Source organism: Pagrus major, chromosome 13, assembly GCF_040436345.1.
Source record: "Pagrus major chromosome 13, Pma_NU_1.0".
Classification (NCBI taxonomy): Eukaryota; Metazoa; Chordata; class Actinopteri; order Spariformes; family Sparidae; genus Pagrus; species Pagrus major.
The window spans coordinates 22457365-22507947 of record NC_133227.1 but is presented as its reverse complement, the minus strand read 5'-3'; the positions used below and the strand labels follow the sequence as shown (position 1 = coordinate 22507947).

At 39.0% G+C, this 50583-nt stretch overlaps 4 protein-coding genes across 4 annotated transcripts; 1 reads left to right on the top strand and 3 right to left on the bottom strand.

Moving 5' to 3' along the window:
- Window positions 1-1810: 1810 nt before the first annotated feature.
- On the top strand, window positions 1811-15882 carry pou2f3 (POU class 2 homeobox 3). The gene is made up of 12 exons (XM_073479979.1): window positions 1811-1859; window positions 7238-7266; window positions 9522-9623; window positions 10580-10685; window positions 11416-11504; window positions 12326-12502; window positions 12689-12830; window positions 13546-13679; window positions 13868-14032; window positions 14954-14996; window positions 15187-15301; window positions 15817-15882. Exons 1-12 carry the CDS (start codon window positions 1811-1813, stop codon window positions 15857-15859), a joined length of 1194 nt encoding a protein of 397 aa, XP_073336080.1. The 3' UTR covers window positions 15860-15882.
- Window positions 15883-16953: 1071 nt separating this feature from the next.
- slc37a2 (solute carrier family 37 member 2) lies at window positions 16954-28775 on the bottom strand. The gene is made up of 18 exons (XM_073479192.1): window positions 28179-28775; window positions 26207-26288; window positions 25610-25700; window positions 24799-24877; window positions 24568-24703; window positions 22339-22415; window positions 20497-20663; window positions 20359-20396; window positions 20132-20281; window positions 19590-19680; window positions 19420-19482; window positions 19213-19298; window positions 18785-18833; window positions 18576-18649; window positions 18373-18451; window positions 18113-18210; window positions 17879-17943; window positions 16954-17243 (listed from the first exon to the last, which is right to left on the bottom strand). Exons 1-18 carry the CDS (start codon window positions 28235-28237, stop codon window positions 17228-17230), a joined length of 1500 nt encoding a protein of 499 aa, XP_073335293.1. The 5' UTR covers window positions 28238-28775; the 3' UTR covers window positions 16954-17227.
- Window positions 28776-29600: 825 nt separating this feature from the next.
- On the bottom strand, window positions 29601-36572 carry ccdc15 (coiled-coil domain containing 15). The gene is made up of 10 exons (XM_073479191.1): window positions 36176-36572; window positions 35129-35266; window positions 34597-34728; window positions 34282-34398; window positions 34049-34174; window positions 32408-32527; window positions 32229-32332; window positions 31730-31924; window positions 31030-31178; window positions 29601-30915 (listed from the first exon to the last, which is right to left on the bottom strand). The coding sequence occupies exons 1-10, from the start codon at window positions 36350-36352 to the stop codon at window positions 30866-30868; spliced, it is 1308 nt and encodes a 435-aa protein (XP_073335292.1). The 5' UTR covers window positions 36353-36572; the 3' UTR covers window positions 29601-30865.
- Window positions 36573-37643: 1071 nt separating this feature from the next.
- On the bottom strand, window positions 37644-45184 carry psmg1 (proteasome (prosome, macropain) assembly chaperone 1). Its single transcript, XM_073479402.1, has 7 exons — window positions 44988-45184; window positions 43128-43231; window positions 41970-42115; window positions 40596-40658; window positions 39222-39420; window positions 38161-38291; window positions 37644-37816 (listed from the first exon to the last, which is right to left on the bottom strand). The coding sequence occupies exons 1-7, from the start codon at window positions 45104-45106 to the stop codon at window positions 37739-37741; spliced, it is 840 nt and encodes a 279-aa protein (XP_073335503.1). The 5' UTR covers window positions 45107-45184; the 3' UTR covers window positions 37644-37738.
- Window positions 45185-50583: the final 5399 nt, after the last annotated feature.

Genomic DNA, 50583 nt, shown 5'->3' with positions numbered 1-50583 from the left:
GAATAGTACATAGAATTTGATAGTTTGCTTTAAACTACTTTAAAAACAGGCTCAATGCTCAATGTGAATGATAAAATGAGCAGAAGATCCTGATTTTCTCAGATTTTCTTAAGCTGCCCTACAGCGGGATCATTCTGCATAACGAGTGCTATTATCTTTTATACTTTATGTAAAGTTAGCTGATAATACTTCTGCGCTTTTATTTAATTTCTGAATGCAAGACTTCTTGTAACAGGGTATTCTACATTGCAGTATTTCAACTTTTGTGTCTGTGTACCAAACATCTGACCCAGTGAGGGCTGCTGTATAATAGGTAGCAAGTAACTACAACTGTTAAATAAATGTAGTAGAGTAAAAAGTAAGATATATGTTATAATAAGAAGTAAAATGTCTCATAACAATCTTCAACATTTAGGACATACAGTATGTTTGTCTATTGCTTTAAGTGAGGAAATGCATAAAGCTGACAAATTATTGGAGACTTTTGAGGTGCTGTAAACAGTCACTGCTTTATGGAAGCTCATTCAGGCCAAGAAAAGAAAATAACAGATGAAACCGGCTGATAGCCAACTGGCTACCTGCCCTCACGGGCGAGCTCACAGGTCATCAGACAAGGAACTCAAACAAACTGACCATCCAAAGAAGTCTAACTGAGACATACCAGAGGATCACCAACCCCTATATATGCAGACTCTTAAATGATATCAGATTTCAGATTGTGATTTGAGATATTATTATTGATTTTAAAATTTTATTGTGTTTGCTGTGGTCAATTTGTCAACGTGTTTAAGCCTGACAGCAAAATAATTCAGTATTTTTACGGACAATCGTCTTTATGAACCTATAATAATGCTGTATGGTCAATAAACAAATGGCAAAAATAAGAAATGCCCAAGTCTGAATTATGAGATTGTAGTTCAAAGAATTCAAGCTAGAAAGTCAAAATGTAGATTTATGAGAGAGATTTAGGCTTATTTACTCAGAAAGTATGAAATAGTACAAACCTTTCTTGACTTCTACTTTGACTACATTTGAATGATTCTGACTTAAAATCAGACGAGATGCTGTTGCTCCCATCAGTCACACACGCTGAGTTATCTCAGGTGGCAAGAACAAAAACATCATCTTGTTATCCAAAGCAATCTGAGGATGTCTCCTTTCAGTCTCTCTGTATGGATACACACACACACACACACACACACACACGCACGCACTCACACACACACACACACACGCACGCACTCACACGCATGCAGTAATTTGCAGTAACCCCATTGTTGTTTTATGCAAACAGTCTGAAGCTGGATAGGACACACTGAGGCATATGCAAATTAGCCCATAAGGCAGCGCAGGGTGTACTGCAGAGGTGAACGTTTCTCCACTTAGGAAAATGCTGATGAGCTGCCGTGGATTTCCAAAACTTTTTATCCCAATACTTGTAGCTTCATTTTGAATAGCACGGACGGCAGCTGGAGCAACACAACCTGTAAGTCTGTCTGAGGTGAGTCACTCCTCCTTTACTGGATAATCAATGAGTTTTTAACATCTTCACTATTTAATAAGAGTTCATATGAGGTGTGGTGACTTCACATGGAGATGACTGCGATAAGGCTTTATGTCTGTCGTCCCTATGAATATTACAACTAGTTCTCACACAGGTGAGTGTACAGTTTGTGCGGTGCTGTGGAGGGGAGGGCGCATTAGAATAAACTCAAGATCATTTTCCTGGGTGGCCTGAGTGCTTCATTGTCCTGGTTAAAGTTACAATCCTGTAGGAAAATCAGCTATATTTATCATTACAGATATTAAGATGAGCGCAGACACGGTGGAGCAGTCGGAGGCTCAGGCTGACCAGGCAGGTAAGGATATTTTCACGCTGCTCATGGTGTACATAAACACAGGTGAATCATGTCAACATACTGACGTGACTAGGGAAAGTGTGCTCTGTTTATTCTGTCACTGTTGGACTTCCATGGAAAGTTTGTTTATTGTCTGTACACCTGAAGATTGTCAATAAGTTCGTTCGTTGTTTTTCTTCTTTTATTGAGTATATCACAGGAAGTTTGCTTGTGTTTTAATGTGTAAATCATCTCAGGAAAAAACCTGACAATTATATACTATTGTCTGTATTATCTTAACAGGATATTGAATTTAAGGAGGCAAAAATATCTTCAAAACACTTTCGATGTCTAATTTTACTGATACTTTGGTTACTGCTCAGTGAACTTTGCTGAAGTTATTTACATCAGATTTTAGGAAAAACATTTTTTTACTGTATTTAAGTAAAAAAGCTTTATCAAACTTCAACATACAGAAGAGATTAAGCGACAAATTGTTCCCCACATGATGCCTGACAGTGGTAAAAATAAAAGTGAAACAAGCAGCATTTTCATCTGCTCCTGTTTCATATAGGGAGCCATGTGTGTGTGTGTGTGTGTGTGTGTGTATGTGTGTGTGTAGTGGCAGTTGGTTGCTATACCAGGATGCACCTGAGGCTGTTTGCAGAGAAAAGCTGGCTGCTGCCCGGGGCTGGAGACGACAACCAGCCACAACACAAAAACCAGGAACCAGCAACAGAAAAAGTGGAACTTTTTGTAGACAATGGTTTTGTGAGGGAAGTGAACGGCTGTTTCATGGAAGTGCTAAATTAAACTTTCTGTCAGAGTATCAGTGTAGTGACAGGTGCCACAGATGCATCTTTTAGGAAGATAGACTTTAATTTCATATTAATCGTCGTTCAACCATGCTTCATCACATCTGGTTTTGTTTTCTCACTGATGTCTCAGCATTTCTACATGAGGATACTTTTGGTTTTGTTAGTCCAGGATTTGAGATTTCTGTCTCTGACATTTCTGCCTCCCCTCTGATACAATGGAGTTGAATGCAATACTGTCTGTGTTGCTCTCAGCATTGAAAAATTACATTAAAATAATCAACAGCAATGTGTCTTTTCCATAAAATGTCCAAGTGACTCTGTACAGCAGTGTATTGCTGCCATGCCGGAAAAAGAAAAACAGATTAGTATCATGTCATAACGTGCAAAGTTTATTGCTATAACAGGATATTGTCACGTTGCATTATACACACTTATCACATTTTCACAAGAAACTTTTCTTGTTACAACAATGTACTATTTATGTTGTTATAATGTGAAACTGATGAAAAAAATGTTTTGTTATAATATAAAATGCTACATAATAGGTGAAAATATCTTGTTATGATGAGAGACGTTTTATGTTATAACAATAAATAATCAAGTTATAATGTGAAACTTTTCACTTAATAACAAGATAAATAGAAAAAGTTGTAAAAAGAAAAGTTCCTTGTACAAAGCAATATAAGTTATTATGTTATAACATGTTGCTAATATGTAAAAATATATTGTTTCATATACATTTTTTCCTTTTCTGGTGTGGCAGTGATAAGTTTGTGTAACTTCACAGGTTTTTATTGGAACCTTTTAAAGAAACTGTTGAAAAATTGGTGACACATTTGATCATTGACGCTAACAGAGACATTTTCGCTGAAGAAAACAATTGACTGTTGAATCTTTTATATGTCATATGACATTTGTGAAGCCAGAAATCTCAGAGACAAACTTAAACAAATAAACTCAAACAATCTGCATAGAGAGATATTATCAGAGACAGGCGAGAGAAAATATTTTCTTTGTAATTTGGATGGACTAATTAGCCCTTTAACTCTTCAACCATTGAAGTGTCTTGAAATCGTGTTGAAGACAGCAGAGGAGAGGAGTGACGTTTTGAACCTGCAGTGTTCATGTTCACAGCTGTGCTTCAGGTGGATCTGTACCAACACCTTGTTGAGCGGCTTTACCACCAGAGTAAAAGGAAAGCACTTTATTCAGGGAAAATCATGAATAATGTTAATAATAATAGCACATCCGGTCTCATGCTTTAGGTCAGTTTGGACTTTTTCATTTCTTTCACTGACTTAACAAAGCACTGTGAACATAACTATGAAAAATGGACCATGCTTTAGATGCTATGAGCAAATACTGTAGAGGAAACAAACTTCTGTTTTGTTTTTTGCCACCTTGCAGATAAGTGTAAAACATTTAGATTCAGTTTCAATGTTATTTTTGTTGTCAAGTCTTACACGACAGCAGGCGGCTAACTTGAACACCCACATATTATAGCGCAAAGCAGCCACAGCTACAGTCAACAATAGCAAGGAGAGGAAGAGGGAGAGAAATTCCCCAGACTCCCTTACAGAATCACTTAATTTTGTGAGTTGTTGAGTTAGGAGAAACTTTACAAACTTCGTTAAGTGCTGTTTCTGACAAACTCTTAATCATGTGGGCCTTCTTGTAAATTCAGCATACGTTATAACCTTGTTTAATGTGGTGCTGCCGCCCACTCAGCACCCCTAGTTCCTGCATCCATGATAGCAGCCCATAGTTTAATCACTATGTTGATATAAAAAACATTCAGACGGCAATACGTATTCACTGTTGCAAATTCTTGGTATTTAAACCTTATTTGTAGGAGGCAGGATCACTTCGTGGGATTTCGAAAATAAAATTAGCATTCATGTGTTGCTCCACTTCTCTGTAAAAACCTTTTTTGTAGCTTTTCTGCACATTTTGGCAATTTTTTTTCTTGAGTGAGGATCAAAACATGAGCACCTGTTTAAAACAGTTTCAACAAAAAAAGACCATTAAAACCTTCATTAACGGGTGATTGAGTACAGGACTGTTGTATTAGTTTTAGTGAGAGGTATCTAATAAATTAGCACTTGAATGCATTTTCTCAGACGGTTTGGTGCCATGATTATTTGTTAATGACTTCAGCTCTTTTTCTGTTAAAGGGGCACTATGTAGTTTTTAAACTACTAAACCTAAAGGTAGAATCAGTAGGATTTGTCCAAGCTGTTCGCGAACGCACCAGAAAGATAGATGATTGTCGAGTCCCATTCCCCAGAACGTCAAATACTGACATTTTGGGTTGGTAAAGCGCCCCGAGCGCAGCAACAACCTGAGATAATAAGAAAATCCAGGCAGAGGGCTGCAGGGTCTCTGCAGATACGAGACACTAACACGCCTTTTCTCCCCCATTCTCTGTCTGTTGCTGTATTGTTATGTCTTTTGCGTGATTTCGTCTCGCTACGTCTGCCCTGCATGATGCAGCGGGTGAGGGAGCAATGCATTCAAACTAAAGTAACAAGCCTGTTTTGAAAAATGTATAGAGTAGAAGGTACAAATGTTCAAATGTTACAATGTCATAATATTAGTATTAGGGTGTAGTATTGTTGACTGAGTTTATACTGCAGAAATATGATACTCAGCCCTGAAGACAAACTGAAGTCAAACAGATCATTGTACCAAAGGGTTGATATCACTCCGCTCAACCGTGGAGATTAAAGTTTTTGACTTCTTCGTACTAATTGCAAACACAGATTGCCTTATTTGAATAATTCGCTGGAACCAATCTTGTTTGTTTGTCTTGTTTTCTCTTTTATTTTTATTTTAAACATGTTCTACATAAAGAAAAACTTGTTCCCGGTGCAGATTATAATAATTCAAGAGCAGTCTATCAATTTTTAGGACTAACAGATGGAGCAGAAAAAAAAAACAGCCGGTTAAAGTGGAAAAATTTTGACTGACTTTTTGTGCAACCATCTTTTCCAGCGTGTGTGCGTGTGCGTGTGTGTATGTGTGTGCGTGCGTGAGTGTGTGTGCAGACGCAGTTTTAGCAGGCTTCCTGCGCTCTGAGCTGATTTGCATGTCTTGGTCATTTCCATACTGGAAGTTTGGCCGTGAAGCTGGGGGGCAGTGACATAGTTAGGTGGTTGGGGCGGGGGAGTGTGTGTGTGTGTGTGTGTGTGTGGAGGGGGTTTATAGGTATATTTGCATTGAGTGTCTCCAGCAGCTCACTGCCTCTCTCTCTCTCTCTTTCTTCTCTCTCTCTCTCTCTCTCTCTCTCTCTCTCTCTCTCTCTCTCACACACACACACACACTCCCAAAGGCCCAATTTGACATTCAAATGATGGGAGCTTATCCAGCACACCTTTGAACTCAGCTGCTCTATCAGCCCGTCCTCTCCACATACAACAACACTACATGATGAAAACTTCAGGAGGAAAACTCACTTCTTGAAAAGACTTTTACATAGATTCCTATTTCTTTTTTTTCTAAACCTGTACATAACTGTGGGCACCTTTTCATATTGATACCAGACAGTATACAGTATAACCAAGGGTGGAAGTAACTAATTACATATACTCAAATTACTGGAATTAAGTCATTTTTTGGGGCTACTTGTACTTTCAGGACTATTTTTTCAAGTGTGTAATTTTACTCGTACTTAAGTATGCATTACACCATGTAAACTACTTAGTTACTTTTTTAAATGGTAATTGAGCACTGAGTACATTTTGAATGAATATTTAAACCTTTCTTCTTCATCACCTCAGCATCTTAGAAGAATACTTTTTACTTTTACTTAAGTATTATTTTAGAACAAGTAGTTTTACTTGAAATTCAGTAATATTTCAGTAACTCTACTCCTACTTGAGTATTACCAGTTAGGCTCTATTGTTGAATATATTTTTCATATTACGGTCCTAGTTTGTATTAATAATATTCATCTTTTTGTGTTTCTTCATGTCTAACGATATGAATTTGACAAAATATGACAATATTTATGTTACTAAATGGTAAATTTATGGTTAATTAAACGTAATCAATGTTTATTTGACTGTGCACAAACAATAAAATGCTTTATAATCCATTTATAATGTGTTTGTATAGGTTTATAAACATCAGTTGCAACTTTACAATAAAAAATTACATGATAAATGGTTTATAAAGGATTTTACTTGTTAAATAACAACCAACTAAAGTTTAACTACCTAAACGTTTTGCATTTGTTATATTTAAATGTAATGATATGGCCACTTAAGCTTTTTTTTTTTAGTGTGCAGTCATTTTATTCTGATGTTACATGTTTCATATCCATCTTTAACCATTTAGCTCAGCAAACTGCTAAAAAGGTCTATTTTGTTTTTCTGCAATATTTTTTCTCTGTTTGATTTGATTTGATTGGACTCACATCTGTGGGTCCAATTTGGAAATGATGTGATTGCAGCTGTAAAACAAGTATGATTACGTGGTAAAATAATAGTTTAGGTCATTGAAAGCTAATGGACTTAATATAATCTGTAGATGTTTTGTCATTTTAAATATCTGAATCTCTTTCTCTCGTCTGACATCCAGAGCAAAATGGGATCGACTTCAACAGACAAGTGAGTAACAGAGTTTTTAATAACTTTACTGAACTTCAGGTGCTACCAGTGTGGATTTCATGAATGAGGTCTCTGTCATCAGGAAGATCTGGATTGTTTTGTTTAACGTGTAGTAACGAGTATCCGTTTCCTGTTTGTCTGTTTCCTGCATGTTCAGACACAGTCTGTTTGTATGCTGCAGAGTCTGTGAATCTGGTGTCATGCAACATTTTCATAACGTCTTTTCAGGGCAAACGTGCATCATGACCTATGTATGGTCTTTATTTAAACATTTTTCCCTTTTAAAGTGACTGGAACTGCCAGTAACTGTTTACCAAACCACCAGGATCATGTTACCGGAACCGAAGTCTCATTGATTTGATATTTAAATGATAAATCTGGTGCTCTATGTTGTAATTATTGCCAACATTTTTTTAGTCTAGGCTTATTCATCTACTGTTTTAGAAGGGCTAGATTTGATTTTCTTCCCCTATGTCTGACCCCCTGTTTGTTCATTAGCTTTCACAACTGAAAAAGAAACGAAAAGTAGAGGGAAAAAACAATGCACCTTTTGTATTAGACTCTCCTGAAGTCTTTCTGCTCTAACAGCCTAAAAATGTTTTAATGAAATGAGAGTATTTCATTGCTTGGCAACAGACAGAACTAATGAACGGACCAATTAAAGTGCCACATTCGGCCCACACACCAGCAGTTGAATAGGTCTGTTTTAGATCACTGATTCTGACTGAAGGCAAATCTTTAGAAGCAGCTCACAAATATATAATTTATTTTCTAAAAATCAACAGAAAACAGATGACATGTAGAGCATTTGTCAAAGACTATTTCCTGCAGTGGATTGATAACATTGGGGCCCTTCAAGGCAAAGCAGTATGCACTCAGTCCCTGCTCCAGTTACAAGCAGTTTAACCAAAGAGTGATGTTCGTTTCTCAGATTTATTCACTTGAACAAAAATAAAGATATCATGTTAAAATATTACTTTGGTAAAAGTGAAAGGTACAGTACTTGAGGAAAAAGTCATCTGATTTTAAATATACTTCAGTATCAAAAGTAATTTTCCAGCAATAAATGTACTTAAAGCAACATTATGTAACTTTTTTTTAACCTTAAAGTAACAGCTTCAAAATGTACTGAAGGTATTTGAAGGGTGATCAAAGGGTAAATGGTGTGTCTGATTAAAATTGAATTGCAGATCGGATTAATTAATTTAAAAATGCATTACTTTGCTCTGAAGCAGCGTGCCATGTGCAAGGTAACTTGTAACCCGAGTTCTCAAAAAATGTTGGGTAAAAAGTACAATGTTTGCCTCCAAAATGTAGTGAAGTGGAAGTATAAGATATATACTGTATATAGCAGAAAAATGGAAACACTCAACTAAAGTACAATTGCTGCGAAAATAGTACAAATAAGTGCAAGTACAGTGCTTAAGTAATAAAAAGTACTTATTCCATCACTGTAAAAACAGTTCAGCAGAGATGCAGGTTAATTTTTTTTAAATTGTTTTTTTTTAAAAGGCTCAGAAATTTCCCAAAACAGCTGTGTGTTGGGGACTATTTTCAGCTGTGGATCAACACACATTTGGTGCTCTAGTGAGTATTTATAACAGTAGGCTGGTGAATGTGGGGTGGAAAATAATGGAGGAACAGACTTAAACAAAATTCAGTTGGAACATTCATTTCCTGAAGCCTCCTGAAGGCAGTGATACTGAATCTTTTCCCAGGATCCAAGTTTCAACTGACTTTTCGACGGCCAACATCCTCAGGATAAACTACCCGCTCTCCCACAGTTGTCAACAAAGACTGCCATCTCTTTAGGAACAATGCAAATAGATTGCAGCTATTTGAATTACCTCTCCAAACACTCTTTTTGGGATTAGAGGCATTACTTTAAGTGTTTTCAGGAAGTGACATGGCTTTCAGGGGTTAGGGGGTTGGTGTGTGAGGTGAGGGGAGAATATTTGAATACTGGCTCGCACAAGGGGAGGGAGACAGTCTATCACTCTTTGTATCATGTTTAGTCACCAAACTGGTCCTGGAGTGAGTCAGTCTGTGTGTGTGCATGTGTGTGTGTGTGTGTGTGTGTGTGTGTGTGTGCAGTGTCTCTCCACAGCACACACTCACACACATGTAAGCATCAACTCATTTGCCCCTGAGATTATGCACAAATAATGTTTTCCTGTCCTTTTTCAGCTCTACAAAACGCTTTTAATCGATTCATATTAAAGCTGAGTTAACACAGTCATGTTGTGCTTTCTTAGATAAAGACAGAGGATCTCCACGACTCGTCTCATTCAGGCTCCTCACTGAAGACATGTCACCTGACGCAGAGCTCTCCGATGTCTGGAGGTCAGCTGACAGGGGTAAGACGGGGTCAATAACTACATCTGAGCTTGTCTTCAAACAGTGTGTGAGCCTTTCATCAGAGACGATGTGTCACAGAAGACGTTTTCTGATTTACTGAAGTCAAAGTAGAAATAATGTAGAAGAACTCTGCTACAAGTGACAAGTTGAAGTGAGTTGAGTTACAAGAAAACAGGTGTATAATGTCCGGGGTCTGAGGAAATGACCCTGATGATGTCACAGATGACGTCATCAGGGTTATCTCAGTTTGGGCTTGGAGACAGCACATTTTTAAACAGAAAAGCTGAGTTAGAAACTAGAGGTGTGGACACTGAAAGACAATAATGTTTAACAGGCTGGGAGGGTCTACTGACATTGCATTGTGGGAAATGGAGTTTTACCCAAGCCCCCAGGATGAGCACCAGGCTTTGAAGCCGTTGTAATCCAACAAAAACATTGTGTAATTACATTGTCACGTGATTGCACTGCAGCCCAAAAAGACTTTTCCCCCGAAGCTAACATTGTGAAAGATGTGTTTTTTGAGCATCACAACACCGGTGAAAGTATTAATAGTAGATTCTGAATTGTCAGAATCTAAGCAATTCGGTCCAATAAAATCGGGAAAATTTAGAGGAGCCACACGATTAAATTGTTTTATTCCCATCCAAGTTAGCTAGGTGCTAAGTTGAGCTTTTCTTTGGCTTCAAAATACCTCTGAGCAGCTTTCATAGGAATAAATGGGGCTCCACCTCCAACACTGTGTCCAGATTTAATATAGTGTCCTCGGTTTGACCCCTTTTAGGGATTTTAAATATTTTTCTTGCAATGACCCGAACTTAACAGATAGCTGCCATGACATCACTGATGACACATGTACACTGAACCAAAGACTCCTGCACATTGTTGGTGATTTCATCTACTATACAACAGTTACTTAAAGGCTAATTTTGTTGTTTATATTGTGTTTGTGCTCCAGGAGCTCACCTCTCTCCACACCATGCAGCAGCTGGTTCTGATGCCACCATCTCACCTGTCATCTCCCTCCTCCTTCCTGCTCTCCCAGAGCCCCAGCAGCCACCAAGGTCTTAAAAAACTTCCACTTTGATGACACAGTATAGCAACACAGCTGGGACAAGGCCTGTCTGAATTAGATAGGGAGCAAGGAATTACTTCTTATTTTCTGATTTAAGGCTCAAATCATGATTTCAACAAAACGTTTCTGCTTTCTTTCAAGGAAGTCTGACATTTTAGGTTTTTGCTTCATCAGATTTTGCTGAGAGTTGAAGGAGAAGATCCACTCTTATGTCTGTGCAGTTGAGCAGCCAGTTAGCTTAGCATAAAGACTGTAAACAAGGGGGAATTGCTAGCCTGCCTCTTTCCAAAACACATCTAAATCTCACAAATTAACATATTATAACTTGTTTGAATAATCTGTACATAAGACAACAGCAACAGGAGCTGTGTGCAGGACTATTTCTTGTACAGGCGCGCTAACAAAGCAGAAATGTATTTATTAGCGTTGACGTGTTGTCTTTAGGAAATAGTCCAACATCTTGAAAAGCAAGTACCTATTTTCTTTCTTTCCAAGAGTTAGATGAGAAAATTCACATCACATGTCTGTGTCTTAAATACAGAGCTGAAGTCAGGACTTGGTTAGCCTAGCTTAGCATCAGGACTGATATTAGAGGGAAACAGCTAGTCCACTGGAGGGTGGAAACAAGAATTTGTAATTTTAGGAGGAGTAACTTGCTGGAACTATTTCTTGACAAGCAGCAGAAGTAATCGATCAGGACCTTGTGTTTTCCTCTGCAGCCCTTCTGCAGCAGAACCTGCTGTCCCTTCCCAGCCAGAGTCAGGCTAATCTCCTTCAGCACCAACCTGGACTGGCTCTGACTCCACAGGTAAAACCACAACACCACAAAGTGCAGTGTACCAAGAATCAAAGTAGCTTTACAAATTTAACCCATTGTTTTAGTTTTATACTGATCAGCTGTGCTAGCACAAAAGGCAGACAGACAAAGCAGCGGTTATGCTAGCAGCTAACGAGCCAGATATTTTTGTAAGGAGTTGGTGGAGACCAAAAACAGAGCTAAAAGCAGAGCTGCTATTGGACATACACTCACCACATGAACAATAATGTTGCTCCACAAATAACTGTTTGCTAACACGTGGCAGTGTTGTATTTACAGCTTGTTTCACCGAAAAACCTTTTAATTCAGGTTCAAAGGCACAAGTATGGCTAACTGTTAAAAAGTACAAGTACATAGAAGAACACCAAAGAAGTACTAGTACTAGAAAAGGTAGCTATACATGAAATGGTGCTAACTTACCATACCAAGCTTTCATACCACAGTACAAAGGTACAATTCTGCTTTTTTGTGCACATGCAGCGAGCTTACTGAAGGCTAAGTAGTGAGAATGCATCACTACTAGCCAGCAGCACAGGCTGTGATGATAAAGACTGAGCTGTAGCACAACATTCACACTAACAGGACAAATAAACACTGAGCCAACAAGCCAAATACCAGATCTGACTTTGTGAACTCATGCTAAAGTGGCTAACAATGTCAGTAAAGCCCAAAAAGCTCTGGATAGCAGCAGAAAGCCAAAATCGGACCAACGACAGCCAAGTAAATGTTTAGTCTTGTAGAAAGTATATTAGAGATACTGTTACTGTACTGGAAAGCAAAGATTTTGTGTCTGTGACGTTTCCCTAATTCAGGGAATGAGTCGCTCTGGTCTGGCAGCATCGTCAGTAGAGAACCACATGGACATGTCCCACCTGCAGATGCCTAAGCACATGTCGGTACCACCACAAGAAGAACCCAGTGATCTGGAGGAACTGGAGCAGTTCGCCAAAGCATTCAAACAAAGACGCATCAAACTGGGCTTCACCCAGGTAAATAAGAGATACAACCCTCTATGTCTTCCTTTAAAGAGTTCTTGGTTTGTTATTTTGTAAGACTACAAGCATGACTGTTCATTTCTTGTTCTTGGAAACAGAAGTTTATACGGTCCAGCTCAGAAAACCTTCATCTACACTTTGAGGGTTATATTGTTAATTTGTTTTTGTGCTCTATCACAGGGAGACGTGGGCCTCGCGATGGGAAAACTCTACGGGAATGATTTCAGCCAGACCACGATCTCTCGCTTCGAGGCTCTCAACCTCAGCTTCAAAAACATGTGCAAGCTCAAACCTCTGCTGGAGAAATGGCTGAGTGACGCAGGTACAACACAGTCACCGCCATTTTAATTAATTTTTTTAATTAATTTTTTTTTATCATAGCACCAATAATTATTCTGGCTTGATGTGAAAAAGCAGCTAGAAAACATGCAAACAAACAAAACACTGACCCTAAAATTTTGTTGGTTGCAATCTGCAACTATACAGCTAGATGCCACTAAATTCTACATACCAGACCTTTAGTTATAGCAATAATCATAATAAAAAGATGGAAGAAACATCAGGAAGAGCCACAGGGGAGGGAGTCCTCTCCCAGGACGGACAGACATGCAGTAGATGTTGCATTTACAACACAGAACAACAAATTCACAGTTTACAAATTTCATTGATAAAATGTCTGATACAAGAAAATTACATAAAATATATGCGAAGAATGTGGATCCAGGAGGACGTCTGAGCAGGTCGAGGCATCATCAAGTAGTGCCCGAGCGACACGGCCTCCACTCCACCGTGGGGACCTGGAAGAGGACAGGCCACATAATTAGAATATAAAAAGATAAAAATTTTACAGAAGGACAGATATAATGAGAGTAAAACAGAAGAGGGCAATGATCCCATGGGAGTGGAAAAACACCTTTGCATAGATTTCTGTGTAAAGACCACAAAAATGTGCTGAGTACTAATTCTGCTACAACTTCGATTTTATTGCTGTTCAGAAGTGATGACGAATGTCCATGTTGTATTTGTTTTCACATTAGAGAACTCTCCTCCTGACTCAATATCCAACCCGACCTCTCTGCCGCCCATGATTGAGGGCTACGGACGCAAACGGAAAAAGAGGACAAGCATTGAAACGAACATCAAGCTGACGCTGGAGAAACGTTTCCTTGACGTGAGTTCAAGATTGAATCCATATTTAATAAGTTTTTATACTAAGCCTATTCTGCTGTCTACATTATGGAGGACAAGTTGAAAAATAAGTTCTCAAAAGTTCAGATTTTTCATGTTTCATTCAATATTATGTGATGCAGACTTTACTTTAAAATGTCAACCAATCATGAACATTTTGGGGTTTTTCAGAACCCCAAGCCCAACTCAGAAGAGATAACCCTGATCTCAGAGCAGCTGGCCATGGAGAAGGAGGTCGTTCGAGTCTGGTTCTGTAATCGGCGTCAGAAGGAGAAGAGGATCTACTGCCCGGTGGCCGCTTTATCGGTCAAATCACACAGCTACAACTCCAGAATGGTTAGCTGTCTGAAACATTTAATCTCTTGTTCACTTGGAAACATGTAGGATTGAGATCAATATCCCTCTCATATCTGTGCGTTACGTGTGAGTCATGATGTTGTTAGCCTAGCTTAGCATAAAGACTGGAAGTGGGGGGGGAAACAGCTAGCCTGGCTTCGCCCAAAGCTGAAAACCACATCTGGCAACACCTCTAAAACTCACTAATTAATGTTTTATCAGTTTTGTTTTAATTTGTAGACAAATGAAATGTGAAAGCGGTTTTAGGAGGAGATATGTGATGGTACTTTTTCCTGACATCCGTGCAGCTTGTCTGGCTACAGCAGAAGGTTGCCAGATATGATTTACATTTCTTTTTGTGTACATATTAAACAAAAGAGATAAAATATGTTAATAATTGATCTTTAGGTGTGTTGTTAGTTGTACATATGAACTTTGGACAGAACCAGTCTAGCCATAATGATAAGATAGGCTAACCACCAGTGTCAGGGGGTGGAAGCACTCCATGCAGCAGCACTCTTGTCGTGGTTGGATAGCTTATCTATAGCTTAGCTATATGCAAAATCATATAGTGTTTCCAGTGAGCTGTTCTAGTAGTTTCCTTCTCCTTTCCTAAACTGCATGGTTATGTATCCAAAAGCCTCATTATGTCGCCACGTGTGACTGATAAAAAATAAGGTCTTGCACGGTACATGACTTTATTTTGGTATGTTGCTGCAGCTCAATTACTAGAGAACAGTAGCTCGTAGCTTCCCAATCTTTCAGAGTAGCTTCCCTAACACTGTATTAATCATGCAATATTGAACTATTGCATAATTCTGCTCTTGTTAATCCTGTAATGTGAGTTTTTTTACTGCTGGCATTGATTCTGAAATTTCAGGGTGTAAATTACACATCTTTTCTGTTTTCAAACTGTTTCAGCCCTCAGCATCCAGACCTTACAGCCCTCTGGCTTCAGGTGGAGGTAAATACTGTCTCCTATACTCAGCTATTTATAATGAGCCTCTCCTACATTGGTGTTGCATTAAAAATGACCCGAACACTTTCATCTGTCTTCTTATTATCCAGAGCTAATTTGTACATTAATCAAAAACATATCTTTAGTGCTTTATGTGTCCTGTATGTGAGTTTATGATTTGACCTTTTCCTTCCAGTTTCATCAAACTCCTCTCCAAACAGTGGAAGCCGCGAAGCTTCTCCCAACGGTCTGTCGGCTGTCTCTGCCTCTTTAACGTCTCAGGTGAACCCAGCTTCTTATAGCACACCAGGGTAAGAGATACTGACCTCAACACTCCTGTGATCGCTTTGCTCTCATACACTTTAAAGATGTCAGAACGTGGAGTTGAGAGGAGCCGATTTCATATGTTGTCTTTAAAATGTGTCAACAGATCATTTAAAGAAATGATTAATATTTTGTAAATGGGCATATTTGATGTCTGCACACTCAGTCAAGTCATTCTGGCTGACTTCCTATTAACTTCCCACACTCATGAGTGGGATAAAATAGGGTAATCATAATCAAGTTTATGGCCCAGCAGTGCCTATAAAGCTCACAAATGTTACATGTTGTATCTCACATGTTTAATCCGTACAAAACAACAATTTGTGGTTTTCACATGGACTTTGTGCTGGACTGTTTCAGTGCTGTAATTTCAGAGAAAAAATGACAGTGATATATATCTTTTCATCTAAATTCTGCTGTTAGAACTTAATATCTGATTGAAGTCAAGTTTTCTGTCACTTTTCTTCGTCTAAATGAATAATTCTGCGCTCCTCTCTTTCAGGACCTGGTACCGCACATGGACTTCGTCTGCATATCATCACTGAGAAACACGAACTGTGTCATATGAAGGTTTTTGAAGATTGTTTTGTTTTGGAAGGATGTACACGGAAGATGTGACGCAGTAACACAATGTCCCTGTTGTGAACAGGGTTTCAGCTACAGGCTAAAACTTTAGAAGGACCCATAAAACCAAACAGCAGCACAAACAGAGGACTGCAACACACCACAATGCTGTTAACACTCAACAGCCTCGAGCTGTTTGACTTGTGCTCGTGTGACTCTTTACTCTGCGTACACCAGCTGCAAAGATGAAGAATACACTGCAAAACACACACGACAGGTATCATTAACCCTGGTAGGAACGTTCAAGTCTGCATGTTTATGGTTTTAAGACTCAAATAACCTGTTTGAATGTTGAAGGATTCAGGTCCAGGTTCACTAAGCCAAGCTGTTCCTCTTTACACTGTGCTACAATGTTGTTATTATATGTTTTCATGTTCATAATATAGCTAGTGTTGTGTTAGTGCATGTGATGCAGTCAGCTACATTGCGAGCCTGTCTAAATAAATAAGTTTCATCACGTACGTTCATGAGTGGTGCAAAAGACCTTGTGTTAAATCTTTTGTTTGTGAACAGAAATGGCTTTTGATTTGGTTGCTTTAGTTCTTTCAAAGATAGATCTGTTGTATTAAAACGTTAAACGTATTAAAGTGTTGTCCACATTTTTTTTGTTTATCTGAGAACATATACTTGTTGAGATCTGGGAACATGGTGGCATCGCAACAACGAAAAAAGTGACAAGGAGAGGCAACAGCTTATGCAGATTAAACAAAAGTGACCTGAAATGTCGCTAACAATCTGATATTGCACGAAAAGAAACTATGTGTTAAAGGGGCTCTACTTTACAATTTGTAGCAATTTACAATTGGTCATATGTGAGCAGCACAACTTAAGTTCCACAGAGCTCTGTTGAAATGTGTATTCTGTGCGACTTGGTGCAAAAAGTTGGACTGTACTCTTGGTATCTGCCCCGACAACAACTGAGTAGGAGATTAAACATTTTTTTTCGCAGGATGTTGGACTAAAAAAATCAGAATCAGTAGCTAAGGAGACAGAAAAAGACAAAATTAAGAAAATGCACAGTATATACACTTTAATGATAAAAGAATATTAAAACAAACAAGTTAGAATCAGAAGATTAGTCATAAAAAAGCTCTGTACCTATAAAGGCATATTTCTCTCTGTTTTACAATAAGAAGAAGGCTTCAATCGTCAGTTTAGTGCCTTAAATCTTCCACTGATGGCTTCGTTTCTGTTCAGCCTAAAAGGAAAATGGTTGTCCGTGTGCGGCGAGGTCAGTTTCGGCATTGTTCCCTCTTTTGTGTGTTTTGTTCCCAGTTTGATCGTGTGCTTCAGATTTCTTTGAACCTAGAAAAAAAAGGTTACAGTTAAATGTTATATATACATATACACAGTATATAATGCTATCAAATACAATAGCCCTGCTTAAATGTTACATTTTTGTTCAGATTGTTAAAATCCTTTTTTTATATCCTCATTTTATTCCTTGTTTAAAGGAATAGTCCAGAAATACATTTATTACCTGGCTTGCCGAGAGTTAGGCCAGAAGATCTTTAGCTTAGCTTAGCATGAAGACTGGAAACAGCTCTGTCTAATTATTAAAAATAAAAAAAACTATAACTACTAACACCTCTAAAGATCACTAATTAACACGACTTATCATGACTGATTAATCCATTTAAAAATAGAAACAGTAGGTAAGAGTGACATCATTCTGCTTATCTCTGCAAGAACATGAATAAGGGAATTTCTCAAATGTTGAACCAAATAATAGAATGAATGATTACTCATCAGGTCTACCATCCTTACTAAATACAGATTTGTGATTTTAATAATGTTTTTTTTGTCCCGGCCTGGTTATCATTAAAAAAACAGGTTTTCAATCTCAAAAGTATTCCTGAGATAAATGTTAATAAAGGTAAATTTGAAAAATAGCAGTTTCTTTTTTCCTTGAGGCAAAAACCAAAGCTGACGATACTCACCCTCTGACTCGAGGGGCACGTCTACACCAACCCTGAGCTTCCTTGTAAACGAGCCTGGACAAAAACTGAAGACAAACAAATAAAGAATGCATCAGTCAGAGCGTCGTTGACAAATGTGCTGGAGAATCACATCAGTCAGGACAGTCCAATAATCTAAAACATGACTGGAATAAGCAGTAATGGCCAAAAGCCTTGCTGTATTGTAATGTCATTGAATAAAGTAATGTTTCTGACCAGGCAGGCCAAGATGTCAGCAGAGATGAGCATGTAGAAGACGTTGTTCCAGCCGGTGGGAGAGATGATGCCGGCTAACAGAGGACCCAGAGCAGCTCCTACAGAAAACACAAACACATCAGTACACAGAAATCGGTCTCCTTTAATATATGACATGACATATAGAGTAAATAACATTAAACACTATAACTCTAACTTTAAGAGTGAAATAAAATAAATCATCAAGATGAGGATGTTAAATTTCAACACTTCATACAGACCTATTGAACCAGTCCCGTCAATGATTGCCGTCACTGTTGACAATGCCCTGGAGTTTCCTCTCAGACTCTCATGTGTTCCCTGTTACACAAACACATCATCAAAGTACAGAATGTGTTTTTAACTGATGTCCACTACTTGATTTGTTAAGGCTCAATAGATGACAGGGACATAAACTGTGGGTTTCCAGAGATTCAGGTCTTACCAGGTCAGCAGATACAGCAGTAGTAATGAGGGCATACGGTCCATTCACCAGGCCTCCACACACCAGCAGCATACCTACACATGGAAGGAAGTGTTAATAAAGGCTTGTTTTCATAAAATGTTTTTTATACATGTCTATAAACAAACCAACTTTCTTTTCTTCCCTTCTAGAAAAGTACAAAAACAAGAAACACAGTAAAGAAGTCTTACCGACTGTAGTACCAAGGCTCCTTTGTCCAATGTAATTATAGAGGAACAGCTGGAACATGAAACAGAAATAATCAGCGACATCACACATTCAACTTTGTGATTAACAACTGATTAGAGAAATCAATGCTATTTTTTTAATTATCATATCATCCTACTGCCACGTACTTCTCCCACTCAAGTGCAAAGTGCCATGTGGGCGAATTTAAATATCTGTACACTTATAATGACATGATATTTTGTTGTAATGCTGGATTTGAGACAAGGGAAAGACAGAATCCATAGCACAGAAAATAACATGAAAGAAAAACTGCCTTTTCCTTTCAAGTGTTGGAACGAAGCCAGGGAGCCACTGGTTAAAGGGTTAATCTTGCAAATGTGCCGACGACCATGCTGTCATAAAATAATTCGATTTGTTGGATGACACTCACCATAGGGGCAGCACCAAGCAACATGACACAGCAAGTTGTCGCTCTCCCACCAGTGTAGTCAGACACAAGGCCGGCCATGATGCCTCCTGTGGACACAAAACACATTCGGTCAGATCATGTTTTTGAAAATTCAAATTATTGAGGCCTTTGAAATAAAATCCTGTCATATCAAGTGATATAACTGAACAGCCAGGGCTCGAAACTTACCCACGATTCCTCCGACATCAAATAGTGTTGACATGTCTCCTGCCTCTTTTGCCTTAAAATGTGCTGAAAATGAAAAACAGACCCAACATTTACTTTAAAAAATTACATTAAATGATGTGGAAATGTGTAAATCTATATTACTTTCTTTCTGAATGTGTGTAAATACTGACCAACATTTGAGATGTAGAGAGGAAGCCAGTACAGGAAAGTGTAGCTAACCAGTTTGGCGAACAGCAGACAGAGAGAGAACTCCACCACTCCCTGCAAGAGACACAAAACACCATGAAAGCCTGAATGACTATATTTCTCTGAAGACTACGTCTATATTTAATCTATGTGTCATGATTTCATCTCAGTGTCGGAGGGGCAGACTAAATTCTCAGTAAATCTCAGATAGCTTAATTTGAATTTAAAAAACTTGAAATTTGTAATTTTTTTTATTTTTTAAATCAGCATTTAAGTTACTCTGTGTGCCTTTTTATGTGATTATAACATCTTTCAAACAGTTCTCATTGCAAAAGTTTTGTTTGCAGCTAAATTAAAACCTGATGCCACAGTGTAATTCCTGGTACCAACACCAGAGGGTGCCAAAGTACGATGTTTTCAAATCCTACACAAAGTGGCTTTATGTCTTTAAAACTGTACAAATTTTCTCAATAAATACAACCTTAAAACATCAAACAAGAAGGACATTTCCATGGTTTCCACTCACAGGTATACAGAGAGCGCCACAGAAGCTGATGGCCTCGGTAGGCTCCTCAATAACCTCCACAGACTCGGTGGCGATGGCACCGTTCACAGTTCTGTCAACGTGGGACGAGTTCTGCAGGAGAGGCTCCGTCTCACCGCTCTCCTGGTCGCCCTGTGAGTCAAACACACCTGCGTAAGTTCGAGCTGTCTTGTTGCATTAGGAAAGTGAATGTTTCTGTTTTAACTCACATGGTGCTGAGGAGGAGTGCAGTTGACGTCCTCAGGTTCTGAAGAGGAGAGAGGAAAAGATGAGACTCAGAAAATGTTCTTTTATGGCAACTTGGAACTTAAAAGCAGCATTAAGGTTACTTATTTCTTTTCATTTACTTTCAACCAGGAAGAAGAAGCAGAGGATCCCAGTGGAGGCGATGATGAGTCCAGGGACGATAAAGGACATTCCCCACTCTGAAGAGACGTAGACTCCTGCAATGAGGGAGCCCAAGATGTTTCCCACTGAGGTGTGGGAGTTCCACACACCCATGATGAAGCCACGCCTGATCATCAAAACACAAGCACATAAAGGCCATGAGCATGAGCTGTTAAAGGTAAATTTATGGTAATCCTACAGAAATACAGTTTTGGATTCTAACAAGCTATTAATCAGACTTTAACATGTTCTGTTTTCTTGTGAAATATGTTTGGGAATTCAAATCAGAAGTAATTCCCTTAATAAGTCATCAACCACCGTCAAGGAATAGTTCAACATTTTGGGAACTATGCTTATTGCTTAGATGCTTTCTGTGAAATTAAGATAGATATCAATGTCTGTTTAGTATGGAGCTGCAGTCAGGACATGGTTAGCCTAGCTTTGCATGAACATTAGCAGCAGGGGCAAACAGCTAGCCAGGCTCTGCCTGCCAGAACCTAGAGTTTCTTACTGCACACAACTGCAGTAAGGGAAAGTAGTGCAAGCATTAGATCAGTTTCTCAGACACAGTCGGGGACCACAGGTTTTGGTTGATGTCTTTGTGGATCACTTCTTATTTATTCTTTCCTCTTTTCTCTTCTGAATCATAACTTTTTTACTTCTTGACTTTTTTCTTTGTCATTGCTGTTACATTCACTGTTTGTAGAAGCTGCTTGTCTGTGTCTGTTTCATTGTTAGTTTTATGCCTTCATAACAGTGTTGTATCATGTGTTTTATTCCTAAAAAGCCTAACTAGGGACAAGAACAGCAAACTACCCATGGCTAGATGTCCTATATTTACTGCATTGGTTGCATTTTATTTATATGTAATAATGCCTGCATGTATAGTCTCTGTCAAACCACCATAAATAAACAGTGGTACCAAACCTGGCAACCTTACTCTGACTGCAAGACTGATGGTGCACACAGTCACCGTACCCGTTAATCATCAAGAATATTCTAGCACCACAAATGTATGTTTTTACGTTTATGTTTGTTTTCAGATAAAACAAACAAGATACACCATGTTGAATACCAAAGTCAAGAGCTGCTGGTGGTATATTTGCAAACTTTGATAGAGCCACGTTAGCTGTGTCCTCATGCTTTCAGTTTTTATGCTGAGCTAATTTACTGAGGTTATGTTTTCACCTGTGTCTGTTGGTTAGTTAGTTTTTCAGCAGGATTACACAAAAACTACTGAACAGATTTCCACAAAACTTAGATGGAGGATGAGTCTGAGCCCAGAATACACCCCATAAACATTTAGATGATCTTTTCATGATCAACAAATAAAATCTGAGTAGATTTTGAATTTATCTCAACACAAAATGTTTACTTTTGTACTGATCAGCTTCATGTAAACACAAGATTTCAAAGCAACAAGGTTATTACACCGAACATAAACATGTCTGATTTCCTGTTAAACCTGTTTTCTATAAGTGGCCTGGTTTCTACTGTGCAAGTAAAGGGGCACTGGAAAGGGTGGAGCCCATTCAGATGGGTGTGTGACTGTTGTTTGACTTTTGTCTGAGGGATGAGCTTGTAGTTCTACTTTGATCAGTTTATGAGGTTCCACAAATATCTAAGAGGCAGTTTAGATTTATGATGTGGACTTGGATGCTAGTGGACTGAGACAAATCAAAGCCTGGTTTCACTGTGCTGTCCCAACGTGACAAATGTGTGAGTCAGCCAGCCGCAAAAAAAGCATCTAATCCTGCATAGTCAGCGGGACTGCGCCCTGTTGCACATTGAGCAGTACTCACTTCCCCTTTCCAAACCAGTTGCCGACACAAGCCACCACAGCTGGCCAACCGGTGGTCTGCATCAGCCCGTTCATGACCTGCAGGACGAAGCAAACAGAGGGAGAAACCAGTGTGTGTTAGCTAACTGCATTTAAGTCTCTTAACCCTACAACCCTACAAACATCTGACATATAGAGGAGAATGAGAGAGGACCAGTGAGCAGTGATTCTTAACATTCCCACACCGAACCTGTGCGAGCCCAAACACACTCCTGCAGTCTTATGATGCAGCTTTGAGTCATGTGATGTGCGTGAGTAAAGCCTGACTAAGCCACCGTGAGATCTATACATTTCTGAAGGGAAGTGATGATAAATGAGGTCTGTACTGACCCACAGAGCTCAGAGTGATCACACCTGTAATAGGGTAAAATGGTTGTTAATCAATACAATAAATCAGTGATTCTTTGATAGCTACATGTCGGTGCTTCAGTCTTTAAAAACTCTTTTTCAGGCTTCAGATGTTGTGTCAGCTGTTTTTTTTTCTTACAAACTTACAAACTAATCTAAAGATCTAATGAATGTGACTTTGACTCACTATTATTCATAGCATGAGCAACATTTCAACTTAAAGTTTCCCTAAGGTTGTGGCTACAGGGAGGGTCATGTGATGCACGTGAGCAGCTCATCTGACACTGCAGAGCTAAAAACAGCACTGCATTCATGAGTGGAGCACGTTATTTTATTTTATTCAACCGCACATGCACCATAACAGCAGACTTTTGGATCAGTCGAGTGTAATTTTAACGAGTGTTAAAGCCTTTTTTAATGATGAAAAAAAAGAAAAAATATTGAGGGAATAGGGAAATTATTATAGGCAATTTCTGAAACAAGTAAACTGGAAAATAACTCTTTATACACAGCAAACAAAACTAGCCTGTGTACAAAATTGTGTTTTCTCCAACTATTATATGACTCAAATCTTATAGAGGATTAGGGAACTTGATTCACACGAGAAATTCACAGCAGTAATATCATTTTCAGTACAGTGGTTTTATGTCACCAGTCCAAGGGATCTGAAAAAAAAAATGAAGTGAAACAAAACTACTTTCTTTGTACTAGGGGAACTGAGTGTGCCTCCACACTGGGAGCTACATTCATCTTCTTAAGAGTTGAGTGACCAGGGAAACCTGGCTTGTGCATGTTGGTATGGCTGAGAGTTTGGTGAGCAGTCAGCAATAAACAGCTCATCTGATCTCTGTGCTTCCTGTTTTCTGCCCGAAAGCAATTTTGCTGTATGTGGTAGTTCTGCCTGGCAAAATAGATGAGGGGTTGTTGATCACCATTCAAAACTTCTTTGAAAAGTTAGATTTTGGAGGTTTTTGTTTTGTGTGGATCGCATGAAACGACTCTTGGCATTGTCAGCGTGTTCCTATAAAAACATGCAATTAGGGAAGGACTTGTTGTGGATAGTGATAGCTTTTACAGTAGCCAATAGCGCTAAATGTGTGTTATACCCCCCGCCATGGAGCTGGCGGTCCAATCCAATCCAATCCAACTTTATTTACTTTACCACAACTCTGCGCAGACTGGCAGCTCCCAGTGAACACGGGCGGACTGGTCCGGAGGTGTTCATTAGGAGGCTGCTGGTTGGCATTAGTTAGCAGTCACTTCAGCAACAGCATAGTTGCAGAGTTGAGGCGAAGTAGTCGGAGGACAGGGGAAAATACCTCCTCCATAAAAAAATGAGCCTGTTTTACCAAAATCAGTGAATAAAGTTGTGTTTTTGTAAAAGTTTTTTTTGTTTGTTTGTTGCACAAGTTATAAATGTATGATTTTGTACAGTAATCCGTGAGGCCCAGTCCTCAGAAACACTCTGGCTGTGTCCTTCTTTTTATATTTCCATGGCATGGGTGAGTCATCAACATTTTTTTAATTGTTTTCCAGGAAGTTACAAACCAGCCATTATTGGGCCTGATACTGGAGTATATGTGAGATATAGAGCAAGACATATGTGATAAAAACACTTAAACAATCATCCCCTTGGTACAATGCATATCCATATTAAATTTAATGGCAATACGGCCAGTAGTAGTTGAAATTAAGTTTCTAGACAGAATGACAAATCAGCTGACATTACCACCCGTCTGTCTTAATGATACTACTTAATGATAATGTCTTAATGATACTTCTGCTCCCAACCAGAACCCATCAGGGAAACTGTGTTTATACCCTGCCATTGTGGTGTCTTTACCTGGATGAAGGCGTAGTACCCTAAAGAGTGGATTTTCCAGTAGAAGCCGAGGCCAAACAGACATGTGAACAACCCACTCGTCAGCATCCCGAAGCTCAGGTAGTACCGCAGAGGCAGGCGCTCCCCAAATATCCCACTGTGAACACGAGAAAGAGTTATGAGACAATATAGCACACACCACACACGCAGTGAGACAAAGCATAACAACTGTCAGCAACAGCACGTACAAACCTGATAAACATGCCGAAGGCATAGGCAACCAGGAAGGAGTTATCCAAGACCCCGAACAGTGTCTGGTAGTTGTCCTGGTCTAGAGAGAAGACAACGATGAAACTGTTACCTTTCTCCTTATCATCATTTATAACTCTGGATGTGTTTCCCCCAATTAATCAACAGCTTCCCAAACACCAACACAGCCACTTGTGTTCACTGACTGAGCGAGGAAATTAAAATGGGAATTCAACCCAGGATCACTGTGATTCCCAAATTAAAAGCCTTCCTTTACTGTAGTCTGATACCAGTACTCATTACTGGGAATGAAAATGCAAGACAATCTCTATGTAGTGAAGGTTTTAGCTGGTTAAGAGGTTTTATGGGAAAAAAAAGTGTGTTTTCACTTCAACATATTATACTTCGGCTTGGTGTATTTTTCTACAAGGGAACGAAACACTTACTTCAATCTAATCCACCTGTCTGCCACAATACAGGTGTGTGTGTGGTGTAAAGACAGGAGAATGATCTTCATTATTTATGTAATGAGCAAGCCATACAGTGATAATGATTAAAGGACACTCAAACATCAATCAGGCTGTGACTGTCACTGCCAGCTGTAGGGGGATTTCTGCAACCTGTCAGGGTTTAACTGGCTACTTCACAAGCACATTATTGCACTATATATTTGCTTATACATAAGTTCATTTTTGTTTATTTACTATATTAAAATTCTGAGGATCAAGAAATCCCTGATATGCTCTTATATAACAATATATTACTTATCATCGACTCAATAGTGGAGTGTTCGAGTTGAATACAGAAGACTTACCGAAGGGAGCCCAGTCGCACCAAGTATCATTATCAGTTATGTTAAGGTCTGCAGGGCGAACAACTGTGGAGCAGTTTCTGTGCAGTTGACTCTGAGTATCAGACAGAAAAACACAGAAGGAAGAAGGTGAATTGATACAAAACTCGCAGACACAGTAGCATAAAGTTCTAGACAGGCTACAAGAAAACATAGGAATGTGTTAAATTCAGCTGTCATCAAGTCTTTGGTCCATGTTTGGATATACAGGGGTTGCATGAACTTGTGATTGCAGAAAATATGCCTTTTCTCAATGTGCAATCTTTATATTTCATTCCTTATCCATTCCTGTCCTACCACCCCATCAAACTATAACCATTAAGAACATTCATACCAGAGATACTGCATGTTTATAAACCATTTACTAAAAGAAATTGAATCAGTTGTACTTAGCCAAAACAAAGCAACGTGGCAACATGAAATGAAGATAAAGATGTCTTTTTCATGATTTCCAAACTCATATGAAGGAGCGCCACACGGCTGTTGATGACGTGTGACCCACACTTGTCAAGTTCCTGCAAAAACCCTGTAAAAACTGCAGGCTGAATTGTTTTCAGTTACCTTAACAATGCTGATAGGTTTCCGTGAAAGATGGTATGCCGTGTAGAAGAGGAAGGTGAGGAAAAGAATGAAACTGCGATACCTGTAAAAGACAGATTGAAATGAAGATGTGGTGGAAAACAGAAGGACAAAGGACCAAAATGGAGCGCAAAACAAAATAAATATAAATCTAAGCTGCATTTACTGTATGTTTTGTCCTCTTTACTACAGCATTAATCATCTCATGACTCCTCACATTTATCTTGTGACCCTTTAAAGGGGGTCTGACTCTGAGGTTAAGAACACTGGACTAAAGTAACAGGTAGTTTAGCATATATATTGTAAAAAAAGTAGCTAAAGTGACCAACACTTTGAAAAGGTACAACAGTAAAATGTTTCCTACACATTGATGTCTCATTCCAATAATGTCATAATAATTTAACATCCATAGGCACCATTTTTTCTGAAGACTGAGTGTTTTCCTTCTAAGAACATTCAGCTGACAGTACCATTAATGGAGTATTTTTACACTGCTGTAAGGACATGAGTACTTCCTCTACCACTGTCTGAAATTGTGTCAGCAAAAACACACAAAACAGATCAGATATAGAGCAGGGCTGTTGTATTCATTTGCATTACTGTACAGGTGCACCAAACATACAGTACGTAGATATAGATCAGTGTTTATGGCATGTCCAAGTGTAGTGACTCAACAATGTCAGGCTTGTTCAGCTCTTCATTATGTTGTTTATCACATACACTAGAAACATGGCATGGCAGTGTGAGGGAGCGTTTTTAATTAACATGAACTATACATTACTCTGAAGTTTTTCAAAGTATTTTGCAACAGAGAGACTGCTGGACACTACTGATCGTGTGTAAACATGCTCCTAACAATGCATAAAAACAAATGCTTCAACATTTAATTTTATGCAATCACTACTAAAACTATGACATGATAATTCTACTAGTTAATCAACAAAAAAGAAAATGATTTGTCTTCATGATATATTGATAAAAGATCAACTTTCTTAGTCAAATGTCATATGTGATGGTTTCATCTTCTCAAATATGTGAATTTGATTATTTTTCCTTGTCTTATATTATGGTAAAAATACAGTTTATCGGGTTTGGACTGTTGGTTGAATACAAAATGCTATTTGAGGGCAACTCCCTTGGGCTTTGGGGAATTATGTTGGCCATTTTTCACTGTTTTCAATGATAGCAGATTACTTGATAATGAAAATAATTATTTGCTGCAGCCCTACTCAGATGAATCCATGATTATAACACTGTTTTATTATATGAATTTTGTTAGTTACAAGTTGTTTTTAGATATTAGTCAAAATAATAATAAAAAAGATTTGTTTTTAAATCATTTCTACTTTTAAATCTCTAATTATTATTATTATTATTATTCCATCCAGGTGGGGAAGGACTTTCTTACTAAACTGCTGAACCACTGCTGAGTTTTAGCTGCTGTAATATCAGCAAAACAAAGTAATGACTATTCCCCAAAGTGTCAGCTGCTAGCAGTGTGGAGTGATATTATTAGAAACTGAGATGTTATTACATTAAAGTGCCCCACGGCAAATTCCTTAAATGCTGGATGTCGACCGTATCGATTCGTTAAAGGGCAAAACTGTGTCAATAATAGAGGAAGCTTTAAACTGCCTGTTTTTTAAATGGAGTTTGGCGTGGCTCCGGATTCTCACAGCAGAACCCTTAACAGAAAACAGCGAAAACAAGCCGTAGTGACGAGTTTGTAACATGTTTTAACATGTAGGAAAATTAGGTTACTGTACTGGGTTCACTCACCACAATAAAAAATTGACAGAATGTGAGTTAATCGATGTGGTTAAGCCAATCATTTACAGCAGGGAGATAAGTTAACACACATGCAGAGCAGCTAGCCGCTCTCTCTGAACCCCGACGGCCGTAACGAGGCTGGAAGTGAGGAGAACAATGGGAATGAACGATAATGGAAACTTACCAACTATCTCGAGAAAAGGACGTGATAAGTCGTATGCCGGGAGCCAGAGACCGCTTCATTTTTCGATGAAAACTTTTGTAAAACTTGACAGAAAATCACTCAGACTTTGGTCGCAGACATGTCCTCGTAGCACTTCGTTATATGGGACAATTGAGGCACAGCTGGACTGTAGTTAATTTACTACAGTTGTATTAAGAGGAGGAGAAGATAAGCGGCCCGTGTATTAACGAGTTGTAGCAGCAAGTTGGCTGACCCGGGACAAAAACAAAAGCTCACTCGTACCAAACGTAAACGGACCCGGTAGATAAAGGTTGAGAGTAGATGTTAGCTGCTAACAGAGTAAAGCAGCGACCATGTAGCCTCCTGGTGGGAGATACAGTCCGTAAACATCCAGCAGTTCTCCATGCTGTACGGCTGAGTTTATATGGGCCGGTCCGGACAGACAGCCTACCTCCGTGCAGCTGTAACACACCTACAGGCTCAAAAAACACGTCCGGTGTGAATACAAAAACAGTTGTTGTTATTATTATTAGCCGGAAAGTGTTTATTCCACAAGATTTTTCCAGTCGGAGCCTCCCGGCCGGTCACGTGACCGTCTCCTGCTACGTCACGGAAGAACAGGAAACAGCTGAGGTGAGGAGCAGCTGATACTCCTACGTGGTGCCCAATGTGAGGGGACCCCTGTACGTGGTCCTGACAACACCGTAATGGTCGACAGATGATTAGCTGGATAAGAAATAAGTGACACACAATATCTGCTAATGAAAAATACCTCTTATTGTGGTTAATCTTTATAATTTTTTAGCCTTTTCTTGTGTAAAAAAAAGTACAAACCAGCAAAATGTACAAAAAGCAAGTTTCTGCCAGTTCAAGAAAAGATATAATAACATGAAAACTAAGCTTGATGAAAAAAATATTCCCATGGTAAATTGTAATTGTGAGATAAAAAGTCAAAATTATGGATTTAAAGTCAAATTATGTGATATAAAGTTGAAATTGTTAGATAAAAAGTCAAAATTATGACACAAAAAGTCAGATTTATCAGCTAAAAAGTCATTATTATGTGATAAAAACCAGACTTGAACCATGAAACCAGACTTGATGCTCATAGTGGTACCTGGGTCAGTAAAATTTAAATCCTCTACATATTTCATTAAATAGAGGATTCACTGTTTCCACTGTCTATTCACAGCTTTTGAAATCTTAACAAAATGCAAATAAAAAACATTTGACAGCCTTAAAATTCCTTTAAAAATATCTAAATATTGCCAGTTTACAAAATAGATGTACAACTATATAATGACTATACGAATGGCACTGGGGAGGACAATATAAATACATAATACAAAATGTAAACCTCTATAACCATTTAGAGAATAAATGTAAGCATCTCAACAGAAATTAATCCATTATAAAAACAAACACATTTTATAATAATTTTAATATTTATAAGCATTTTATAAGACTGAACCAGTAAGTCTTAATAGGATCACACTTCTGATTGATTGTAAGAAGCATTTAATTAAAAACATCACAAAATTGAGCTTTTCATTGTTTTTCTTTCAAACACAGCCCTGAAGAAAATCGACACGACTGAACAGATTCCTACAAATTCCACACAACAAACAGCAAATCCTCAAAACCACATTCTCAAGTTTACACATGTACTGACTTCCCCGATGCTTAACTAATTACATGTAGAGTGCGCAAACATACAGATTTTTTAAAAAATGATCAATAAATAAACTAAAAATAAGTTCATGTGAGGTTTTAAAATATATCTAATAAACAAAATGTAGAATTTGCACTGAGAACAGACTCAGAACTATATCTGTCAATCTGCTGCCAATGTGACAGCTTTATCAAGAACAGCAAACAAAATGAAAAGCAATCACACAACAAACGCGTAAAACTGCAATAAAACAATTTTGACTAAACACTTTCCAGCCTCAAAAGGTAATGTTCAATGTGCTTAAAACAGGAACGCTGGTAAACGGTCTGTATTTAACTATAGATTAATAAGTGACTCGGACAGTTCCTGTTGTCCACAGCTGATTAACAGTCAAGTGTATGAAAAGCTTCTCCTTCGGCTCATTAAATCCCAGCAGCTGAAGGCAGCAGGACAGATATGTTGATGAATCTGCAGCCTCTGATCTGAGAAGTGCCTCACCAGAGTGCAGAGCCATTACACACAGCTGTCCTTCATTAAATCATATGCAAATGACATCAAGCTGCTACAAAATAACCACACACACCTCCACACACAATGTGAAATACAGATTGTGGCTGAATTAGCATCCAATTGATGCGATCGTTTTAAAAGCTTCCACAAGCTGTCTTTTTATTATTCATTTGGCCATTTCGATTCATAATCCAGAAACCATCAATGTCTGTACAAAATTTAGCACCAATCCATCGAGTAGATGTTGAGTATTTCACAGGATAAGTGAAAACTTGCTGGTAGAACAGGATGAAAAGACAAGGATGACCAAAGTCTTGTGTATTCATCTTCTATGAAAAAATAAATATCCGTCCAAAATGTCATGGCAATCCACCTGATATTTGTTGAGTTATTTCTAGACTTGAAAACGGCTATCATTCTCCGAAAACGTTGAACTGTTCCTTTAAACAGGCAGCAAGGAGCCTGTTTGTACCAGACAACATCCACTGCAGTTCATCAACTTCCTTTACTGCAACTCCAAACTCAACATTGTTGAATGCAGCGCCTTGGCATACTCTGTGGAAGAGACAAACGCTTCTGTCAACAATGTTTTCATGTTTAGTTTCATTGAAGGTGAATAGTGGAGTGTGTAGAGAGCGAGGCAGGTGGCTGTGTGTGTGCAGCGAGTACCTTTGGGATTGTTGTGGAAGACACAGTTGTTAGCGCAGGTGTCGGGGTGGGAGTCCCAGAAGGAGGACGCACAGCAGCAGAGAGGAGGGAGCTCCAGCTTCTCCTGAGACAGTCGCTCCTTCATCTGAGCTCTCAGAGCGTCAATGAACCTGCAGAGAGTTCAAATCAACCCGTTTATCAGGGCAGCTTCACTTTGTGAAGACACATAGGCCCTGCTCCTGATTTGCATGAAGTTACTTTCCATGAAGGAGATACTTGTATCAGACAGCTGTTTCAGTTTGTCAATGTATATTATGTCTGTCCCTATCAAATCAACCATAAATAAATCATTTTAAAATTAAGTGTTTGGGTTGTTTTAACCTGATGATGCAGCTGTCCGTTTCAACTAACCATTTGACCAGTAACAACAATATCCCCAGACTCCCTTACAAATTCAGGATTTTAAGAGTTGTTACATGAGGAGAAAATTAACAAATTTTGTGAAACGGCTTCAACATACTGAAAATAATCGGTGCCTTCTTGTAACAAAACCAAATCCCATGAAGTTATATGGATATGGTAACTCAGCTGGAGCCACAAAAGGCATTAATCAACTTTTCACATATGCAGTAGTGTTCCCTCACACCTGTAAACAGACTTTGATGTGCAAGATCAGCAGAGTTCCCCATTAAACTTTAGCTACTTAATCTCCATTAAATACCTCGCAGTTACTTTCCCTTTCTCCTCTTTCTTCCTCCTCTGAAGCTCCTTAGCTCTGTCCTCCTCCTCCAGCTTCAATCGCTCCAGAATCAGCAGCTCTCTCTCCTCCAGCTTCTGTCGGGCCTCCGCGAGGTGCTGAACTCTCTCCAACCTTCTCTCTTCCTCCAGACGAATCTGCTCCTTCTCTGCTTTGATCCTTCAGTGGAGAGGGGAACAATTGAGAGGACATTTTCACTGAGACCAAAGAATCACATGCAATTTGATTCATATGCCAGTATTTTAGTCAGTCTGTATGCTGTACAAAGAAGCAGAATATCGAGCCATTTAGTGTCAAAAAAATCTATCAATGTTTTAATATTGTTTCTGCTGTGAATGAAAAACATTATAAATAACTTAAACTTAGAGAGCCATCTCTCAAAGCTGCAGAGGTTGATAGATACTCTAAAGACTAATTGTACACCAATAAGAGGAAGTGATGCAGGAGAAAATATTGCGGTCACCTTGCCGTCCTCTTCAGGTGTTTCCTGTGCTGTTTGTTCTCCTTCACTTGCTCTCTCTCGATGTTCATGTACAGACGGCGGTGCATCAGGAACTGAGACTGACGCTGCAGAGAGACAAATTACTGTAACATTTGGTCTGACAGGGCTTGAACACACAAAGCCAAAGGTTAAATATCTACCTGTCTTTTCAGTTCTTCTGTGTCAGTCAGAGGCCACAGAACACGTGGGACTCCGTGGTTGGACTGGGAAATAGGATCAGGCTGTGATTTGTCAGAATCCCACGACACAGGTCCACTCAGCTGAAACAGTCAGAGTCAGAGTCAGATTACCAGGTCCATGTTTGGGGGTTAGATCTACTGTTAACTGATCAACATTATCATAAAACACAGGAGAACTGACTGTGTAAGTATTTTCCCTCTTTCTTTTGACAGACCTAAATCATCACTGGTGCAGCCACCTGATTGAAGTTGCTTAACACATTAACTGGAGAACACCTTTAGGATAAACTCAACTCATTCTTAACAAATCTGCATCAAATTTGGCCCAAACAGCATTATTCATTGTTGTTCCTTGTTAGAAGCCTGGACTTGTAGTGAATCACAAGGCGTTAGAGGGAAATGGAAATTATACAAATAAACTATCATGAACTTTGTACACTTCCATAATGTTTTCAGACATGTGGTGAAGTGAAACATCACATCTCGTTCTGTAAACACCGGTCAAATGGAACATGCCCCAGTTTAACACTGTGTCATTACGCTCTATCAGCTATCTCTAGGAATATCATGCCATAAAGTTTGAATTATCTGGGTTTATGAGTTGGCGAGAGACACCTGAGGACATGTTTTAAGATGTTTTAGGGTTTCGTGATGCTGCTGTCTAATTTGAAGAGGCCTTCTGCTACTCTGAACTGGAACACAGCTTCTCTGAATAACTCACACAACATCTGGTCTAGCCTGGCTTACAGTCTGATTAGACAAACTTGAATTATTTGGCCATTTAAAATGTTATGTTTGGCACAAAACAAACACCACACACTAGCATTTCCACCACAGGGCTTTTAAAAAACCCTTAGCTGGTCAGACTTCCCAACTACTATCATGCCAAAAACGTTCTCCAAGCACCAGTGACAGCCACTTAATGCAACTTAAGTCAAGCTGCATTGCACATAATATTTAGTTAAAACTGTTGACACAATTCAAGTTATTGAGGATTAACCTCAAATGTCTGAATATCAAACTGAAAAATAGCTACATCTCTGTGATTTTTAGCCTGTATTTGTTTACATTTTGGTTAATCTGCTCCAATCATGAGGCAGTAACTATGAGTTGTTTCTGTTTTCTTTAACCATGAATGTACAGAAGATCATTGAATTACTTAGTTACTAAGTTATAATGAGTGCCTTTTCAAATGATTTCTAAGGACATCAACACCCCTATCACTGGAAAGAGTGAGTTTTGCTTTATGTCTGTTCCATATTAACTGAATTATGACTCTGAGAAGACGTGAGTGTGTGTTGAGGCCAATTCTGTCAGCTGACACCTAAGTGGAAAGACAAAATATTACTGTAGAATTAAAGTTGTTGTATGCATCTGTTCAGACTGCATTTTCTGCTCATATCCATATATTTAGATTTGTTACACCCCTTCTTGATACACAGTGAACCTGCAATGAAATGAAAGTTATCTGTACCAGTACTGGCTGAAATGGCACTGAAAATAATTTGAATGATATTAGAGAATGTCTGCATATATCATTTAGGATTTTATGTTTAAAAGATGCCCACACAGACTGAGACATGATAAAGGGTATTCATTAACCGTCTGCTGAACGAGAGGACACTCGTGTTGACTGGTGAAGAGATGATCATCTCCCTCGTCTTCTTCTCCCTCAACATCCTCCTCTTCCACTTCCTGCTCTGCCCTCAGCATGACAGATCCAGCTTTCTTTTGGATGTAGAGGAAAATTATTTTTTTATTACACCATAAATGCACACAATTATAGGAACTATAAGTTTATAAAAGAGGAACAAGTGTGAGACAGAGGCACTCACATGTCTGGTTGGAGAGATTTTCCATTGACCTCCAGGAAGGTCTGACGTCATTTCCCCATGCGGGATCATCCGACAGGCGGCCAGTCTGAGTTTGACCTGCTTCATGCCTTCAATCGCCTGGAAAAAAAGACGTGGAAATAAATAATCCTCCAGATTAATCACTGTCACATTTTTTTATTACTCACACAAGGAAACAATACAATCATTCTGACCCTGCAGACCAAATACTGAAGAAAATAGGAACAGATAGAGCTGGCAGTACATCGCAAAGGAAGCCACTGGGTTCAATTACTTGATAATATAAGACCCTCTCACCTCCTGAGAGCCCCTTTCCATCACCCTCTGTTGTGCAGCACCTCCGGCACCAGACATCAGCTTTTCAACAGCAGACACATGGTGGGTCCAGGCCTGAAACTTCTGGTGTGGGAGTCTCCTGTCAGGTTTCACCTTGACAGAAACACACAGTTTTACATTGTGGAGGTCAATCAGGCTTTTTGTAGTATCAAAACAATTAGTCAATTGATTGATGAATGAGTCACACATCAGAAAAAACAATCTCCAATAATTTGTATTGTGAGGATTTGCTCTTGTTCTGTTTTACTTGATCTTAAACAGATTGACTGGACTGTAGGTTGTATAAAGTAATTTAAATAAATGTGAAATAGTGATGAGCATTTCCGCTATTTTTTGACACTTTACAGACTATATGTTTGATCAACTGAATGAAAAAATTAACTGACAGTTATTCCATAAATTTAAAATACTCAAATGTGCGTGAAAAAAGCCATTGAGAGCTAGTGCAATCTCAAGAATGCTTCACTGTTAGTCAAAGTAATGTCATCTTTACCGGTGGCTGCTGTCTCTTCTTGCTGACTCGAACTTGCTGTGCCACACGATGGCGTACTTCATCTTGAAACCGACGAAGGCTCTCTTCATTCTCCCTCCTCTTTTCTGCCTGGATCTCCTCAGTTAGCAAAGCGAGAGACTGAAACAAGACATGAGAAGATTGTTTGGACTACTTTCGGGACAAAAAATATTTGATTTTGCGGGATAATACTTCTTTACATTTACTTGAGTAACAATTTGAATAATAGATGCTGGTGTATTGCACATATCTCAGCATCAGTGCATATGTTAACCCATATGTAACAAGAAATGTCTGTAAAAGAATACCAAACCAGCCCTGCATCAAAATTGCATGTGCTAAGGGGTAAAATTAAGATACAGCCACCAGTCAAATGCTGGCAGTATACACACAGTATATACAAAGTATACAGGTGGCTATTAGATTTGCTTCACTCTCCAACAATGGTAATCTATTGAGTGGCTTGTAATATTTGAAAATTTGAACATCTAAGAGCCATTTGGTCGGTGGACAGAAAAAAGAAGTTAATTCATATGGATATACTATAATTGGATATGTAATAATAATAATAATAATAATAATAATAATTTTATCAGATTTTAAAAACCTCAAATATCAATATCAGTATCGGTCAGACTTTAACACATTTCTTTAAGTGTAAATGGCTCTTTGGCAAAACAAACAAACAAAAAAAAACATGCAACATTTCCCTATTAGATATTATGATGTTTCCTTATTTTAATGCTTTATTGTCATTTCCACATCTCGTTATCTTGATTTTTTGGCATTGATTTGGAGTCACTGGGTCACACTGACATGGACGCTATTGAAAAGAAATTGTCATAATAAATATTCATATAAAATAGGTCAACACTGGGGTCAGTAGCAGCCCAAATAAAGAAGAAGAAAATCCGATGTCAAACAAAACTCTTCATTCCCTGAACCTGCAGGCTGCCTGGTCATAACGGTGTCTAACAGCCTGACAACAGAGTCAAAGCTTTGCTCATTAGCGTTAAATGCCAAACTCACACACGGGTGCTCCAGGCAGTCCTGTCCGCCCTCCACCCAGGCTCCCACCGCCACCACCTTCGGGTTCCTCTCGGCCAGCACCTTGTTGGCTCTGGAGGGTGGCGGGTCCGTCTTGCTCCGGCTGGCCGAAGCTTTACACCTGCGGTTCGTTGAAGTTACAAGCCGGCTAGCACTCATTGGTGACGGTAGCGTCTGCTAACTTAAGCTAATGCTAACTCACGGCTTAAGATCCTCTCGCTATCCAGTTGCCGTGGTTACACATTGACGTAACGTTACAGCAGTTTTGTCGACTGTATTACGCACTGGTACGATTAATATGTTCACCAGAATAAAAGAGAAAACTGAGAAAACCCCTGTAACGTTTGTCTGTGAGCACCAACAGGTTTGTTTTGTTTGAGTTTCGCTCACTTCGTCTTCTTTGAGTTTCTGGCGTTTGCCAAACAGCTCAATGGCGCATTACTGCCCCCCTCTGGACAGGAGGCGAGACCGTGAAACTGCATTATGCCTGAACACAATGAAAAACAGGGATCCATCCATCCATCCATAATAATAATAATAATAATAATAATTATAATAATAATAATAATAATAATAATAATAATAAGTGACCCCAATCACTACCTTCTCTCATCAGCAGAAGGCAGTTTAATGAGCAGAGTTCACAGTCCAGACTTGGGGTCCTTTACAGAGCACAGCCAACATTCAGATCAACTAGTTTTCTTGTTATTTTCAATTACTGGTAGTCTTTTTTTACTTCTTGTATTCAGTTTCTTTACACTGTAAGTAAGCGGCACTGGACCTGAAAAGGTTTTAACTGCTGAACACGTCTCTTTTGTGCCTGAGCTCTTTGGTCAACCTTCAAACCCTCAGAGTCCACTGAGAGTCAGTTGAAGTGGGTGAGACAAATTGTGGTATTCTCTCAGGCTCTGACCGGTTTCTGCAAACTCTTCAAAGTCACATTGAATTGTTTCAGCTTTACTGTCCTACTTTGGATTTATCGTTGCCACAATACCATCACGCTATCAGTGGGAGCAGGAACATGAACGCAAGTAATGTACTGATAAAATGCTTTCTATTCTTATGCTGATCAGGATGTTTTTCAATGTGGGTCACTCTAAAAGGCTTTATGTGATAAGAGAGTGGAGGAAGAGTGGATGAAGACAAAAATAAATAAGACACGACAAGAGCCTTGGAAAGTCAGTTTTTCAGGTATTTAGTCATAATCCAGAGTTTGAAATTTTTACTGGCTGGTAGCTTTTAATTTCTTTGCCTTGTAAAAGCCTTTCAGAATCTCTTTCTTTGTCTCCTTGTTCATTAACCCAACTGAAAGCATGCTTGTCTGCATTTCTGACAGGAAACATAGTGAAGAGTCTTAAATCAATTATATTTTCCTTATGCTTGGAAAATAATAGAGCCCCTTATATGGTATTATAAAGTATAAGATAATTGAAGTAAACTGAACAAAGGCTTTCTTTCCTTAATTTCTTTATTAAAAAAATGACAGTATTTTACCACAGGAAAATAGAATGAAATTGCACTGCACAGTGTGCAACACGGCCATTTTCAGATATAAAGATTACTCTGAATGTTGGTGGTTTTGACAAACTTGCGGAGGACGTCGGTACTCGGAGACGGGTCCAACTGAGGAGAGAAAGAGAAAAGATGATTAAAATGTGCAAAATGAAGAGAACAGAGAAACACTTCAGATGCATTTTAGTAGTCATTTCTTCCCCGTCGCCATGTTGAGTGATGTTAAAAACCATTTGAAAACTCAAATAAACAAAATATTAACAAAAATGATCAAATAAAACTACTAAACAAACACTAAAGAAAGAAAAAAAAGGCAGGTAAACAATTTCATACATTCTTCATGTACTTCAGATATCTGACAAACTTGAGAAGAGCCGAACATCTGCTCTCCTTTTCTTCCTGACCACTCTGACCTTTCGAAAGCCTCCTCAGATATAAAAAGAAAAGCAGCTCACCTGTATGGACTTGTCAAGCTTGGTAAGTGCAGGCTTGTAGGTCTCCATGGTGACAGAGTCCAGGCCGATGACATCACTGTAACACTGGTAAACAACAGCGGGGATGCGGTGGACCTCGCAGTGATTCAGTACTGAGGAAACAGCACAAAAAAAAAGAATGAAACAATTGAGTCTAACGAAGACAGTTTGACATAAGGTGTGTAACCTGCCAGTCCTCAGTGTTACAGGATCAGCGTCTTTATCACGATGATACTTCAGTTAGCTTGGACTTTCGCTCTCTCTAAGTGCACTGGCACCACAATGACCAAATCAGGATGCAGGACTGTGTGTGCACAGTGAGTGGACAGGAGCCTAATGGCACTACATTTCATTCAGCTGGCAGAAGCTTTTGTACAAAGTTTTTACCCAAACACACACATCAGGAGCAAATTTGTGCCCAGTGTCTCGCTCAAGGACACAACAGGAAAAATGGAGAATCAAACCCATCTGGACAACATTATTTTGCTTTGTCGCTTTTGCCGTGCGTTGCATTGCTGTGGTTCATTCTTCCATAGACAACAGTGACAACAGATCTGCAGTGTCATGACTTTGCTAAATGTGCGTTACTGAGAGAAGACCACCAAGTCATTCTTCAACTTGCTTCATGTTGTTTTCACCAGGATGAAATCACAGCTCTGAGGGCCCCTACGTGCTCTCCAGGACTTTTGCTCACATATTATTAATGGAATATTGTTTCTAGTATGGATTTCTAAGTTTACGAGGTGCATTTGAATGAGGGTTTGGGAAATGGGTTAGACTCTCAACATACTTTTTAAATGACATGATTGTTTTGGTACATTCATCCATCAGTGTGGTGGATAGCCTTTAGAAAATCTAACTGCATTTATCTCAAAATGGCATTTATTAACAAATAGATCTTGGGGTTTTATGAATTAATATTGTTTTTTTTAAAGAAGATTGATTTGAATCAGATAATTCATGTTTTAAACCGAACCCTTGTGAAGACAACAGTCAGTGCGCCCTAGGTAATGTTTTTAGTCTTGAGTGTACAATAGCAGTACCTGCAGCAGGAAGTCCAGTAACTATGTTGGGTTGCTCCAGCGTCTGGCAGACAGACTGACCACTGAAAGCACCGGTGTGGAGAGAGCGCAGGAAGGGAGCGGAGCTACTGCACAGATAGTCTGCTGTCTTGTACTCAGCCACAGAGCTATCAGACAGCACTGTCACACTCAGCTCTCTGTGCTGCAGACAGTCAAAAACCTACAAGAGAAAAGAAAGGAAAACAATCACCTTTAACATGATAATCACTCTAAAAATACCTACATGTTTTCTTTGATCATTGTAATCCAACTGTGTGGGCCAGTAGACTGAAGTACATTCAGCCATTTCTAGCCCCAGGACCTGCCCTCTGGCCCCAGAAAAACTCGCATTTTTGTGGTATTGATTAAACAAGGAGCAGAAAACATTTGTTGTCCATACAGACCCACTGTCTACAGGTTTCTCGACTGCTGCGAATATCCTGCTCACTGGTCACTAAAACATGCTTTATTGGATTGAGATCTGGTGACACTGAACTCATTGTTATGTTGGCAGAACCAGCCTGAGATGACGTGTTCTTATCCCGCTGTTGTAGCCATTAGAAGATGTGTAGACTGTTGCCACAAAGGGTTGCACAAGGTCAGCAATAATCATGAGGTCAACTCATATTAAGGAGTCTAATGTGTGCTGATGAATTATTCCCCACAACGTTACACCATCACCAGCCTGAACCTTTATCCTTTAACACAAGACAGGATGGATCCACGTTGTTAAGATCACATTCTGACCCCACCATCTGCACATAGCGGCAGGAATCGAGACTCATCAGACCAGGTGACGTTTTTCCAATCTTCTGCTGTCATGTTTTGCTGAGGCTGTTCCCTCTGTAGCCTCAGCGTCCTGTTCTTAGCTGACAGGGGTGGAACACGGTGTGGTATTCAATATGTTGTGCCTCCAGAGATGCTCTTCTGCACAGCATTGTTGTAACATAATAGTTATTTAAGTTACTTGTCAACGTGAACCAGTCTGGCTGTTCTCCTCTGATCTCTCTCATTAACAAGGCGACCTTCCAGCAGCTGCTCACTGCATGATTTTTGTTTGTTGCACCATTCTCTGTAAACGCTAGAGGCTGATAAGAAGTTGATCCTCACACAGAGAACTGGTACAGGAAAAAGCCACTGACTACGTACTCAGACATTTGTAATAATGTTAAAATCTATGCAGCTTTGGGTTAAAATCAGATTGTAGATCTGTTTTGTGTTTTGATAGCTTCGTTAATTTAGATTCTTTTGTATGTATAATTATCGTTTTACACATTTGGTATTGAAAATGTACTGAAGTATGCATACTTTCAACAACCATACAGTCATCCATCTGATTTTGTAGTATTAACGTACCTTTTCTGTCCACTGAAACTGCTGGTCTTCTGCAATGTAGCAAGTCACTTGGCATATCAAAACCTTCAGGGACGAGAATGAAAGAGACATTTTGTTCAACACTAGTGGATAAAATACAAAGCTTATCTGAAACATAAGGAATGAAGGACTTTCGTTATCAGCTCAACCATCGCTCCAACACTTAGGTCTTTTCTAGACCTTGAAATTTTCTTCACACAAAAGGTACAAAAGACGTCAACAGTAATAAACAGTATATCCTCTAGCATTAATAAGACCTCTGACAATCTGCAGATGTCCTTTTTAAGTCCAGCCAACGATACAAAAAAAAAATATATAAAAAAATATTAAATTTAATTTGATGTGAGACAAGGAAATGCAGCAGATTCTTACATTTAAGAACCCTAAACCATCAAATGTTTGGCATTTTTGCTTACCTTAAAACGATAAACTTATTACGAAAATAAGTGCTTATTAATCTTCTTTTAATAGACTAACCATCGCAGCTCTATACACTAACATAACCCCTTCCTGGTCTGCCAGGGAACATTTATTTCATGTCATTCTCACCGCCCTTTATCAACACAGGCAAAAATGCCAGTCTTACAAAACCACTCTCTAACCTATACATGCATTTAAAAGAGCAATAAAAATGAGTTTGTGGTCACAGAAATTTCAGCAAATCCATGATGCATGAATTAATGGGTGACTGTGACAGTATCTGTTGTCCACAGCTGCTTCACAAAGTACGAAAGTCTCTTCCTTCAGTTTGTTAAATCCCTGCAGCAGGATAGAAGTTGGTGATAAATCCAAAGCCTCCTCTGTACACAAGGCCATCCACTATGTTTATCTTGATTAAATCACGTGCAAAGGACACCAGGCTGATAGAAAATAACCACACACAGTTGACCGCTCTGTTCCAACTCTGTGTTCTGACAGTTTGTGCAAGACACATCGGATTACCAGAGCTCTTTAATCCTGTGTGCCTTGGCCTACTTTCCAAGTTTTGTAGCTGAAGTGGGGTTTCATGTTTTATTCTTGAAATGCATTAAGGTGCAAACGCGGCTGTTGTCAGATCAATTAAGATATAATGTGAGAATATAGACTGAAGTTGTGCTGAATTGACACGGTCATAAAAATAGCTTTGACAAATTATTATTCTATTGTCATTTGAGGCACCTGCATTCTTTTAATTTCTCCATTTTCGGCTTCTTCTTTGATTTGTCAAATGTTTGTAGCTTGACAACAAAGTGGACATTACAAGCTCAGGAGAAAAACCCATTAAACAGAATGATTATTACGTTTGAAACACTCAGGTGCTTTCTGTGGCATTAATCAAAAACACACGCATGCTGTTTAGCTCAGTGTGTCACTCACTGATGGGTTGTCTTTCTGTCTGTAGAAAACACACGATGACTCCTCGCTGGTTTGCCCGGTTACAGCCCGGCTCCTCTCGTTCCACACGGATGCATGTCCCACTGCGTCCCAGTTTTCAGAGGTGAGAACGTACACTGACAGAAACCCTGTGAAGGCAGACGACAACAGCTCACATGAGACATGAGTTTTTCCCTTTTCATCAGGAGTATGTGCGTATAGCGGAGATTTATAGGTGTAACTACTATCATTTAGAGCTGAAAAAATTAATGGATTAATTGAATAGATCTGCTATTCTTTGTCCTGTGTGATAATAAACTGAAGACTGATTAAAACAAAAGCAATCTGTGCTTATGCTTCACATTGTGATGAACATTGTTCACCGTTTTCTGTCATTTTAGACAAAAAGATCTATACATTAGTTGAGAAAATAATCAGCAGATTGATCAATAATGAAAATAATCAGTAGCTGTAGCCCTGCTGTCATTAATGACCAGCTGCTTTACATCTGAAGTAGGTGTTTCAGCAGCACATCCTGCTAGTCTACTGACAAACTGAATAAAAACAACCTGTCGTCAGTATTAATAATCACTGCTGTGAGACATATTTGTAATTACATAAGCACCAACAGTGCCTATCATCACAAGAGAGAAACCATAAGCATCATAAATTCATAATAAATCATTAAATAAATATATACACCCAAGCAAATAGTTTAACAGCAAATAGGAGTAATTCTACATTTCGGCAGACACACTGATTTGCTTTCTTTCTGAGAGTGAGATAAGAATATCAGCATCAATTTCATGTCCATTTAAGTAAGAAGCTGAAGTCTGGATATGTCTAGCCTAGCTTAGCATAAAGACTGGAAGCAGAGGGCATAAGCTGTCCTCCCTTGAAAGCTGAATATTTTACACGCTGTGTTAGTTACCAATCACAGTGTACATTATGTTCATGACTGAGTTTATTATCCTTAAAAGCCTATGCAAAAATATTCTAAAAATCTATGTTATTGCTGTCAATCAAAATTTCCTCACAGGGATCACCATTAAAGTTTCATTTGATCTGTGATAATATTGGGGGAGCTGTTAGAAGGAGTCATCACAGTTAATGTGGCAAACAGGAGGGTTGTGACTCTGAAAGCTGCTGGCAGCCACTTACTGGCAGCGTTGTGTCCCACAGCGAGGATGAAGTCTGAACACGGCAACTTGTTCCCGGATTTCAGTGACTCGGAGACTTCAGGGCTCCACTGCAGATGAATCTCTCTGATGAAGAGTGACAAGGGTTAGAGAAGGTGGAGCAGTGTAAAACACTTTACAACTTATCATTTGAAGATTTTTATTGAAATCCACCCAGGCTGCAAGTGCCTGCAGTGAGCTGGAAGGATAGGAAAGCTTTAGGGCTTTTCCTGTCTACTCAAATTAATTCTCTTCAGTCCATACAGACAATTTTGAGTAGTGTCACAATAGTGGCATTTCTAACTTTGACACAATACCTAATTATTTAGATACCATTTTCGGGGGAAAAGTGACGCAACATTGAGGGCATACAATTTCAGATTTTCATCAAAAGATAAATGTAATAAGGCTATAATATGACAACAAGATACAACTTTTCTTCTCTTGGCATGTAGAAAAACAGCAGAAAGACTTTAGTAAACATTAAATGTCACACTTTTTTAGAAACATTTGTTTATTTTCTCTTTAGACGAGGACTTGAAAGTGTGTCAACTTGCTGTCAGAGAGAAGACAGTGAGAAAGCACAGCTGGTAGCCAAGTAACAATACTGCACAAGATTAGTATGAAAAACATTTCAAAATAATTGATATGTATCCATATATTAATGTTTTTGACATTCAATTTTTATTTTGAGTATTTCTATTTCATGCTACTTTTTTCCCCTTCAATTTCACTACATTTCAGATGAAATATTGTACATTTTCTCTGTAGTTTATCTATTTGACAGCTAAAGTCAAGGCTGGATTACCAAATGTGGAAAGCAGGCGAATACCTCCAGGTGCTCCTATAAGCCCTACGTTCACTGTGTAGCAACTGGTGTTTGTAAATTCAATTGTGATTCAGTTTAGAAACATGCACTTGACGGCCTTATTGAGAACTGTTGATTATTCTGCAGTGTTCCTGTTATCGAGCCTACCCCTTTTGATTTACAATTCAACAGCACCACAAACTGCAGCATCCAGCACTTCCAACAAAAAGAACATCATCACATTTTTATTTATTGTATGAAAGTTACATTAGACTGCTTTAGTTTTATCTACCTTTTTGCTATTATTCCCCAAGACTGTGGGACACCCTGCCCAGTTACATAAGAGAAGCAAGCACTGTTTATGGTTTTAGAAATCAGCTTAAGACTTACTTACAGGTAGGCATTTTTTATTTTTAAACTACTTTTATGCATCTGCCTTTTTAAATCATTCTTTTATTCCATTTTTATGAACTTATCTATTTTTTTGTATTGTTTTCTATTGTGTTTTATTTGTAATGCCATACTGTAGAGTACTTTGAGCTCCTTTTTCTGTATGAAAGGTGCTATATAAATATATTATTATTATTATTAATAAACTGGCAGTACCCCTGTCTTCATAGCAGAAGTTGTAATTGTTGACAAATGCAGTACGTTAAGAGTTCAAAAAAATATCTATAAGAACTTACAACAACATCATTGTGTGTTAAACAATCTAACGTGTTTCTAACTAGAGTTAATAAATGTTTTTTATGATGATTCATATTGTAAAATGAGGATGAGGGGCTGGTACCGAGATTTCATGTGTCATGTTAGCTAGCATGCTAACGTTAGACCCGCTGTCAGATGTAACGCTACATCATGGTTTAGCGTGAAGTGCAAATTTAAAAAGATTTACAAATGCAAGGATGATGGTCACACAAAATTTCATTTCTAAAAAGTATTTTTTCGCCAGTTTACTTAACGTTACTAATCTGATACCTCCATGCTGTCTTATACCGCTTCATGTGTCCATGCTAGCTGGCTAACGTTATTTACCTCTTTTCCTCCAGTTCTCTGCGGATTTGTTCATCTTCTTCGTTTTCCTCGAGGTCCTCCTCGTCTTCCTCCACGGCCCGAGAATACACCGACAAAACTTCACCGAAAAACGTCGCCATAATCACAATGTTTGCGGAGTAAAACGAAAGTTTGGTTAGAGATTTAGAGCCGCTGTCACCATAACGTACATCCGTCACTTCCGCCGGCAGCGACACCCCTTCAAAATAAAACACCGCTCACCGGAAGAACCTTCAGAATACAAACCTCATTTTAACGAACAACTAAGAGAAGACAAGACTTTATTTAATACGTGAAATGATAAGAAAATGAAAATTAGAGACTGACATTGAAAGGCTGTTCACATTATACACAGAACCACACATTAAACTAGCCTACTTAAATGAATGTTGCAAATATAAAAATATCTGCAATATAGGTGCAGAAACTCCAAAATCAACTCCAAAATTATTGAAATACAATTTAATTCAAAATAAAGATGTGTGTGTGAGTGGATATAAAGCGAATCCTCCATCCAAATCAAAAGAACCATATGACTTATGACTTAATCATACCTCATATTATATTAAAGGATATGATCTAATTTATTTAAGGCTTAAAACACTACTCATATATACAGCATATGATAGTGGAAACACTAGCATATGCACACATATTAACTCCTGCTAAATAACAGCATGCATTTTTGTAGTACTGTAGTACTGTAGATTTTTGGGGCCAGCTACAAACAGCAATCAATACCTACTTCAGTGCACATATGGACATGTGACTTATTTTAAGATAATAAGATAAGCATAATTTTCTACTAAAATAAATACAAATCTGACTAAATGTTTGAAAAAAACAGTCAATCGAGCCGCTCAAACACACACAGAGAAATGTTTTTAGTCAAAACACCAGTCGCTCCCCACAGTCCCTGTGGGAAGCTCAAAGCCCCAGGCTGTATGCATGAGTACTGCCTGTCCAATGTGTTTCTGCCTGAGCTGCTCACTTAAATCAATAAATGATTTAAGGCTCTCCATGGATTCACATGGTGTGTGATTATACAATGCATAGGGCCTTGAATATGACTAACGATCAGCGTAGGATTGCTTAACATGCTATTTTTGGCCCTCGTGTCAATCAAGGGTAAACTTTACATACCGCGTGACTCCACCAGCTTCTTAGTGGCAATGCATAATTAAAATGAGTGGAAGAAAGCAGGAAAACACAATTGTTAAAGGATGCTGGCAGGTCCTATCCAGTTGTAAAGCTAGCTAGAAAACATCAGCCAAGTCATGTCAGGGCAAATTGGCCTCAAGTTGACTGCAGAAAATCCATCCTGTCCATTGTGTTGTATAATTCATTTTCCTGTAAGCTGTGCCCCGGGAGATGAGGGACAAACAGAAATGTGATGACATCAGCACGGCCATAAAAATACTTCATTGTCGCCAGAAAATGTCTAGTGTTGGAAAGACAAATTGGATAGCAGGGCAAAGCCTGGAGTAGAATAGAGAGTAAGCTCTATTACCAGTGTGGTGCAATAATGTAGCAGGAGGCCATAAAGTAACAGCAGAAAGGTTTCCTGTCACAAAATGGAGCAACATGCTTGGAGGAAGCTTCAGGCTGCTGTTAATATAATTGATAGTAGAGGGAGGGAGGAGGAGTGGGAGGGATGTTCTGCAGCTTAACAAACACTAAAGCCTCCAGGCTCAAGACAACAAGAGAGCAACGACGACAACAGGACAAAATGTCACCACATCACTGACATCACTGATCATTAAAATATGGAGAGGACAGGACAGTCAGAGGACATCCAGGATGAGTCTGTCTGTCTTTACCTGCCCTGAAAGCAGCCGAGAATGCTGATTGTTGCTCGCTCCATCTGTCTGTCTGTCCTACACTTGGGTCAAGAGCACCGGATCCCTCCAACTGGCCAGACTGCCATGGTGGTTGGTGGGGACATGCACAGAAATCATAATGAGCAGCAGTAAAATTACAATAACCTCCTCCTCTCATACTATTTATTCCTACATACACATTCTGTCGGCTAAATCCTGTGCACATATTATGTTTGTGCAGGCGATTTTTAAATTGGAGAGCGTGAATTATTCATTTGTGTGCTCAAATTTGTTTATTTCTTCATGACAGCTGCCGTGCTCTGTAGGAAAGAAATGGACATTTTTTCACACATTGCCTCATACGAAGAGAAACTAATGCAAGGATATACAAAACATTTTTATTCATGTGTTTCTTTAAAGGAGCAGTTATTGAGTCACTATCTACTCATCCCCATGCCAATTGTAAGTCAGGTGAAGTTTCGTAGTCTACAAATCATAGGAGCATTCTCCTAAACAACAGCTTCTGCAGACAGATTATGCCGGACAAGATGTATATAGCCATTTAAGGGTTTGTTTGTTTTTTGGTTGTTTCTTCACATTTTAAAACCTTTCCCCAGCTACATCAGTTGTCTAGGTGAATTCTGCAACGTTGTTTTGCTGTGAAGCTCCAGAAATGTTTTGTGGACTACGAAACTGTACCCAACTTTCCATCGGTTTGAGGGTGACTAGATAAAGACTGAATTTAAATTTGAGTGAAGTTATCCTTTAAATACTGAAGGTTTAGGGGAAAAATCTTTCTCATCTAGCCACAGAGAGAAACGACGATGTCAACTGAAAATTGGCATGAACAAGAGCCAAAAGAGAGGAAAAAAGGTCAAAGTTCATCCAACTTCTTAGCTGTGAACACCCCCTGGTTTTCCTGCTCATCCATAACAGCAAACACACTCAAGACTACCATTATGGGCCAGGGGGACACAAATCGACATCCCTCACCACTCTCTGACAATTCACAACCAATCAATCAATCAAGGAAACAATCAACAGACCTATAGACTATAAAAACAATCATTAGTTGCAACCCTACAGACCAGATTGTCAAGGTTATTCTTTCAGGTTTCATTAATGGTCAGATAGCAAAGAAGGTGGACAAGCATACGTTGATTAATACATTTAAAATTTTACTTTTATTTCTAAAGTTCAGGGGGGGTGGGTGGGGTGACAAAGAGGCACGTCCCAGACATGGTCCCGAGAGGATGATTTCTAATTACACTGGTGACGCTGGCCACCATTTGTCCAAATCTTTGTAAACGAGAAATATCGATGTCTTACTGGCAGGTTTTGATGAAATTTACTGAGCGAAGCCATGCTCCCTCAAGGATCAATCTTATCAATTCCGGACCTGTTCTGTAGTGCCACACAGAGGGAAAAACTCCTATTTTTAACCAACTATAGTTGCTTTTTGTGGCGTCTAATGATCACTACTCTCAACCCCCAAATACTGATGCATGAAAACTGGAGGGATCATTAAGAAAATGCTACACGAGACCTTTGAGCGTTCACTGGTACACCATTTATTTCCATATCTCGTGTTGAGGGATGCAGCCTCTCACACACACCTACACCAATGCACCGACTACATCAGACCACCTACTCACACTCACATTCGCTCATAGGGGTAATTTAAAGTGTTCACTCGAGCCGAGCTGCATGTCTGTGGATTGTGGGAGGAAAGTGAAGTGCCTGGAGGAATCCCACGCAGACACACAGGGAACATGCAAACCCCACACAGAGAGGATCAGTTGCTTAGGAACAGAATTGTTCGTCAACTGGGGGTGTGATCACTTCTGAGCAAAGTGTGGGATTAATCATATGAACTTGTGTGCAAATGATGGAGGCGCTCTGATAATGCTCACAGCGCCTGGAGGCGGGTGGAAAAGGTGAACCGCTGATGACGTACCGTCCACCAGCTGAAGGAATGATCGATGCAGCAACGTCAGCGAGCAAACTGTCAAGAAAGGGCTGTTTATAGACTGTGAGGTTTTATAAGACATATACTGACTGAATTTAATGTTTTTCAGTTGGGAACAGTGTGGATATGTACCCTCTAATGGCCTCTAATATTTTTTTAATCAGGTGGATTCCTTCCAGCAAAGATAAGTTTTCTCTACAAATTATATAACTTATTAATCTTTTTTTTTTTTAGGTTAGCTGCTGTAGGGCTTACTGAACAGATTTGTGTAAATGAATACCCTTAAAATTGGCCAGAACAAAACTGATTTGTTAATTTGTAACAGGGGGAGGCCCAGTGGGAGCAGCCCTCTGCCCCCACACTATCAACCAAGACACGCACCATAACTGTGACCACAATGCCTCTATGATCCTCTCACTCTTCTGCCACTGCACGTTGCTACTTGTCACTTTGATCATGAAGGTGACAATATACTGCAGTCTATAATATATTATAGAAGTGAGTATTTATAGTATATAGTTTAGAGAATATTAAAGAGCCAAGATAAAAACTGACAGAGGAGTGGGACTTAGAGAAAAGGGCACAATAACAAATCTGTCTGCCACTTCAGCACCATGGACAGCGCCATGGATTTATCAGCTCACAGCACAGTTAAGCTTGGTTAAAGCTTGACACTGTGTCCCTGGCATTGGGGTGCACGCACCAAAAATCACATCAATGTGTCTTTCACATCGATTACCACAATATCACATTGAATTTTTGTAAGGAGAGGTGCTCTGGGCAAGCTGAGCTGAGGTTCACCTCTACAATCCTTCCCATGAGCGCTCTATTGCACTTTTTTTGTTTTTCTTTCGACCAAAATAAATGTGTAACTAACATATACATAAGTTGATTTATTTGAATGGGGTCTATTCTGGACCGAGACCCATCCTTGAGTGGAAATCCGTTCAGTAGTTTTTGTGTAATCCTGCTGACAAACCAGCCAACACACAAACAAATGCAAATGAGTGCAAACATAACCTTCTTGGCGGATGTAATAAAATAGAAAATATGTATTCTGTGTGAATGTATTCATGTATTAATGAAGCTACAAGTTGGTAAAGAGAACGTGTGAAGAGCGTGAGTGAGTGTGTCAAGCTAATTGGCTGGAATGACGCCTGACATGTTAAAACCGTTCAATCAACACCTCTCGGGCACAGTGTCAACAACAGTTTAAAGGACTGGTTCACATTTTTTTCCAAGTCTATTTTGAATCAGTTCTCACTGACTCTGCCCATATGTATGTTGAGAGCATTATCAGCGGCTGTAATCATTTCTTCCCTGCATACTGGCTGTGAAGCGAACCCCCTCAGACTCCAATCTAAGAGATGGGAAGAGATGGTTTTTTTAGCCAACCATGTTTCAAGTAGATCTAAAATATGTATATATTCAGTCTCTACAGGCGGGTGGTCTGATTGCCTAGTCACTAATGCAACATCCACGGTTCAGTTCAGGCTGGGGACCTTTCTTGCATGTCATAACCCTCATTTTCTCTCAATGTTTCCTCTACTCTCACCATCCGAAACAGCCATTTAGAAGAGGAACAACCCAAGTAGGTTGTATGTCTTCATTTCGAATGCAAAAATGTAAAATCCTCATATAATAAATGCACACACTTTGTCACACACTAGTGCTCGGTGACAGGGTCATCATTAAGAACGAAGAAAAATCAATTTGGGGAAGACATTTCCTCTCTGCGTGCGCAGGAGCCTCATTCATTCTTTCCTGAAGCCATTTCCATTGTGCACAA

What these genes read in the sequence shown, in the direction of transcription:
- pou2f3 (XM_073479979.1), top strand. Translation starts at nt 1,811, where the DNA reads ATGAGCGCAGACACGGTGGAGCAGTCGGAGGCTCAGGCTGACCAGGCA. An exon ending in CTGGAGGTCAGCTGACAGGG is followed by an intron (nt 9,624 to 10,579) that starts GTAAGACGGGGT and finishes TTTGTGCTCCAG; the next exon opens with GAGCTCACCTCTCTCCACAC. An exon ending in CCCTCTGGCTTCAGGTGGAG is followed by an intron (nt 14,997 to 15,186) that starts GTAAATACTGTC and finishes TTTTCCTTCCAG; the next exon opens with TTTCATCAAACTCCTCTCCA.
- slc37a2 (XM_073479192.1), bottom strand. Translation starts at nt 28,237, where the DNA reads ATGAAGCGGTCTCTGGCTCCCGGCATACGACTTATCACGTCCTTTTCT. An exon ending in GGTACTACGCCTTCATCCAG is followed by an intron (nt 22,416 to 24,567) that starts GTAAAGACACCA and finishes TTCGTCCTGCAG; the next exon opens with GTCATGAACGGGCTGATGCA. An exon ending in CTGACATCTTGGCCTGCCTG is followed by an intron (nt 17,944 to 18,112) that starts GTCAGAAACATT and finishes GTTTGTCTTCAG; the next exon opens with TTTTTGTCCAGGCTCGTTTA.
- ccdc15 (XM_073479191.1), bottom strand. Translation starts at nt 36,352, where the DNA reads ATGAGTGCTAGCCGGCTTGTAACTTCAACGAACCGCAGGTGTAAAGCT. An exon ending in AAATCTCTCCAACCAGACAT is followed by an intron (nt 34,175 to 34,281) that starts GTGAGTGCCTCT and finishes TACATCCAAAAG; the next exon opens with AAAGCTGGATCTGTCATGCT. An exon ending in CAGAAGAACTGAAAAGACAG is followed by an intron (nt 32,333 to 32,407) that starts GTAGATATTTAA and finishes GTCTCTCTGCAG; the next exon opens with CGTCAGTCTCAGTTCCTGAT.
- psmg1 (XM_073479402.1), bottom strand. Translation starts at nt 45,106, where the DNA reads ATGGCGACGTTTTTCGGTGAAGTTTTGTCGGTGTATTCTCGGGCCGTG. An exon ending in AGTTTCAGTGGACAGAAAAG is followed by an intron (nt 39,421 to 40,595) that starts GTACGTTAATAC and finishes TTTCTCTTGTAG; the next exon opens with GTTTTTGACTGTCTGCAGCA. An exon ending in TACTGGACTTCCTGCTGCAG is followed by an intron (nt 38,292 to 39,221) that starts GTACTGCTATTG and finishes CTGTTTCCTCAG; the next exon opens with TACTGAATCACTGCGAGGTC.